General features: G+C 35.7%; 1 protein-coding gene and 1 long non-coding RNA gene across 2 annotated transcripts; one reads left to right on the top strand and one right to left on the bottom strand.

Annotated features, from left to right (window-relative positions):
- Positions 1-22,614: 22,614 nt before the first annotated feature.
- On the bottom strand, positions 22,615-32,023 carry LOC106667706. The gene is made up of 3 exons (XR_001340634.2): positions 31,292-32,023; positions 22,884-23,374; positions 22,615-22,810 (listed from the first exon to the last, which is right to left on the bottom strand). It is a non-coding gene; the product is annotated as an uncharacterized LOC106667706 (long non-coding RNA).
- Positions 27,076-61,819, top strand: LOC106667705 (RNA-binding protein MEX3B). Its single transcript, XM_014395822.2, has 3 exons — positions 27,076-27,158; positions 29,803-30,562; positions 57,005-61,819. Exons 2-3 carry the CDS (start codon positions 30,274-30,276, stop codon positions 58,024-58,026), a joined length of 1,311 nt encoding a protein of 436 aa, XP_014251308.1. The 5' UTR covers positions 27,076-27,158; positions 29,803-30,273; the 3' UTR covers positions 58,027-61,819.
- Positions 61,820-72,089: the final 10,270 nt, after the last annotated feature.

Raw genomic sequence — 72,089 nt, 5'->3', positions numbered from 1 at the left:
CTATCGGTAGTGCTCTTGATACGCGAGAGCTTCTCTGCCGATCCGGCCCACCGACGCTGCCACTTTCTTTTTATCATGTTTTTAGCACTTTTAGCATCAGGTGGCTTACGTTGTTTCCCACTGGGGTCGCAATGTCATTTAACATTGAGGTTCTTTAGCGTGAGCACCTCTCACATAAGCCTTATCACACGTTTAGATTCTCAAGTTAGGAGCGACGCACCTCCGCGCACGGAAAATCTGCTTCTTCCGTGAGGTTCGGTGTAGAAGCCCACATCATCCAGCAGTAAACTTCTCCCGCTTGCCCCTTCCGAGGGTGGGTTAACATCGTGCACTTAACCGTGTGCCGCGCGTAAAGGGATACCCAAATGCATCGACCAAATCTCCCACGCACTTCCTGGATAGAGAAGACAACTTTATCTCCCTGGGTGTAGGGGCTCGGCCAGGGTCGAAACCTCCGGATCCGCTTCGGGTTATACCCGCTTTACCCAGAAACCAACCGTCACTATCGGTTATTCCGAGTTTCAGGCTCACAGTGGTTTCGATTTTAATGGAATCTCTAACCACCCCCTAGAGAAGACCATGGCAGCCCAAACGGCCACCACCGAAAAACATCCATCCCCGTCCACTATTTCTCACGCATTGACTCCGTCAGCGTAGTCTTAGCTCGTCGATGGCTGTACGCTTCGGCAGTCCGATTTCTCCGATTCCCGCGATCGGGAGGTAATTCGGAGGTCATGCGCAAGTATTCTGGTCCACGGCCACGAATGAAACACAACCTCTTCTCTACATACCCGCTAGGGGTCTCACCACTAGGCTAGTCCTTACCCGTGCAGCTGGGCTTCAACTTGGAACGAAAATACGCAGCCCGGCCCGGTTGTTCCCAGGGCTTCGCAAGATCACCTTTTCAAGTTTTCCCTTCAATGGTCATAGGCTGCCTGTTCCTATGTCCGTTTCCGACTTACACAGGAAAGGTCGTTTCGGGTTATACCCGCTTTACCCAAGAAACCAACCGTCACTATCGGTTATTCCGAGTTTCAGGCTCACAATGGTTAAGTCCAAAGGTTGGGAAGGTCCCCGCCTGAAATGACCGACGAAGCTTAATTATGTTATCACTTTCGTTCTCTTCATCTCGCCGGCGTCAATGTGTGGCTGCCATCTTAACTTTTGATCAAAAGTGAGTCCGAGGAACCTCGCCGACTGTTGGCCTTCCTCAGGCTACAAAAGTGGACGCACACAGTTTTTAATGCAGAGAAGGCGAATCCGCTTTCCTACACAACGTTTATTGCTAACTGCATCACCACTTCGATCTTTGCAAGGTTAATTATATGTAGTAGACATTTTACTGTTTTAATTAATTGACGTTCACCTGAAGTAAGGGTCAGCGGGTGAAAAAAGATATCAGACATTTTCATGCAATCATGTAAGTAAGATGGTTTGGTTTCAATTGGCTAATTAACCTCTTCACGATCATTAGCCACCACAACCAAAACCAGAAAAAATTGATAATTATATTAATTAGCTCAATTAGCTCGAGAACGTCGTAAAATATTAAGCTATGGATAGATAGTTTTTATGTTACTATATGGTAAAATTTTAATGCAGAATGGTGAAAAATCCCTGTAAGTTTGATTTTTGAAAGTGGTGGTTTCTGATTTTAGGGAAGATTTACGTAGTTGAACTGATTGACACATATCGTTTCGGCTTGCACAGACGAACGAAACGTAAGAAAAAAGCGCGACTAGACGGACCACTTAGGCAATCAGAGTCTATTAGTTCAAAATGAGTTCATCCACTCGTAGACCAACCAACATCACCAAGTTTGAAATGTTCTTAGCTTTTATATTTTGAACTTAGATATCGATGTCCACTAGCGTCGCACAGATATACTGCGACATATAGCTCTTGCAAAACCCAGCTTTAAGAGGAATTTTCTTCTTTCCTGTTCCAAAGGAAAGAAAAACATTTTTCCCTGATATTACTAAAGGCGTAAGAAGGGTGTTACTGTGTAAAAGGCTCCAGGCTATCTGGGTGAAAACGTCACACCTCAATTTTCCAAGAGGAAAAGGCCTGGGAAGGACGTCGGGAAATTGCAAACGAGATCTGCGAGATCCTTTTAGCAACTTTACCCTTAAACGGTGCAGCAGTGAGAACGTGCTGAATGGATAATTGGCCGATGGCGAAGTGCTATTAATCAAGCGGGATTAGCCACTTTTCTTAAATTACCAATGAGCGTAACGCCGCCTCCTTTGACAAATCGCAACCCTATCCCGTTTTACTTGTCGGATTAGGCGAAGAACTGCCTTTTCTCACCAGGTGCTTTTCATGTTTTATCCTCGAGTTTCCAATTAAAACAGAAACGTTTAACCCAAGTGAAATAGGCCAGTCGGGCAATAAGTGTGATTTAGTAATGGGGTGGAATAGAAATGTACTCTGGAGAAAATAATCACCCCAAGGGGAAACTAGTAAAAGGTACAGTTGTTACAAAAGAATTTCTTGTTTTTCAATTGATTTTTATCTGAACCTAGTTAAATTTTTTCACAGTAACTAACTTTTTAAAAATTAGGTTCAAAAATAACTTATCTTTTTACCAACTGTCCTAGTTTTTTCACTCAAAATGGAACATCAAGAGTTAATTAGTTTATTATACTCACAAAGACAACAAATGTTTTGGTGTTTATATATAACGTGAAAAGTTTACTGGCTGAAAAACAGCTGAGGTCATTGCCGGCCCTCTATGTGTTTTCCTTCTTGTTGCACACTAGGTCGATATCCCAAAATGCCAGCCTATCGTTTGTACCTCAGGTTGTCTATATATATATTTATTAGCCGAGCCACATGATCACATGATGTCTGGTCAATGTGTACTCGATATTCCTTGGGGCGAGGTTGAACCCACTCCTTTCTCGCTAATACTTACTTTTACTCTCCAGACTCCACGCACTCAGTTATTTTAATGAAACCAAATTAAACGAGATCAGAAATTTTTGAATTTTAATTTAATAAATATTTAATATGACTGTTTGAAAGAAAATGCACCAAAACACCGGAAAATCATTTAGTGATAGATTCAAATTTAACCCACAATTCATTTACTTAGTTGTGCTCTTAACAATGCTTATTACCTCCTCTGGCTTCGCCGAGATCCTTAAGTCACCTAGGCATCCAGGAAATAAACGATCGGATTTCTCCTTGTGAAAAAGAATTCCATTCTTCAAAAGGAGCGATTTGAAGCAGTTCAACACATGGGTGGACACCTATGGACATCATAAGGAGGACGCCCCTTTCTGTGCCAGTGTGGACAGCTAGTTACGGTGACGCATAATTCTGACAGCCTCTAAAGCATATGAAGACGACAAAAAGACAAATTCCCAAGCTTCATTGTTAGAGTAATACATAGCTATCTACAAAAAAGGACATTCAGGGTAACCTCCAATGAAATTGTCTCGCCACCATGTAAAATTCCCCCGGGGTCCCACAAGGTTCGGTTCTGGGCCAACCTTGTTCAATATATATATGAATGCACTTCCTAGGCTAGACTGTGAAATAGCTATGTATGATGACATAGTAATATACTGTTCATCGTGGAGGGTAAGTGCTATTACTAACAAATTGAACCGAAACCTCCATAGGATCGTTAGGTTTTGCCACAGATGGAAACTCAGGTTAAACACAACAAAAACTGAGGCAATTCTTTTCACAAAACGACATCCTATACATAGGGAATTTATAAGAATCTGTGACTCAAATGTTCCTTGGCGCAATAGTGTCCAATACCTTCGTTTACACCTCGATAGCAAGCTTAACTTTCGTACCAGCACTTGTAAAAAGGTTGATAAAGGGAAGTGTGCTATCAAGACTCTGTTCCCTTTAATGTGTAGAGAATCTGGGATGAGCCCCCAAAATATACTCATTACATATAAAACCATAGTCAGATCAATGCTCTTATACGCCTGTCAGGTATGGAGCTACGCAAGTAACACCAATATAAAGTGCCTACAAACAATTCAAAATAAATTTTTAAGGTTAATTACATCCTCTAAAAGAAGTGTTCGTGTAAATTATATGCACGAAATTTTAAACATCCCATACATTAAGGATGATATCAAAAGGATAAATAGCTCGTTTTATGTACGTAGCGCTGAGAGTACAAATATGACAGTAAAGAATGTAGGAAACTATAACCTCAACAAAAATTGGAAACACAGGAGGATCAAACATATTTTAGTATGTCTGCTTTATATATTTATTTACTGTCCTATTATTTATTAAATTGTTAATTTTACTGTTTATATATGTATTTATTTATTTACCAAATTAGTAAATGTCAGACTATGTATTGTACAAGTCTATTCAATGATTTTAACTAATAATAATTAGTAATTATTTATTAACTTGTTTATTTATTAACTTATTTATGAAATTAACTAATATTAAAGAAATGTGTTGTTTATCAAACTTATCTATTGTACATATGTAGTCAATGACTTATGATTTATAATTTATAATATATGTAATTATTTGTAACTTCCCTATTTATTAATGTATTCTTTCTGCAAGTGGTTTTTAGTATAATTTTCACCACTGTTCTTATTTCTCTAGGCCAAATCAACAAATATTGTAAATATACTTAAGCCCTCTGCCACAAGGATGTATAATGTCTTAGACATTTCCTCTTGTAGTCACTTTGTACAAAATGTATGTAAAAGTAAAAGTATCTAATAAATAAAAGCTTTAAGATACCACGACGTCTTCCAGAAATTCTGGGTGATTTCTCCATTACGATTGATATCTCAATGAAATTTTTGAAGAAAACCAATCTATTTCGTAAAATATAAAACGGTTAACAAACAAATTAACATAAGTGTAATGATGATGCTAATACAATGAAAAAATGGCTGACTTGAGGGTGGCATGTATGTAGGTAGGGGGATCTTGGGCTTGACGGGGCGCGCTTCACCGGGATCCTTGGGTCATAATAAGTCCCCGGATTGGGGAAGCGTGGGTGTGGATATTGACAGTGCATGCACACCCTTCTGAATAATCTGAATAGATAAGGACACAAAAATTGAAAATAAAAGGTGACCCGGGGTGTCCGCTACCAGATCGAGCCCTGTTTTCGTCCGGCCATTTAGCCTCCACGGAAAATAACACTGATGTTGGCGACGAATGATGTGTAACCCATCTCTATATCAAATCCCGTAAGTGTTCTTCTAAAGGATTCATGTCAGGAGAACGTGCTGGACAATTCATTGTGGTAATCCCACGCGTGGCATATGTCTTCTGATACCGCCATCTTGGCTACTGCAGAGAGTGTTGAAGAAGGAACGGCCATGCAAACAGCTCTCACAGAGGTCTCTAAGTGGACAGCAATGTGGCGCATTCAATTAAACGAGACAAAATCTGTGCATGTTAACTTCACCGATAAAAACTGAATGGAAGTAGAGTACCACAAGCAAATACAGCGAAGTACTTGGGTATGACCTTAGATGCCAAACTCAAGTGGAAAGAGCATGTTATAAAAAAACGTCAAGAACTCAAAATCAAATTTCGGGAAATGTACTGGGTCCTTAGTCGATATTCAGAATTGGATACTCACAGTAAGGTGCTCCTTTACCAGCAAGTTCTAAAACCTGTATGGACTTACGATATCTAGCTTTGGGGCTGTACTAAGAAAACTGATGTGAAGATGATACAGACGTTTCAAAACAGAGTGTTATGAAGCATTGTGAATGCACCTTGGTACATTCGCAACAACGATCTACAACGAGACCTCCGGGTGAAACTGTTGGTGCTGCAATTCAACGCTTTGCTGCGAATCATGAGCAAAGGCTTCACCGGCATTAAAATGAGCAAGCTCTCTAGTTGTTGGATAACACCGAAGAAGTAAGAAGACGAAGCCCTTAGACTTGGTGCTCCGCTACTTTTTTTTTTTTTTAAATCACTTGTGTTCATTATGGCAAAAGTGCTGTGAGATTTGTTTCTCTTGGACTGTGGAGTTTAGTTAGTGAACTAATTACTCCTTAATGTGCGTTATGTATTAAAGTAAAGTAACTAGATGGATATGTACTCATTTGTTATAGTCCAATAATAAAAATAAAAAAAATAAAAAATTATTCCCGATAAAATATGAACGTTTAAAAAGGGCAAACCTGCGAGCAAATCGCAGTCAACCGCTGAGTCAACCGCTGAAGATGGCTAAGAACAGAAACAAGCGAGACTGGACGAACCAGGGTGATCAAACAGCATGTAAATAACATTATTCTTTCATTCGTACATATGCTTACTGTTTGGTTACGGTCCCGGGTTCGCAACATACTTATAAATGGGATTTTTTCAAAAACACCGGCTTAAAAAAGTGCGTTCAAAAATGGAATACATGTTTGCCTCAAATCTAGAAGAACGTAGCGTGCAGCTGTATACATTGTGAGCTACCGGTACGATCGAAACTAGACGGGCCAGGATAATTAAACTGTACGAAAACATTATCATTCTTTAAAAAAAAGAAAAACTATGGCTCAGTCTAATAATTATGAGAAGGATGTACCGTGCAATAGTGTCCTGCCGAAACAACCCGATCAAAGAGTAAAGGGGGGGGGGGTAAACGGCTCTACACAGACTCAACACTGAAGCATGTTATGAACCGAAACACGCGAGACTAGACGGACCAGGTCAACAGTTTTTTTACCAGATATTTAGATCATTTGGATTATCTTCGACATACAGATTGTTAAGGCGCTTGTGAAAGCAGTGGTAATGCCCTAAAACAAATCAATTTTGTATTCGTTCGGTCTTAATGCTATTATGTATAATACAAATTATTGTCATAAATACTCAAAGTTATGATTGTTCGGCTGGGTTTAGCGGAAATTTGAATATATAAATCATTCATAACAATTGGCATAACGCAAACCTGAAATTATGTACAGCTTGTAAAAACCATCGTGGGTCATATTACCGTTGACGCCCTTGTACTGTGAGATGTTTGTAATATACATTTCATAAGAAGAATATAGGCTTGTATGCTTTTGGTTGGATGTGAAAAAAAAGGAAATGGGCGTTTTTGTAGCAGAGAAACCAGTCCGGCTTTTATGCTTGGTGTATTATAGCGATTTGCAAACGCCTTTGAAGGGGGCCGGTGCCAGACTGCGAAAGGCCGCCGACGAACAACCCTCTCGCAGCTATTCACAGCGTGATAAAGAAGGAGGGAAAAGGAAAAAACAAAAACCCAACATAAATGGGCTCATTCAAGGACTCGGAGGTGCCGAAAGAAGAGCCGTCCTTCTCTATTGTACACTTTGGTCGATATATGTACATATTATTTCCTGCTGGGACACAATGAAGGCTCGTTGTTTTGTCACGGCTGCGCTCAGGCCAGCACGTCATCCTCTGAGCCTAACAAGTTAATGTCTTAAGGTCAGGAAAACGAGGATGGAATGAGGTTAACAGGGTATTCTGTTGACCTTGGCTGACTAAAAGCTCCAGTTTAACTTATAAAAAAAAAAAAATTGTTCTCTTGTGTAGCAAACTGGATACACAAAATACATGATTAATCAAAACGTCTTCGTCGCTAATTTGTAACTGAGGAAAAATAATTATTTATAAAAAAAAGAGAAATAATAAATTATGCTTACACTAAGATGGTATAGCTTGAGTAATTAAGTTAACTTAAGCCTTTAAAAAAACTATTTACAAAGGGGGAAATGCTTGAGACGAAAAAAAATCCATAGTTGAGAGCTATAAAAGTTAAAAAATGTCGACAATTCTAAATTCTTGTACAAACAATTAAAATTTTAAGGGCTTAAGTATTCTTATAGAAGTTTGCTCTTGGCTTAACATACATTAAAAGTGAGCAAACATTGACTCCTAAGATTATTAAAGGCAATTTGTTGAATTGTTGTTACACTAGGTTAAAATAGGAAGTTTTAGCTTTGTTAGCATGGTTGAGCTAACAGCTTGGTTTTGGAGAATTTACTGCGAATACTGGAGACGAAGGATCCGGGCTGCGGAATGGATCAAAAAGTAGTTTTGAAACCTAAAAACAATTTCAACCCTTTTGAAAAAAATGATTTATTATATTTTCCTCAAAAGTTCGAACACCCCTGAACACACACATTCTCACGAGGAAAAACAAACACATATGGCCTGTAGTAATCGGCGTTTATGTGTAAGAGAGCTTTTCTCCACCAAAGCTGAGTATTGCTGGGTTCAGTCTAGTCTGTAGTTTGATACGTTCATCCTGATCCAAGGTCCTTCATGGTAGGTATATGGCGCCAAATCGCATACGTCAGACTAAACCTGTCATCAATCTATTAGATATATAGGAATGTTTTGTTTGTATTGGTGATGTTAGGGACCTGTAGTTGTTTACGATCATCCTGGTTTGCCTACCCAAGCTGATTTTCACTTCATGATAGACCATGGCGCAAAATCGCGTACGACGGACTAAACCTGTCGTCAATCTATTAGATATATAGGAATGTTTTGTTTTTATTGGTGTTGTTAGGCGCCTGAAGTCGTTTACGATCATCCTGGTCTGCCTACCCAAGCTGATTTTGACTTTAAGACAGACCATGGCGCCAAATTAACCTTAATTGGATCGTTTCTGATCATCCTGATCCGCCTAACTTCTTAGGGGTTTGGTCTGACAGACTAATGTATAGACAATCCGCGTTGATCAGAGACGATCAAGCTATTTATTGTAAAATTTGTTATTGTTGATATTTGCGGGGTGATAAACGTGTTATCGGTCGTTCCCGGTCATCCTGGTCCGTCCATCCTCTCAGCTTGTCAGGTCACCTTGTGTTTGATCTTATCTGGTTCCCCTAAACTTGATGGGGTTTTATTTGATCTAAACCATCGAACCAACAAAGTCGGGGCTTCAGCGACCTCGACCTGGGAGGTAGTCCTTATCCCAAAAGAGTTGCCAGATCTAGTTGGCTGAATCTGTCAATCACCTGGTTGGATCTAGAGCGTATGTATATTAAAATAATCTTAAAATAGCGTCAATTGTGGCAATAACTTACAATTTTAACTTAATCCAGGCCATAGAAGGCCTGGCCATTTTTCTGATCGAACTTTTGGGATTTAATTTCTACTCGTATTAGCCCCTCCACAGGTGGCGAAAATGCTAACTAATGCGTACCCACGTATTCAAAGTTAGCGTAACTTTTGTTTGGCGGGTTTCAGGGTACTCGAGACTTCTATTTTTCTGAAAATATCAGGTTTCAACTAGAAACTAATTAGTGATATCATTTCTATATGATGGAAATAATAGAAATATATTTGTCAGATTTCTTTTTGTGGGGTGATAAAGCTGCAGCGACTAGCGAACGATTTCCAACTATTCTGGTATGCGTACCATTGCTTTTTTCGGTTATTCTCAATAATGGAAATGAATGAATACATCCGACAAACTTGTTAGACGCGCCTGACTGCAAGATTAGAGAGACCAAAATAATCAGAAAGGACCAAGATAAATGAAATAGCCCAAGCTATGGTATCACTGTCGCTTTTTTTGCGTTATAGTTGAAAAATTTCAATAAGAAAGCGAAATTCGGGATTTTGAGCTTTGTTCTCGATTAAGCGATTTGTACAAGAGTTCCCGTGGCCTTTTCACCGACGTACAAAGAATATTTCCGCTCTGGTTTGCATACTCCGTCTGAAAACGCGGTTCGCACCCAACGTTGAGTTTGCAGCAAATCATTTTTATGAATGTATAAAAATAATAAAAGCTGAGGGATGAGCAGACCGAGTTGGCCGTTTACCTGAAGACGCATATTCTTGCAGGTTGTTTAGAGTAACAGGTAAAAAACCAGCCTTTGTCGGACACGGAGCGTTTTATTAACTCTCTGGTCCAAAAAGGCCAAGGCCCTTTGGCAGATTTGTACAAAAATTTTCCCCAATTGGAACGAAAAGAGGGCTGTGCTTTGTGGTCGGTGAAAAGTCCGTTCGGTGAGACTGGATTAAATGAATCGGCCGAGTCTCACCAATAAATCGTCTGAGGCACCATTCACCTCACCGACAGGAATCTCAGGTTCAATGTTTCGTCAAGGCTAACAACGTTTTCGAGCACGCGTTTTTATAACAAAATCAGACTTTTGCAATAGTCACCGCCCCCTTTTCCCACCGGCACTAATGACACTGAACATCCGACATAATCCTTGTGTCGGGTGAGGAAAAATGTCGTTCATTGCTTTAAACAGCAAAGCGAGCACGGTTGGACCAAAGACGGTCGGTATTGAGCCAATGTCAACAGTTCATTGACTCTCAGACCACCCAACTATACTTATTTTTAGAGTTATATGTATTGACTTTTATTACTTAAAGAGCAATTAACCTCGGACAATTTTAGCATGCCAATTAAATGTTCTAGTTTTTAATGCTATTTTATTTTTATTGATTATTTGAAGATCGTGAGATGCGGTCTGGTGTGACGTAGGTTTTAGAAAAACATTTTTTTTATCGTGCTACGTTTCGATCTTTACTGAGATCATCTTCAGGGCTCAAGTATTTGTTTTCTGTGTAGATGTGTCATTCTTGTAGGTCGTGTTGAGGGTGCTGACTAAACACCACATATTTTTTTTATTGTTATTTGGTTGCTTTATGGTGAATATGTAACAAAATTGTATACACCCCTCTTTATTTTTTTCCTAATATTATAATAATTTTTAATGATGGAAAAGTTAGTTCTTTTTTCTTTCAATTAAGAAAAGTAATTAATAGTTATCTAAAACAAAATTGAAATATCAGAAGAGAGAGAAAGATATGAGAAAGAGGCAGAGAGAGAGAGAGAGAGAGAGAGAGAGAGAGAGAGAGAGAGAGAGAGAGAGAATCAGAGGGAAAGAGCGATAGAGGAAGAGATTAAAAGATTAAGAGATAGACAGACAGACAGACAGATAGATAGATAGAAAGATAGATAGAGAGAGAGAGAGAAAGATAGGGAACAAAAGAAAGAAGAATAGAGCGTGAAATATATTGAGAGAGAGAGAGAGTGAGGAAGAAAGAGTGTGCTATCGAGAGAGAGAAAGAAAGAGAGAGAGAGATAGATAGATAGATAGATAGATAGATAGATAGATAGATAGATAGATAGATAGAGAGAGAGAGAGAGAGAGAGAGAGAGAGAGAGAGAGAGTGTGGGAGAGTAAGAAACCATTGAGAGTGAACAAAAAGAAACAGGCAGACGACTTTTAAATTTTAAAAATTCAACCATTTGGCAACTTTTCTTGTGGGTATTTTTTGATGTCGATTATTTTCAAAACCGATAGAAGTCGTCGAGAGGCCGCCCGATCCAATCTGAACATTACGTCATGTCCAGTTCGGGCGGAAATGTCTCGCCGATTCGGCCCGCAAGACTACATTCTTTGCCTTCTTGGCGTTCAAATTTGCTCATTTCATATGGCAAACAAACGAGGCGACATTGGGAGGCGGAATTAGCAAAAAAATACAGAATTGCGACTTGTGTTGGATCCGTGTGGTCCGCCTCGCCCCGACAAGTTTGACGACGTTGTTAAACTACCCTTGGTGTCTGTTTTACCCGACGGGAAACTTCGATCATACATCATACTTAATACTAAAGAGAACCGATTATATATTTTTGAAACGAGTACATAAATTTTAATTAATATTCCTTAAATTTTAAACCAATCAATATTACCTGTTTGTGGGTTTATTTTAGCATTATAATATACAAAATAATAACAAATGGAATAAATAATCAAATTTATTAATTAAAAATCAGTGCTAATAGTATTTTAATAAGTATTTTTACCCAGGACTAAGTAAGTTGGAGATTAAGCAAAACATGCCTAATATTTACTCAAAAGACATCGCTTTCAACACTCTTTAGGACGATGTTTGCTCATATATTAGTAATTGTTTCTTTTTGAGAGTAAACAATTTCTTTTCGATTTTAGTGTTACTTTAGAAGTTTAGTCTGTAACCAAGATTCCTGGGAAGTGTGGATGTCGGGCCAAGCGAACTTTGGGCTCTTGGCCTGTGGAAAGGGAAATTTCAGTAATTTTTTGTTTGTTTGGTGTTTTCCTTTCAATTTTACAACCGCCCATGTATTGAAAAGGTCAGTGATAGAAAATAAAAATTCGAATCTATATAAACTGCTTCACGAGAATAACGTTAAATCTTTCGCAAATTTCGTTCCCAACTCGGCGAAAAATACCATAAATAAAAGCCGCCTTCTTCAGTGAATAGAAATTGGGCCGTTTTCCTCCCACAAAGCCCCACAAGGCCTCATATTTTGTCGGTGACGTGGCAAAAATCATCGCTGAAACCTGGTACATCATCTGTCTAGATAGAAAAAAATTCATTATTAAGATTGTCTTAATTCGAAATCCTGAGACAATCACAACATTCTGGATAACGTCTTGAACTGTTATTCTTAAAATTTTATTTGCACACCATCCTAAAACGAGAAATTTTACCTTGCAAACATATGTAAAGTCATTGAACAAAGAAACCTTCGGATCAACGGATTAGCGCCCTTGTAAAAATCGTTCCAACCTTTTACATTATCCATCCACCTGTTCTTGCTTTGTTTTTACATACCATAAACGATTCTAATCATTTTATTTAATGTTTTGAAAATACTTAAAAGAAGAAAGATGAAAGACACAATGGAGCATGCGGCTAACAGAAAATTGAGAGATGTGTGTGTGTGTGTGTGTGTGTGTGCGTGTGCGTGTGTGTGCGGATGTGTGATGGTGAGAGAGAGAAAAAAAAGAGAGAAAATATTTAAAATGCTGATAATTTTAAATTGTAGGACTATGCGGACCAAAATTTATGGACGATTAAACTGATCTTGTGAAGGCTTTTACAGGATATACTTATTTGTCGTTTTATAACATTAGGCATGTAGCAGAAAATAAGTTCACATTCTATCGGTTATCCTACAATTAAAAGTTTTGTAAAAATTTTTTGTTCTAAGTTTAAAAACTTATTATATAAACTGTTCAAAAACGATCTTAATCTGTGGATACTACTATTTGCTCTAATGGTCAGCTTGTTTTCGCTGTTAGTGTTTTGGGTTTATGCCAATTTGTAAAAATTTGCGTTATGTTTGACTATTGCCTCTAAAATTTTCTAAGTTCCCAGTTTCGCCGTATTATTTCAAAACGGATTGGTGTATTTTAAAACTCATTTGTACAATCAACGCGATACGGAGGAGGACGGATCTAATCATCGTCGACAAAACTTAGAAGGCATAGAGAGCTAAAACGTGTTCGACTCAAGGCTGACGGTAATCGGCGAGACTAGGCGGACCAGAATGATCAGGGACAATCCGGAAGATTATCGAAAACAGTGGGTTTAGCGTTTCTCTTTTAAAATATATACAGAGTTGTACTGAGTAAAGAAACTTCACCTATGAAGGGAACCTGACTGAAATTTGACAGAAACAACTTTTGTATTATCGGTCCGCCTTTCCTTGCTGAGTGTTTCGATTCTACGTTAAATTTTTCACGTTCCTTGAGATTCATTTAAATATTTTTATTACTTTCCCTCCTTCAAACATCAATTGTATTAAAATAAAATATTTATGGTTCAATAAGAGAAACGTATTCTCGTGTACCAAACAGAAAAATGAAGATGGCTGAAATGAATTATCTGAGACGTGTGAAAATGTTTCGCTAAAATTCTTGAAAATCTGAGCTTATCTGATTGGGGTATTTAGCATTTAGAGTAAAGTTTTGACACTTTAAACTTATGATCTACGTTATAGTTGAATGATGCTTATGTGAAATGAGTGGGTATTTAAAAACAATTTGTTTTTAAAACATTCCGTCAAGGAGAAATTCTTTTGAAGTACTGTCAATCCAAATTTCGCACTTTCTGGCAAATGTTTGCTTGCCAAATTAGCAAAGTGGTTAGCGATATGCCCATGGACGATCAATTTTAAATATCATCAATATATGGGAGCCTTGGACAAGCGTGATCGCAAAAGGGAAAAAGGAAGGAAAGCCATTGATTTTTTAAAAATACAATTAATTGATCTGTTTGCGAAATGGCTCGTTAATAAATCAATTTATTATTTACTTGCTTTTGTGATAATCACTTTTTCCTCTAATACTGTATTTTGCATAATCTTTATTTATCTAGGATGGATTGTCAATTTGTTTATTTAATACGATTTGTTTTTTCAAAAAGAAAATTTTCTTTACTGGAAAACTTATTTTTGGATTTTGTAACTTGTTATATATCCGATATATTCAATTCTGCTTATTTATTCTTATCGTACGAAAAAAATATGTATATTAACCTTAAAATACATATACAGCAAAGGAAAAGAAAAAAAAATAAACAACATAGTTGTCCTCAGAAAGATTCGCACATGAATTCAATGTAAACGTGTTTTTCAATTAATTAAGGTTTATAGTTGAGATAAAAAAGTCAGTGTCACGAGCGGGATTCGAACCCACGACCTTCGGCTAAATACGCCGCTACTCTACCACTTGAGCTATCGATCCAACTTCCCATCTCAACCCCACCTTTTTGAATTTTCCCTCCTTTTTGCCATTTTTCAAATGTCGTGTAATCTATTTGATTCTCGGCGACAAATGCAATGGCCACGGAGAGCTTTTAGTGAAGTATACATCATTTGAACTTATTAAATTCACTAGTTTTCGGGGTCCGCTTAACCAATTAATATCATTCAATTAATTAAGGTTTTTAGTTGAGATAAAAAGAAAAAGATTTTCGTAGATATTCAACATTTTATGTTTTTTATGTTTTAAGATAGTTGAACTACGGTTTTCATCATAAATATACATAAATATATATCGTAGTTCGTGAACTATTCATTTTTGGATTAAAAAAAAAGAAAAAAAAGAGTTTTACGCTTTGAAGAAGACACCTTTCTAGAACTTTCAATTTAATTTTTGGTAAAAAACACACTAAATCTTTCCGAAACTGCTAAATTTAAAATTTGTAAACACTAAATTTGCAACCTCGTTGAAAAAAATCACGGTAGCTCTTGGTTATGCATTCATTTCTTTCTTGCATAAATTAAAAAGAAGAATATTTTGAATTCCCACCAAAAAAAATTGTTGAAATATTTTTATCAGGAAAAAACAACACATTTAAAAAAAAAAAAAAAAAAAAAAAAAAAAAAAACACACACACAAAATAACTCATAAATACAAATGTTTGAGAAAAATAATGAACTATCTTCTTGCTATAGATAGATATTGGTTTTTCTCTTTTTTAATGCACTGTAATATCGAATTTCAATGGTCTTAAAATTAAAACTTAATATGTCAATATGAAGACATATTTAAGATAGTTTTGCTTTGATGATGCTCTTAAATAGGTCGAAAGCTTGACAGTAACAACTGAATTTGCTTTTTTCTTCAAGACCATACCTCGATGCAGAGTGTTCGTGAGTGGAAAAGTGGTCGATTGTTCTAATACTTAATACAAACACGCACATCATCTTCATAACCTAGGTAAAAACAGAAATCACAAAGGAAGAAAATCAAGTTTTGAACGAACGGCATTTTTGCCGGCTGCTATAGCACATTGGCTAGAACTCTCGAACGCGTGTCTTAATATTTCGATTTATTGTTAGTATCACCAAAAAAAAGTGTCATTAAAATCGGTGAACCCACGTTCGTAAGATTATGACGATGTGTGCAATTGGAAACATCTTTGGTCCGCATATTCTCGTTACGTTTCCAATTTTCGTCCCCATTGAATAAAATTTCACATTTCAACGCCTTCTGAAGTCTGTGCATTATTTAGTCCTATGTATTAGTTTTGTAAAATAAAATAAACACTGAGGATGGCGAGATGCCTAAACGTCGGCTACGAACAAATTAAATTTGCTTTGGACAGAAAATTCAGTTTTTAACTGTATAATACATTGCTTTGTGATTGAAACATTGAAAAACCTTAACTTTAAAAACTTTGAATCATTTCCATTATGCCAAAAGACGGAATGTTCCACATATTCTTCCTAGGTTTTTCAACTTTAATCCTCTCCATAAAATTGATAACAATTATCAGTGGCGTTGGTTATTTAACGGCAAATTCAATTTTGTATTGTAACGAAACCGAAGGTCGTGGGTTCGAATCCCGCTCGTGGTATTAACTTTTTTCTTTTCAACTAATACTTACATAGAAAGAATAATTAATGGAAAGAAGTAATTTGGCCATCGACCTAAATGTAATGGATTTAATAAGTAAAACGAAATATAACTTCACTAACAGCTCTCCGTGGCCATTTCGTTTGTCGCCGAGAATCGAATCCTGATTACACGACATTTGAAAAATGGGCAAAAAGAGGGAAAATTCAAAAGGTGGGGTTGAGATGGGAAGTTAGTGTCCGAGTGGATCGAGTATCAAGTATATCTTCATTAAAGCTCTCCGTGGCCATCTCATTTGTCGCCGAGAACGAGAAAAACGAGGGAAAATTCGAAAGGTGGGTTAGGATGGGAAGTTAGTGTTCGAGTGGATCGAAGTCACGATAGCTCAAGTGGTGTAGCAGCGGCGTATTTAGCCGAAGGTCGTGGGTTCGAATCCCGCTCGTGCCATTGACTTTTTTATCTCAACTAAAAACCTTAATTAATTCTAAGTAATAATAATGAATTATTTCAATTTTAATAATAACACAATTTATTCTTTTCAGGGCCATTAAAAACTATTCCCAGATTATTGTTCCGTTTTATCAGGGGACTGAAGAAAATTGGTTAGCATATTCTCCCCGTCTTCAACCAGGCCAGGCATTCACTCCAAGATAAATCCGTTTCCGGATCAACTCCTCTTAATTTCCTTTCTCCAGGAAACTAAGTAAAGGGGACTGCGTTCGACTGAAGGCTAGGAGCGATAATAAGCGGAATGATCAGTTCCGACCAAACTGTTTATTAAACACCCCCGGACAAACTGGCCAAATTACAAGACATTTTGTGAAGCCTTGTACGCGAATTGTCGGACTGTCTGATCTTCCATGGCCAATTATGTCTGATCATTTCCTTACTCTTTTCGCACGTCTGGCCGCAAGGCGCAGCGAGAATGGGCGGACCAGGATGATCAAGGACGACAAACATGCGGTCAGCTGACGATCGTTTGGGGACACTGGTCTGTGGTTGACAAACGAATTAGATGATATATAAAAGTTTTTTATTTTAGTGACAGATTTAATACTAAATAAAAAAAAAACTTTGAAAGAAAATGTATGTCTTGATTTGAAGGCTTCAAGTGTGCAGTCAGGACACAAGTCAACGTGCATATGAGATCTGAAGTGAGAGATTTACCACTTGCATAATCCTCCTTTTAAAAGTTAATCCATAAGGGAACGTAATCGATTTAACGCCGGTCTAGCACATGTGGAAAAGGGAGCTGTTCGCAGTGATCTAAAAAGGATCTTAAGCCTGTTTCAAGAACATCTTTTGTCACAAGGGTTAGGTCATGGGGGCCCTCAGTGACAATGAGACGGCGTTGCGCAAGTTTGCGACCGGTTTAACTGTTGAAACATCTAACTGAATCCAAGACAAAAATGCAAATATGGATAAGTCGACTTTTTTTACAACCAGGCCATTTGCCTGCAAGGGAACGCCCAGAGGACATCTAGGATTGCAAATGGGAAATTTATTGGACAAGGGTCTGTCAAAAATGTACTTCATCAAATGTTTTTAATAAATTCTATTTAAAATAATACAATACAATATTTGGAAAACAACATACAGAAATTTTAAGAATTAGTAAAAGAAATATGAATAAAAGTTTAGATTTCAAATATTCTGGCCATCATTGATTAAATATGACAGTAATAACGATACCGTTATAGTACACTGAGCCCCTTTTTTTGCCTCTCAGCATAGATTTTCACACATTATTATAAACATTTATATAAACATTTTGAAACATTTATTATAAATTAATTAATATTATTATATATAATTATTTATTTTTTCGAGCCGGATTCGAACCCACGATCTTCAGCTTGATACGCCGCTGCTCCACCACTTGAGCTATCGTGACCAACTTCCCATCTCACCTCTCGAATTTTCCCTCCTTTTTGCCATTTGCCTAGGGCTCGAATCCCGCTCGTGACACTGACTTTTTTTTATCTTAAACAATACCTTTCATAAATATTTATTAATTGAAAAAAATTAAAGTTAATCGAACCACGAACTGTAATGGATTTATTATAAACATTTACTACTTGATTGGTAGGCTCAGAAAATTGGAAAAGGTATTTAGTAGCTTAGGTAGCTTAAGTAGAGAGCAAAAGAATGTTTGAAGAATAGAGAAAGAAATATTTTGAGAAGGTTAGGAAGAGAGAGAGAGAAGAGAGCGAGAGAGAGAGAGAGAGAGAGAGAGAGAGAGAGAGAGAGTGAGAGAGAGAGAAAGACAGACAGACAGACAGACAGACAAAGAGAAATTACATATATGCGCTTCTAGATAATCATATGTATATAATAATAAAAAAAATATAAAAATGTGAGCTAAATGTGGAACAGTAATAATAACTGAATAAAAATTTAAATTCATTTGACTGTAATAAATCTATAAAGAAATAAATTATATAATTACAACATTTACTAACAAATTTACTAATTTGTTGAGAGAATGAGAGAGATGGAGAGAGAGAGAGAGGGAGAAAGAAAGAGAGGAGAGAGAGGGAAGGTGGGGAAGAGAGAGATGCAGGGAGAGAGGGAGGGTGGGGAAGAGAGAGAGGGGAGAGAGTGAGAGTGAGAGAGAGAGGAGAGAGAGGAGAGATAGAGAGCGAGAGAGAGAGGAGATTTTAAGAAGTTTTTTAGAGCGATTGGTTACAGATGAATACATCGGTTCGTCTGTTTTTGTTTTTCCCACTTCAATGAATGCCTATTTTTTTTTAACTGGACGAAGTTTTAATGAATTATATTATAATTGAGTTGCTTAAAAACTCATTAGTACATTCAACCCGAAATAGAGGACAAATCTAATCATATCTCGCAAGTCATATGGCATAGGGGTAAAATCGACTCAAGGCTGATGACAACGGGGAGGCAAGGCGGACCAGAATGACCTTTGACGATCTAACAAAAATAGGTGTACTGGTGTACAGAAATGGATATAATAATAAGACTACAAAGTTTTCTTTTATCAATTCCAAGTTATCCAGTGTAAGCTACTATGCTGAAACAACCCTCACCAAAATTGGCAAAAACACTGCTGCAATTGGAGAGGGCAAAACTCAGAGGAGTGGTGGGACTACTAACCGGTCACTGGTATCTGAGAAAACATCTACACAATATGGGTATATACAGCGATGACCCCATTTGCAGATTATGTAATGAGGAGGAGGAAACAGCCACTCATATCATCTTCGAATGCGAAGGAACAGCTCAATGGAGGTTTAACCTAACGTACGAAAAAGACTCAGGGAACCAAGTTGCAGCAATAACAGTCAATGACCTGATACTTCTGAGAAGAAGGATTGAGTCTATTGACTAAACTAGGGAACTGGGAAGGTACAATAAGCCAGAAGGCTGCAGTGCCTGGGGAACACAAGCCCCGCTTCCCGGCATCCCTTCCACCATACCATACCATACCATAGATCGTCAAAGGTTGTTTTATTTGTCAAACTAAATTGTTTTATTTGAAGTATAATGACTGAGAACCTGACGGACCAGAATGATCAAACCATTAAAAATATTTTTTGGAAACATTCATTCTTTTATTTTTCTTAAGTTTACGATTTAAAAATAAATTCTTATTCTGTCAGTTTGTATAAAAATATTCAAATAGAAGTATTATTTATATGTTATCCAAATGAATCCAAAAGTTATGTAAGTCTTAGTTTTTTATAAATAGCATTTTTTTAACTGGTTCTTAGTTTCTTCTGTTATTATTGAACAGAATTATTGATAATAAACTACATTATTACGAAAAATGCTGTTTATATCAGAAAATCCTAAGTTAGAAAGAGAAAGCAGTTTTATATATTATAAAAAATGGTTCATCAATCACTGTAATGATGAACATCTATTTATCTATTTTTTGTTCGTTTTTTATATTCCCCTAATAGCTACTGATTTTTTTTCTCGAGGCGCATTAAAAAAGATCGTCGGTTCTATTTCCCACATTTGCCTCAGATTGGAAATTTTCTTTCATAAAAATCTAAAGTTTGTTAACTGTATAATCGTGAGTACAAAAGAAGAACAGAAGTATTTAGGACGTGGAAATATCAAGTGCTGACTAAGCTGATTTGTCCTGAAATCAATTAATCTTCCTCTCAATATCCCTTTTTAAAGTACAAAAAAAAGGCAGGCGTATTACATTGTTAAGAAGGGATAACAGGTTCCAATACTTTCATTTATTGGCATTAAACGGGAGAGATGATGTCTTCCATTAATAATAGGATACAGTACTGAGGCTGAGAAAAATATCAGGCAACAGTGCACTTAAATTACTCGAGCGACAAGTAAACAAAATGTGTTGAATGCCCATATCACTTTGATGGAGTTGGATTGTACTTAGCTTGCAAGTTGGATAACCAATAAGCCGAAGCCTTGAGGTTGGGCCCGTTCAGGCCTTCTTAATTAGACAGTTTGAAGTATTTCTGGCCTATATTGTGAAATTAAGGAACTTCGAAAAATTGTCTGAACATTTCTCAATGATTCTTGTGAGAAATGCAAGAGTTGTCAGAGATAAAACCCGTGGTGACTGAGCTAGTCCGACTCGAATTTGCCACGCTTGGGTACTGGGTTCGAATCCCAAAGTCCGTGAAATTTTAATTGAAAATTTCTTGCTTCTCTTTTTGTTGAATGGTTCTCCTCTTGATTACAGAAACTTTGTAAACTTTTCCAACGTTTTATTTTTTAGTTAGATGCAGTTCAAGTCTATTTCTCCATTAGTCTCTAATTTATTTAGAAATCGTGAGATGCGGTCTGGTATGATGTTTCAGAAAAACATTTTCTTTATCGTGCCAACGTTTCTATCTTTATTGAAATCATCTTCAGGGCCTGGGATTTACAAACATTGTTTACATATTACAATTACATTTTGGATGTGGAAAAGTGAATTTATATTTCATATATGATTTATATTTTTCCACATCCAAAATGTAATTGTAATACGTAAACAATTAATTGACTACTTTCGTGGTCCGCTTGACCAATTAATACATGACAATTAATTAAGGTTTTTAGTTGAGATGAAAAAAAGCGCTAATGGCACGAGAGGGATTCGAACCCACGACCTTCGGCTAGATACGCCACTGCTCTACCACCTGAGCTATTATCCCTCGATCCACTCGGGCATCAACTCCCCATCTCAACCCCACCTTATGAGTTTTCCCTCCTTTTGCCATTTTTCAAATGTCGTGTAAAAATGAAGTACACTTCACTAAAGCTCTCCGTCGCCATTTCAATTGTCGTCGAGAATCCAAACCGATTACACAACATTTGAAAAATGGCAAAAGGAGGGAAAACTCATAAGGNTGTCCCATTCTTACGTGTCGTGTCGACAGTGCCCTCTCTCACTCTCAAAGATAAAGAAAATGTTTTTCTGAAACCTACATCACACCAGACCGCATCTCACGATTTCTAAATAAATATCGATTAACGGTCACCAATCACCACACATTAGTCTCTAAGGGAATTTCATTTCATCACGAGTATTCGTCTTACTTGTGGATGCGTTCAGACTTTGATAATGAGACAGTTGAAGTATTATTGCCGATATTGTGAAATTAAAGAACTTCGAAAAAGTTCTGAATTTTCTTCTTGCATTCATAAAGCTCCGTTTTTCAATCTGCTCGAGTCAGCGGGTAGGTTTTTCCCCATGGGGATAATCTCGTCTCGTCTCACATCTTTTATAAACTTCAATTCTAATATATTGAAGGGAAAAAACCGCTTTCCTGCTAAATATATCTTTTTGCGAGCCCGGTGTCCGTGAGCGGGTGAAGGGAGGATTGATGGATCGATTTAAACTTACTGCCACCATCTATACAGACTTACGGATCAAACTGACAGGTTTTAAACATTGGAAATACATCCATATTTGCTTATTGGTCATAGTTGACGATATTAATTAATGACCTTTTATCTAAGGTTTTTAGTTGAGATGAAAAATTAGTGTCCCGCTCGATACACTAATTTTTCATCCCAACTAAAATCCTTAGATAAAAAGAATAATTAATTGTAATTTGAAATACATATTAATAAGCGTCATTAAAAAATCATCCCTTTATTGGTTAATACCGAATAATTTTCGAGATTAATTAATAATAATAAAAGGAGTGCCGTTGGCCGTAACGGTTTAGGCGTTGACACGGCGCTCATCACTGTAAGGTAAAGGTCCCGGGTTCGAATCCAGCGGCCCTGCCTTCGAACCCGACTACTTACAATTTTTTTTGTTTCAAAAACTCCGACACCCTGCGGGATTTATGACCTCTGCTGTTGCGAACCCTCTTAAAAAATAAAATAAAAAATAGCAGACTAAGGACTCTGTAGTCTATAAGCTATTGGATATGTTCCTTCGACCATCGACCAGTGGACTTTCAGTTAAATTTGCGATGAGAATTACGTATAATCAAACTTGCACATGGTACAGGTTTGTGTGGTGTTAAAAAAAAATAATAAAACTACAGGTTCATTAACCCATTAAGAGAAATCTCACAAAATCATTTTTATTGGTGTGGTTGGCTCAGATGTGCATTTAAGCTGTCGTTGTTTTCTGTATATTTTAATGTCAATTTTATTTTATGTGCTCTTTAACGACGTTCAATAATTTGTTGAAATAGTGAGGAGTGGTCAGGAATGAAGTATTTTGGAAAAACACCTTTTTTTCATTTTCATCTTCAGTGAATTACAAAAACCTATGTTGATTGAAAAAAATAATTATAAATTACAGATGTAAATAATATAAATTTTGAACCAAGTATTTCGTACTCATGTGAAGTGTCGTGCTATACTTGTGGTGTCATGTTTGTATCGTGTCAATTTTATTGTAGTCGTGTTTAATTGTAGTCATTTTGAGGTCACAGGCTGTCTCTGTGAGTTTCGATATCACTGAATTTCGGTTTAGCCCCATCTTCAATGAGGAACGAGCTCACTGACCTAATAATGACCCAGTGCCAGTTCTTAGACCTCACAATGATGCATTTACCATTTCTGCTGTTGAAGTCGTCGAGGACGTGAAAAAACAGGAATCTCATCGAATAAAATTATTGTCGTTTTAACGACACCATCTTCGATTTTAACCGGCTTGTAGCTATCAGTCGAATCTATCGACGAATGACTTCCATTTGGATATACCAACGTCTAATTCTGGAATTTGCATGTTAATTGAAATTACTTAGGGAATTGTTTCTTCTGTAAACGAGATTAAGGCTTTGGATTTTGCAGATGATGTAGTTACATTGGCATCTCGCCCACAAGTTCTGCAAAAAAATGATGTTCTTGTTAGAAAAATATGTAAGTCTTTCGATCCTTCGGCTGGGCCTACAGAAATGTAAGATAATAATCGTCAACAAAGGGGAAAATGTAAAAAAAATAAATAAAAATAAATAAATAAAAAGTCGTAGCTATAGCCGTAGAGCTCAAGTGGTAGAGCAGCGGCGTATTTACCGAAGGTTGTGGGTTCGAATCCCGCTCGTGACAATAACTTTTTCACTTCAACAAATACCTTACATAAAGATTAATTAATTGAAAGAAGTTATTTGATCAACCGGACCACGAAATATAATGGAGTTAATTATAATATAATAATAAAAAATAAATACATAAATAAAAAAGTTGACCTCCTGACAGTCATGGCCATGGAAACAAATAATTACTCTTGAGTAATATATCAAAAAATTATTCATTATACATTTTTATATTGCAAAGAAAACATTTTTGAATTGAAAAATAAATAAAAGAAATAATTTATGTTAAAATAATTTTAAAAAAATCTTACTCTATCTCATATATTCATAAGATCAAAAGGGGAGAAAATCGAAAAGTAAAACACCCACCGAAGGGCCCATTTTATGAAGAAATCCCCGCTTTTATCTTCGACCTATTTTTCCCTTTTCTCACACGAAAAGTTCAGAGCTTTCTCAAAGAATTTTGAAAAACTCTTTGTGAGGTGTTCACCAATGTAATACAGGTAAGGGTGGCGTTCACACCTGCTTACGTTTGGCTTTATGTCTAGTATGGCACCTGCTGGTTTTCCACAGAGAACACAGTTTAGGTTAAACCAGAAGAAGAAAAAAAAGGACCAATGAATAAACACATAAATATTATTTAATTTGAATCATATTTGATTTTGGATACAAGATCAATTTATGAAAATCTCCATGCCAAGAAAGGATTTTATTGATTTACCCAATAGCCTATAAAAACCAAAAGGTTCACATTGCATAAGTTTAAATAAAGTATTACGAAAGAAGTTATACTTCGTATTAAAATCTATTTTAAAATGACTCTTATTTGAAAACTGGTTGAAAAGGGTACTGCAAAAATAATTCTTATATTTAAAACCTAGACAACGAAAAAAATAATAACCTAGGTTTTGATTTAAACGACTACTCTTGTTATATGAGAAAATACTAACAAATATGCACTTACAGGGGAATTTTGAACCATTAAAAAACATTATCAGGAAATGGTTTTCGATTGAGTTAAAAAAGTCAATGGCACGAGCGGGATTCGAACCCACGATCTTCGGCTTGATACGCCGCTGCTCTACCACTTGAGCTATCGTGACCTCGATCCACTCGGACACCAACCTCCCATCTCAACCACACCTTTTGAATTTTCCCTCCTTTTTGTCATTTTTCAAATGTCGCGTAATCAATTTGATTCTCGTCGACAAATGAAATGGCCACGGAGAGCTTTAGTGAAGTATACTTAATTTTAAACTTATTAAATTCACTAGTTTCCTGGTCCGCTTGACCAATTAATATCTTACAATTAATTAAGGTTTTCGGTTGAGATAAAAGTGTTTGTGTGTTGGTCAAGCAGACCAGGAAACTAGTGAATTTAATAAGTTTAAAATGAAGTATACTTCACTAAAGCTCTCCGTGGCCATTTCATTTGTCGCCGAGAATCAAATAGATTACACGACAGTTGAAAAATGACAAAAATGAGGGAAAATTCAAAAGGTGTGGCTGAGATGGGAGGTTGGTGTCCGAGTGGATCGAGGTCACGACAGCTCAAATTGTAGAGCAGCGGGGTATCAAGCCGAAGATCGAGGGTTCGAATCCCGCTCGTGCCATTGACTGTTTTATCTCAACCGAAAACCTTAATTAATTGTAAGATATTAATTGGTCAAGCGGACCACGAAACTAGTGAATTATCAGGAAATTTTTTTATACAAATCTTTTTCTTTGGTTAATTCCGATTGTCCTGGTATGTCTGACCTCACTGCCAAAACAGCGAGGAATAACGGGCCAGATCACTGGAAACGACCACATTACAGGACCCCAAATATTATTTATTTGTTGAATCATAATTCTATCGAGCTAGGGACGTCAAAAGTCAACTTGTTCGTAAACGTCGTTTTGAAACGTCGAAGCATTTCATATCCTAGAAAGAAAAGAAGTTTTTATAAGATCATACCAAAAATTCATGATCACATTTTATCCCAATCCAAAATAAACTAAACATTTAAATTATTATCACTCCTTAAAAATCTACATAGGGGCGTCGGTGGCCGCCGTTTAGGGGTTGACCCGGCGCTCATTACTGTAAGGTAAAGGTCCCGGGTTCGAATCCAGCGGCCTTGCATTCGAATCCGACCTACTTACAAATAGGCTTTTTTTCAATAACACCGGCACCTCGAGGGTTCATATAACCTCATAGTTGAAATATCCTCGTAAAAAAAAGAAAAAAATCTACATAACATATGCTATGCACAGTAATGGTTAAAGTTATGTTAAAATTATCCTTAATCAAAGAAAAGTGGTAGTACCAAGGTATTGAAAGAAAATAACAATTTAATATTTATTTCTGAATAAACATCGAAGAAGATACTGATTAGCTTAACTTAACTTAAGGTAATTATAAACAAACAAACCAATAAAATCGAAAAACAAACTGAAATAATTAAGAGTTTAAACTAGATAAGAATAAGACAGAAAATAAATGAAAATGCTAGTTATGATAAGCAAAGTTACAACAAAGCTAAGGCCGTTTGCCATTGAATGGATGACATTGTTAATTTAAATTTAATTCAGTTAATTAATCTTTTTAAGTAAGGTATTGGTTGAAGTGAAAAAGTTAGTGCCACGAGCGGGATTCGAACACACGACCTTCGGCTCAATACGCCGCTGCTCTAACAACTTGAAGGTTACGATAGCTAAGTGGTTAGGGCAGCGGCGTATTGAGCCGAAGGTCGTGGGTTCGAATCCCGCTCGTGACACTAACTTTTTCATTTCAACCAAAAACTTACATACAAAGATTAATTAATTGAAAGAGGTAATTTGGTCAATCAGATCACTAAATCTAATGGATTTAAATTTAATGGTACTTTATGGAAATTTAGAGAGTTGAGAGCACTAATATAAATAAAATGAGAGTAAAAATTGTGCAAACAAGTTACAGAAAAAACTCACATTTTTCTGCTAATGTTTGAAAATCTCAACGAACAAAAGAAATAATGTGTGGTGATTAGTGACCGTTAATCGATTTCTAAAAGAAATAATTAAATATTTAATAGCTTATGATTCACGTATTAGTTGAGTCCCGTACATTTGTAGTAATATCACATATTTTTGGTGGAAGGGGTGAGCTTGAAAGAAAATTCCAGGGGTAACGGAGTGATTCGAACATACACGACCGGGCCTACCACTCGGCTCCGCGGTCCCCTGACTTTTTAATACAATATAAAGATAAACTATCAATTTCAACTGGATGAACAAAAACCTAATAACCTATTAACATCAAGGGTCTTGTCAATAAATTCCCGCTAGATTGACAGGAATTTTGGGGATAGGTGAATGATATTTACATTGTTCCGCTTTAATCCGCTTAAGGTTTAAGATTACAATGTCCTTTTCAATCAAGTGGAAAGTAAGTTAATCCCAGTTTGCTCTTTGTGTCGACCATTTCTACATTGTTTAAAATTTACTACCTGATTTTACAATATCCTTTTTCTTCCGATTGAGGGAGTCAGTGATTTTCTTCGGGAGAAAGGGAGAACAAGTATTTTATTGGTCTAAATCTACATTGGCCGTTTGTGTAGGTTTATGAGTTTTATGAGTTTTTCGTTTTTATTTTTTTTTTTTTTTTCATTGGGTTAGTAATAAACGACATATTCCCGTGAAATAAATATCCAATGCTGTGATATTTAATGAGAAACCCTCTGGAGAGCTGTGTGAAAATTTGATAAATTTCAATATTAACGAATTGTTTATGCTTCGGTCTAGTTTGAGGGGTTAATGTTGAATTTTATATTTTAATTGCCCACGATAAAGGGCGAGGTCGGTGTAACAGTCCTTCTTGGCCATTCGAGAGATAAACAACAGTTTAACGTAAACTTAAAAAAAAAATATATATAAAAAATAAATAAATAATACAAATCCCATTTATGTACCTGCGAAACCAAACATTTATTACAAACATAAAAATAAATTATCATGACACAAAATCTTAATAAAATAAAGTGTTTTGCAGAAAGATGGATAATTGTAAATTTCGAAATTTTGCCAACACGTAATAAACATTTGAAATTTGGACAGTAAGTCTTTTTATTTACAGATAAAACGAAACAAATAATTGAACTAATTGTCAATGTGTATTTATAATAAGTTAGAAAAATTTATTTTTATCAGAGTGTGTGTGTGTGAGTGAGTGAGTGAGTGAGTTAGTGAGTGAGTGAGTGAGTGAGTGAGTGAGTGAGTGAGTGAGTGTGAGTGAGTGAGTGAGTGAGTGTGTGTGTGTGTGTGTGTNGAGAGAGAGAGAGAGAGAGAGAGAGAGAGAGAGAGAATTTTTCCTTTATTTTTTTAGTTTGCTTTTATATTGTTATATTTTATATAATATATTGAAGACATTTTTTATTACATTGTGGCCTTTTATTGGAGTGTTAAAATATAGAAAATATATTTTTTTGTGAGGGAAATTTTTTCAATTTGTTTATCTAAGTAGAAGTTGGCGGGCAAGGCCGATGCAGAGGATTTATATAATATTTTAAAATATGTTATATTACTTTACAATGACAATTTAAAAATTTAAAAAGAATAACAAGGATAAATGTGGTCTTGTTTTGAAGCATATTCTTTTATAGATTTATAGTTTTAGGTAGTTTTTTAAAGATGTTTTTGTACTTTACATATGGATTAAGTTAATTTTCCTTTGTTTTCTTAGTTTCATTTTTTTTATCGTTATATTTTACATATTGTATATTTAGAAATGTTGGTAAATTAGATTAATTCAGTAAAACATATTGTTTTTATGTTTTCATTTCAAAGGATGTGGTTTAAATTATATATGTAATATGAAGTAATTTTTTAAAATTATATTTTGGCGTTTTATGGAGGGGTAAAATATGAAGGGGTGGTGTGATTGTGTAAAAATTTTTCAATTTGTTTATTAAATTTGCAGTTGGCGGGCAAGCGAATCCGGAGGATTTATTTATTTTAAATATGTCATACTAATTTACAATGACAATTTTAAAATTTAGAATAAGAATGAAAAATGTAATCTTTTTTAGGTATTTTTGTATGGAATATTCTTTTAAGATGTTTTCTTACTTTACATATTGATTAAGTTATTTTTCCTTCGTTTTCTTAGTTTTATATTTATATTGTTATATTACTATGTTTAAACATTTTTGTGAATTGGATTAATTCCGTAAAATATATTATTTTCATTCTTTCATTTCAAAGGTTGTAGTTTTATTATACATATAAGATGAAGCAATTTTTAATGTTGGCGTTTTATTGCGGTGGAAAAAATAGAGGTGATATGATTGAGGGAAATTTTTTTTTCAATTTGTTTATCTAATTTGCAGTAGGCGGGCAAGGTGAATCCGGAAGAGTTATATATTATTTTAAATATGTTATATTAATTTACAATGTCGATTTAAAAATTTATAATAACAACGATAAATGTGATCTTTTTTTTAGGTATATTTATATAGAACATTCTTTTAAGTTGTTTTCTTACCTTAAATATTGAATAACACTTAGGTAATTTTTCCTTTGTTTTCTTAGTTTTGCTTTTATATTGTTATATTTTATGTTTCTATATTTAAACATTTTTATAAAATGGATTAATTCTGTAAAATATATGATTTTTATTTCATTTCGAAGTATGTAGTTTAAATTATACGTGTAAGATGAAGTAACATTTTATTACATTTTGGCGTTTTATTGGAGTGGTAAATATAGAAAGATGATGTGAATGATGGAATTTTTTAAAAAATTTGTTTATCGAATTTGCAGTTGGCGGGCAAGGCGGATCCAGAGGATTTATATGATATTTTAAAATATGTTATATTAATTTACAATGACAATTTAAAAATTTAAAAAGAATAACATACGAATAAATAACGATAAATTGATTCATTTTTTTAGGTATATTTATATGGAACTAAGTTGTTGTCTGGCTTTACATATTGATTACACTTAATTAAGTTTTCCTTTATTTTCTTAGTTTTGCTTTTATATAGTTTTATTTTATGTATTGTACATTTCTATATTTAAAAATTTTTGTAAAATATATTATTTTTATGTTTTCATTTCAAAGGTTGTAGTTTAAATTATACATGTAAGATGAAGTAAATTTTTATTACATTTTGGCGTTTTATTGGAGTGTTAAAATAAGGTGTTATGATTGAGGGAATTTTTTTTTTTTTTTTTTAATTTGTTTATCTAATTTGCAGTTGGCGGGCAAGGCGAATCCGTAGGCTGCTGGTGCAAAGCAGTCCGAAAGCACGTGCTTGTGAGGCGTAAAAAGCGGGCGCGGGGCGTGGGTTGATTGGCGGAGCGGCGGCGCCGGGGACCAATGAGAGCGGTGTGTTCGAATTTTGGCGGGCGGCGGGTGGCGTTTCCCCCACTCGGTCCGCTTCTCCCCGCTCCGACCCAGAGCTACCTCGTGCCTCGTGTTAGCCAGTCGCACACGCCGGCTTAGACAGTCAACACTTTAGAGTCCACGCTTAGCAAACACAACTCACACCAAAACTCCGACTATATTTTTGTACAGTGTCGATTGACGTTTTATACAAACTCTTGTGATCGTGTTTTTAATGTTTATACCCGGAGGCGGACTGTAGGAGAATCTTCTAGTTTTTATAAGTAGACTTGTATCGGCTTCTCGTGTTTCACCGGCCCTCGATCGACTTCCCCGATAAGTGATGCCTGCGAGTATGTTTTGCGACCTGGAGCAGAACGGTTTCGAGGACCAGAGGGCCCTGCAGCTGGCCTTCGAACTCTCGATGCTGGGCCTGAGCGACAACTCGCTCACGACTGCGGCGGCCGCAGGCCCGGGCACCGCGGCCCCGGAGCCCGAGACACCCGCCATCGGCAGCCTCCCTTCAGCCTTCATCGTCCCGGACGAGGCCAGGGGGAAAAAGAGCCAGAACATGACCGAGTGCGTCCCAGTGCCCAGCTCCGAGCACGTCGCAGAGATCGTCGGAAGACAAGGTTAGTAATCACATACCTATTTTGCACCCTATCCTATGCGAACCTAATCTATCCCACGGCTAAAGGTCCATTTCGTCGTCGAATTAACTTTTTTAACAAGACTCATAAGAAAACGTTTGCCCCTTTGTCGAACGGGTTATTATTAGATCGGTCACGGGCGTATCAACCCTAACAGAAAACTAATCGAATTCCGTAAAATTTCACTTAGAAAATCGCATCATTGCTATCTTCCCATTGGGCTTTCCTTCCACGAAATCTTTACATTAGGAAATTGCGTAAGGCAGCAGACCGGGATCAAAACAAACAGTCAAAATCTTTTCTAGATTGCCACCTAAGGCGTCCTTTGAGTCTAATATTTACAATGAAAAATAAATTCAAGTTAAACGTGAGATTCTCAAAGATTGTTATAATTTTGACTTCGTGCTCGGCCTGCTGTCGCTTCTGCAAACTTCATCCTTTCACGCCCGCCCGTTTTATTGACCGGGTTATTAGCCGGTTCGGTCATGGGCGTATTAGCCCCGTTTACTGTCGATTTTTTTTTCTCGCGAAAAACCACACGGTCACGTCTTCGAAGGTAGAAAAAATAAATAAATACTGGAGTTGGACGGTATAAGGGATTCCATGAACACATGACAGACGGACCGGAGAAAAGGTCTTCCGCGTACTAGTGTTTATTGACCGGTTTATTAATAGCTGGCGGTCTGATAAAACGTCCCACAGTTCACTTACCTCGGGATTTCTTCGCCGTCCTTGAACCTCGCGTGATAGTCCGCCGTTTTCTTCCTTTTTTCCACCTTCTAAGGTTTCTGGAGAGACAAAAGCGGCTGTCGACGGCAGCTGGCCGGAAGGGGGCTCGGTGGAAAAAACGCCCGGCCCGACGTCATGTGCTTCCAACATATGGCCTCCAGCCACCGGGTCCCATTTCACCCTCCGTTCCTCATCGACGCCTCGAAAACCGACGTCGTCGCCGTGCGCGAACGCTTTCCGACTCCCTGGGACGACGATAATCAGGAAAAATCATATTTCCAGGGTTAACGTTGTCCAAAGCATAATTTTTATGGACGATTGTGCAATAACGGACAGGCCTAAAGCTGAAAACAGCGTTTGATCGATATTTTTTTACAGAGGCCTGTGATGCCCTCGTGATGTACAGAATAAAAACAAGTCTGAACGACTTGATTGAAGGTCAACAGCCAAAATATATCCACAAATTTCGCTTCTTCTTTTTCATTCACGAAGGGCCACACAAAAAAATCCCACTGTTAAAATATCTTTGAAAAAATTCTTATTAGAGTGTGTAGTATTGTGCACGAAATATTGTTTTGTTTTTTTAATTACTAGATTTATTCTTGTAATACGTAGTGCTGATAATATCAAATTCTTAAAATATAGGACATTTTTTATATGCTTCACTATAAAAAGCATAATCGTGTTAAATGTGTCCGCATACACAAAAAGAAAACGGAGTTTTGTCAAATTTTAAGTTACACAAAACTTGAGTCGCCTTAACTTTATACAAAATTTATCTTCATTTTTTTCATAAAAGATAACAGAAAAATCATACTGTGAAAAATCTCAGAAAAAAATTCTTATTAGGCATTGTAGAACTGTGCACGACAATTTTTTTCTTAATTAATAGAGTTTTCTTGTAATACGTAGTGTTGATAATACAAGTTCTTAGAAATACAAGACATTTTTTATGTGTTTCTAGATAAAAAGCATAATCGTGTTAAATATGTTCGCATAAATAAAAAGAAAACGGAGTTTTGTCAAATTTAAGATGCACAACACTTGAGAATGCCTTAGACAAAACTTTTAGCCAAAATTTAGCTTCATTTTCTTTCAAGAAAGTCCACAGAGAAATCCTGCTGTGAAAATATATCTCATAAAAAAACTAAAGAGTTCTTATTTGGGATTGTAGTACTGTACTAGATATATTGTTTTCCCCTCTTAATTACTAAATTTATTCCCATACATAAAAAAACACAGTTTTCTCAAATTTAAGATCGATCAATAATCCTGAGAATGCGTTTGATACATTTTTATCCAAAATGACCGCTGGTTGTACAAAATGTGGGTTCCTTTTTGGTCAAGTAAGGACGTAAACCCTGCAGTGACAATATCTCACCCAAAATATCAAAAATGTCTTATTAGAGATTGTAGTATTGAGCACGAAATATTGTTTTTTTCTCTCTCTTTCTCATTTAAATACTCTTAAATAACAGGGCACGTTTTGTTTGCTGTAAAATGGTAAACAAACCATATAAATGCTCCCTCATAAAATAATAGAACGAGTTTTGGTAAATTTTCGATCTACCAATCGTGAGAATGTTTTTGGCACAAATTTTATCCAAAATTCAGCTTCCTTCCTTTAACAGAACGCCTTCAACCACCCTACATTGACAGTATCTCCCAGTAAAATCTAAATCTAATATTTTCTTTACTTACAAATTTAAATTGCAGTATTGTGCACGAAATATTGTTTAAACAAATCATCTTACAAATACAAGTACGTAGGTCGATCATTTCAAATGTGCTTAAAATACCAAATTTATTTGTTTGTGTGGGTTCTTTATTATGACATGCATAAATTTATAAATGTTCTTATTTTAATTAAAAAATTAAGAAGTGCCAAAAACTAAATTTTCCTTTTAGTTATTAGATATTTTAGTATTGTGCACGATTTTTTTTCTCTTGAATACTAAATTTATTCTTGCGGTACTTAGAGTAATGATCCTAGTAGTTTTTAAATAGATTTTTTTGTGTTGTTTATGTTGATAAGCATAACAGTTTCAATATTCGTACGTAAAATAAATGTTTTGTCGAATTTTCGATCGACCAATCTTGAGAATGCTTTGGATACAAATTTCATTCAAAATATCTTCCGGTCGTACAAACCGTAGCTTCCATTACAGTCACGTAAGCCCACAGAAAAAGCCTGCAGTGAAAACATCTCCATGGAAACTTTTAAATATTTTTCATTTTTAGAGATTTTGATTGTAGTTTTTGTGCTGCAGTGACAATATCACTTGACAAATCTAAAAAACAAGTATTTAGAGATTTTGATTGTAGTATTGTGCATGAAATATTGTTTTTTCTCCTTAAATACTAGATTTATTCTTGCAAAATCTATAGTTGTGATAGTAGTATTTAATATAAAACATTCTTTGTGTGCTTTAGGATGATAAACATTACGGAATTTTCTCAAATTTTACGTTCGACCAATCATGAAATTCCATCCAAAATTTAACTTCTTTTTATCCAAGTAAGGCGAATGCAGTGACAATATCCTCTTGAAAAATCTAAATATATTTCTTGATTTGGATTTACTCGTGTAATAGTTATAAAATTTAGGTTGATCATTTAACTAATACTTAGAATATCTGAATTATAAAATTTAGGTTGATCATTTAACTAATACTTAGAATATCTGAGTTTTTATCTGTGATGAATTATAAGAGAAAAAAATAAGTCTGTCAAATTTTTGATTGAGTTTTTCCCCTGGCTTGAAAGGGCGTCATGAGTGCATGCCTGTTTTATTCCTAGCTATATTCAATATATCTACTATTTTTTATTCGTTTTCTAGCCTAGAGTATAAACTGTTTAAAAGAAAAAAAATATTTTTGAAATAATAGATTCCGTTTGAAAAAAGAAAAAAGCATATCTCTCGGGAAATATTCACCAATTATTTTATGCACAATTATTTCAATTTTCTGTGTTAAAAAAATATCGTATACAATTGAAAACATCCTTGTTCATGTCGGTGTGTTAATTGAAGAGAGTAGAAACACGGTAATTTGTTAAAAGGGAAATTGTTTAGTGAAACATTTCCTTTGTAAAATCGGGTCTTAATCTTAGGTTTATATTAAGCAGTTTAGAATATTGGGTCTTCTGGCTATTTTATAGCGGAATCATTGAAAAGACAGGATCAGTTCTGATTCATCTTGGTGCCATACATATTTGGTGTTCTGCTATCGATATTATAGCTGGACGCCAGGACTTTTTTATTAGTCAATCTTATCGAAGACCCTACTTGGCACGAATGCCGTCCCACCCGGTGTCCTCTCAGGGCGTCATTGTTAAAAATACGCGAGTGAACAAGTTTTATTAAGCGGGATCATCCTGAGAGATGCCATGACGAGTCCCATTAGTGTAGCCCTGGGGGGATACAGGCCATGCCAGTGAAAGTATTGCGCAATCCAGTCCTCGACAATCGTCTCACGCCGGGGCTCAAGGCCTAAGACCCGTCAAGTTCATGCCAGAGCGTTCCCCTTTTTGTTTTTCTGGAATGGTCTTTTTTTTCCACTCCGGATCACCATTGTTTTCGTGCCTTTTTTCCCGAGACGCATCGTAAAACGAATGGTACATCGCTGCCATCGAGACGTTTGATCACGTTATTTGATTTTAATTCCATGGATATTGATTTGACAAAAAACCTGTAATCTCGTTGCATAAGGACCAACAGGGCCAATATTATTGATTTCATTCTAATCCACGCTTTATATCATCAATTATTATTTTACATAACACCCAAACTGTAAAATTTGTAAGGTTTCATTCAAGTTTTCACTCAGTCCTCTGGCCCAATTAAGATAAGTAAATTTTTTTGATAAAACAGTAAGAACGTGCAATCCTTTCAGACTGTGTCACATGTTTCAACTCGATAAGAACCGTTTCCGTCGTAGTAGTCAATTTTAGATCGACCTCCACAAATTTTCCAACGTTCTGACACCAGAGACGTTATTAAAAACGATGATAATAAAAAAAAAATCAAATATAAACAGATTGTAGGTTATTTTTTGAAAGTAGTGCGACTTTGCATGTAGTTTTTCGTATTGACTCTGATCTCAAGAATTAAAAAAAAGAAAAAAAATGTTGGGTAGGTCTACAGTATGTAGTATTATTTAAGTTCTTTATAGCATTTAACTTATCCCTCGTTTAGGTTTTTTAAAAAAGAAAAATTTTGAATTATGTGATTTGCTACTAGTACGACAAGGTTCGTCTGGTGCATCTAAAAAACAATAATATATGAACCACTGTCCGATTATCAAACCTTTTTTTCTCCACTTTTTATCTACGGCTTTAGTCATACATCTTGTCGTAGGTCTTGAGCAATTCATTTTGGGGGAAATCTGATAACTGCATTGGAAAAAATGTTAAATTTCCTTTAAGAAAGCACACTTCCAGAAATATCGATTTAATTTTTGGTAAAAAGACGAAATCTAAATCTTTCAAAAAATCTGCTAAATTTAAGATCTGTATAAGCCAAATTTTGCAAAATTCAAGGTAGAACTTCGCAAATGTCAAACTTTTTCGTCTAATAACATTTTTAGCGGTAGACGATGTTTTTTTCAATCAATATCGGACCATAATGCAGAAATTTTACCCTAAAGGGTAAGGGAAAAGTGGTGTCGGTGATAAGAAAGAAGGGTTAATCTAATAATAGTGATTCAACTTTTTGTCCCGGGCAAAATTTATTTCCCAACCTAAATTTAATAAAAAAGCACAGAAAGAAAGAAAAATGAAACAAAACCCATAAAAAGAGACAATAAACATAACGAACAACTAAAGCAGAAATATTGTGTAAAATATCTACTCTACACAGCCAAAAGAAAAACACAACCATATAGAAGTTGTAAAACGCAACATTATCCTAATACAAAAAGCAAGAAAATTTCAATCAAAATCAAACTAAATACATTAAAAAGTAGACAGTAAACATATTTAACTATTAAATTAAGTTGTATTTTTCTTTGTTTCGTATCATGGTTCATACGAGCTTTTGTTTCATTTGAAGTGTAGAAGCATCTGACGAACTTTTTCTTATAGCGAATCGCCACGTTTAGAAAGTCCAAACTTAGAATTTAGAGAAGTAGAATTGGAGTAGTTCTTCTTTGTTTGCCTCTTAATCTGCATGTCTGACCGATTATCTTCTAGGTGGAATTCGATTCGACCATTTGCGATGACGACGGCTTCAAAATGTGGTAATTTGTCTGGTGAATTTTAATCCGCAATGTGTTTTGTATGCAGAAGAGGTTTAATATTCTTTCATTAAAAAAGGTCTGATCGTTCTCGACTATCGTGATCTGCCGATTAGTAGATTCGTCGCATAGCGAGAGTAGGCGGACCGGGATGGCCTAAGACGATCTCACTGAAGATAAAACGTTCAACACAAACCTTTACAGGGTTTTACAAGGAAAAATTGCGTATTTTTGTTCTTTGTTGCGTTCATGGTATGTGTCCTTTTTCGTTGGTGTGAATTGTTTTATCATTTGTATTTTAGATTTTTTTTTAATATGTTATTCAATGTGATTTTTGGTTTAGACAGTGTCAAAGCTCAACTGAAATAGTTTACCTGTTCAAAATTGAATTCTATTTCTATTCGTTTTCCTTTTGAAATTCAATTTGATTGACAGCGCTCGTCGTGAACACTTGCCAAGCCATAATCGGAAGGAGGCTTTTTTCCCCGGTGCTATCGAACCGTGCGATCGTAAATATAAATGAAACGAGGAATGCCTGTGAAATAAGTCCCAGCTCGTTCGAAAATTATCCTACGCGTCACTTGCACTCGCCTACCTGAATATTGTGAATTCAAAGAGAAAAAAACCTATTTCAGTATATTATGTAGAAACAATTTAGCAAAATTCGACGTCGCCGACGTGCAAAAAAAAATCAGTCTGAATCCTTCGGATCGAATTAAACATTTTCAACCATCTCATCGAGAAGTCCTTGATCTTATGAATACTCTGTTATTTCCATGAGGCCTAATATTTCCTTGAGAGTATCCATGCCATAATTGCAGGATTAAATTTTAAACTCAAGACACTCCTAATCTAGAGAAAATAAACCTAATTAACCTAACAAAATTACAGTCTTAAAGTGGATAAATTAATTATTCGTTTCACTCAACGCTTAAGTTTTAACTTCATTTTTGTAAAAGATTTTATTTATTTTTCTTAAAGATTCCAGTTTTCTCTGCATTGTTTCTCCACAATAATAAAACGGCTGTATTGGCTTTAGATAACGCAGGTTTGAACACCCATCGTGACCTTTGATGAGGTTTTTGTTTTCGAGATTTTCTATATTCCTGTAAAATCAAGACAGGTTTAAATCGACATCATTGATGTGATTAATTCAATCTCACGACCTCTTTTTATCGCCAGAACATAAGGATTTTGAAATTTGGTTTTTCACCCGGATTCCAAAAAACTTATTGTAGCCGTACGAATTTGTGCAGAAGTGGCTTCTTTACATTTTGATATACTTTTGAGAGGTACTCAAAGACGGAAAGCTATTGAAAAATTAAAATCAGGCATGTTATTTTAAGCCGTTTTGTCATGGCGAAGAAAAGCAAAATATCGATATGACGTCAACTTTGCTGAGATTGTTGCTCTCAGGTGTATTTGATGTTCACATAACATTGAATTTCTTTTGAAATTGGTTCGCAAAACTGTTTATTATATCCTCCATTGGTTCGATATTTTTTTCAGGTAAATCCTACGTGTTTGGTTATGAATGGAGGACGATAAGGGTGGCCGATAACACATCACCTGGGCAAGACGTGCCCTGTTTCCAGATAAAACCTTGTATTTGTTCAGGGCATATTCCGTATATTCCACTCACCTAGACGGATCGGTGGTCTTTTTCGGTAGGATCTGATTGAGAGAAAATAAAGGCCCTGGCTGGATGTTGTTAACACGGTGGTTATGAGAAATGTGCAGATTTTCAGTAATTCTTTGTATAGACGTCGAAGTATTTGTGCCTGTGTGATTGATTCAAAGAATTCAGTAGTTAAAAAAAATTTTTTTTTACTTTAACTGAGTGTGCAAAGAACGACCTACATCTTCTATGATTTTATGCAAGTACTGTAAATATAAATATGTCGAGAGAGAGGGAGATAGAAATAGAAACTGGCAAACATAAAACAAACAAACAGACACAGAGAAGAGAATAAATGTGTGTGCGCGCGCGCGCGCGCGTGTGTGTGTGTGTGTGTGAGAGAGAGAGAGAGAGAGAGAGAGAGAGAGAGAGAGAGAGAGAGGGAGGGAGAGAGAGATAAAGTTAGTGAGCATGAGTGAGAGAGAAAAGCTGACAGCAAAATCACGAAAACAAATTAACAAAAAACAGGCAGACATGTCCAGAACGAAAAATGAATGAATGAAGGATGTCTGGGAGTGGGAATGGTAGGTAAATATTCTTAACCTCCTGAAGTTGAGGACCATTGGGTTCCACCGAATTCTGCATTTTTTCTTCTCATCCCTTCTAATCTTAAACGGTCGTGACTAGGAAAAATGCTACAGGCATGAAAATGTCCATGGGCGAATAAAATTGTGCCAGGTCTTCTAATTTTATATGCTGGAAAGGAAAGTTGATTTTTCCCGAATCGAAAAAAAAAAAAAGAAGAAATAGTTTACTGGTTAGACAAAGTCGTACAGACGCGCGATTTCAAAGGATTTTTCAATGTTTATATCCTTGTTCTTAGTTGTTTGTGTTATTTTCACCGCGTCTGCCCGATCAGCTTGTCCGATTTATTTTTCAAAATTGATTTCTAGGGATTGATGATTCGACTCGTGAGTTTCGGTTACGCAATTGTCCCTGGCTCAAGTCTGGGGCCCTAATCGATAAAAGTTGCTCCTTCAGCAAACTAGCTAACCTAATTAGCTTACCTCTAATTAAGTATAAATTAAACAAAGTAAATAAAAGTGTCACTTTTATGTAGACTTTTGATTTAAAAAATTCCTGGCGTTTTTAGACAAAAAACAAACCAACCCTCAAATTGCCTCCTGTCTGGTTTTTTGACGCCAACAAAAAAGTCGAATCCTAGAATACGAGTTCTTCCGGAGTTATGACCGTTTCAAAAGTCACGTACATCCGGGCGGCTTTAAGTGCCCGTAGGAGCGCGGCTTGAGGCAACACCAGTCACAAATGAACGTCGTAGATTCGACTAAAATAGTAAATACTGTTGTCGATCACGTATGATTTAACAGTCGTGTCAAAATTTCAAAAATCGTCCGGAGCTATTGATCATTTCCCATGGAAGATTCTGCTGCCAAAGAAATCTGTCTATTAGTACGAGATCAATGACAACTTGATTGATTTAATAATTGTTTATGTGAATGCTCATGAAAATCATGATTGTCTGATGTACTGTTTTGTAATTTTTATTATTGAATATTGATAGTAAAGTCTATGTATTTTTCATCCTCCATAATAAAATTTCTTACGTATGCTAGTAAAATGCCAAAAAGTTCATTTTTTCGACTCGCTTTTATAATAAGTTTTAATAAGATATATTGATCATATTTGAAATTTTGACTATCATGCAATGACAAAATCGATAGGCTACATGTTGAGGTGTGCGGAATGATGAACGATCATCTTGGTCCGCCTAGTCTCGTTTGTTTTATCTGCTATGCGAAACCTTAAAAAAAATAGCAATACATAATATTTTTGTAAAAAACAAAAAAATAATAGCAATACATAATATTTTTGTAAAGAAACATATAAAACTAAAACTGTCCGTTTTTTTAAATATCTGTTGATTGATTCGCCAATTATTGAGATTTATGATTAATAAAAATTATATTAATTTTTTAAAACCTACTGTCTTCTTGTTTTGCTTCCGATCGAACGATACATCCAAAATATCATTGATGATCATATAGTAAATATAGATAATTTCGAAACCGTAAAAAAATATTACAATATATATTTTTAAAAACAAAAAATAAATAAAATGTTCTTGTCCTGCCCGGAGTAAAATTGTTCTATTTCTTTTTCATATCTGTTGAGTGATAAGCATAATTGATATGCTAGTATTGATTGAAATTTATTAGTAGTAAAAATAATATAATTCAGTTTTCTTTTTGGGGGGAGGGTTGCTTTGTTTCTTTTCCTTGTTTTGCTTTCAGTAGATCGATTAATTTAAACTATGATTATTGTCATGTAATAACTATCGATAGTAATAGTTTGGTCGTTTTCCATTGCCTGGTTTGTTTATTCTCGATGTATTTGTTGCATTTCTTCGTCTTTTACAAACTTACAAAAAGGACATGATTAAAACTGATTAACACTCGGTAAAATGCTGAAGTGCGACAATACTGATAAACACCTTGCTGACCTCATCATAAATGATGTCGAGTCTGACAGACGGAACCAGAGAGGATAGGCGTGAAACTAGTGTGTCCGGGTAGGTCATTTTTTGGCTTGTAAATTTATTAGTTAAACACATCTAATCGCCATTTCGTTTTGTTATATCTTTTTAGGTCGGCCATGTACAATATCAGAAGAATAAAATTGTTGCGTTAACATGAACAACGTTGCGATTGTACAAAGTTAAAATGAAGTGGTTATACGAGTGGAAACGGATTTTCGAGTCCACTCTGTGTGAAAGTAAATTTTGTGGATTAATTGATTGTGATTGAGGTTGTTTGTTTGTTCAGAGAATCAACTCGAAATTTTCACCCACTTAACGCGTTATTTTTAATTTAAATTCACGCTGTATTTTTAATTTTTAATCTCGTGCAACAAGATAAGATAAAATTGTTCACCAAGATTTGGTGGTAGACGATAAGGAAGTGCGTACGTTAATTTACAGCAGGTTGAAATGTGGGAGGGGAGAGAATCTGAGGAAAGTCCTTTTTCGTGGGGTTTAGACGGTCGAATACCGCGAAGGTCGACGTGTGTTTTGGCGCCAAAATATGTGGGTCCGCGTGGTGGGGTCGTCGTTCTCAGTGGGCCACGCGAGACGGGACGGCCTCAAATCGTTGTGACATTCATACGGGCCGGGCCCCGAACGCGCTAAACAGCCGCATCCGGGATCGGCGTACCTCTTCCCTTCGGTGATAGTCATTCCGCCGGCCTGCCCTCCGGACGGACAAGGTTATTGTTCGACCTGAAGGCTAGATCGGCTTCCTCTCCGAACACCATCGCAGGCGATAACGGGCTGTAATCACGACGGCATTTCCGTCTCGCCCTCGCTCCCTCCTCAACAAATATATCTACACTCCACTGGCCTAGGTTCGTCGCTGGCAAAGAACTATTGTTAGACGCCAGTCTCTTCGAGTAAATATAGCATACTGCGTGTGCGTCTCCCCCAGGACCGGCCCGAGGCCTCTTTTTATCCATCTCAATAGTTTTCAAACTATTAAAAACGGATCACCCTTTCCACCCCTATTCCGTACTGACCATTGATATTTTTTATTCTAAAGGCAAAAACAAGTGCAGATGTATACTGAGGGATTTAACATTAAGAACTACTAAATCCACTAGATTTCGTGGTCCGCATGACCAATTAATTTATTTCAATTAATTAAGGTTTTTAGTTAAGATAAAAAACTCAGTGTCACGAGCGGGATTCGAACCCACGATCTTCGGCAAGATACTCCGCTGCTCTACCACTTGATCCACTCGGACACTAACTCCCATCTCAACCCCACCTTTTGAAAAATGGCAAAATGCAGGGAAAATTAAAAAGTTGAGATCGTGGGTTCGAATCCCGCTCATGACACTGACTGTTTTATCTCAACTAAAAACCTTAATTAATTGAATTACGAACTACGTAGTGTGGAACCTGTACTTAGGCAGTTTCCGATCATTTTGCTCTCCCAGACTAAGTTTCATATTCTCGCCATCATCAAAGGTGGATTGCTATCTCCTACTGGTAAGGATATAAGAAACGGATTTTACCATCTTCCATGCCTTATAGTGCCTTATATAGTCAGTCCTTTTTGTTAAGTTTGTAAAACAAAACAGAACAATCGCTGGCGCCGAAACGCGCGCCCATCAGACCAAAACAGCAAAATCAGGCAGTCGGAAATGATCGGAAACGACCAATCTACAGGTTCATCACCCCAAAGACCTCAAGTGGAAATAACAAAATTAAAGTAAACTTTGTTCTGCATTTTATGACGTTTTTCCCGTTTTATTTGAAATTTACAACTGTAGATTTAACTACAACTAGCAAATACGAAGTAGTGTTGGTAAAGTATAAACTTGTATTGTCCCGAGCGGAGAAGTCACTCAGTAGTGACACTCCGATATAGGTAAATCTAAGGTAGACACTTGTCACTCGCTAACTCGAGTTATCATCATGAGGCATACAAAGTCGGCGCTGTGGAGTTTCGAGAAGTGTGGTAGAGGTAGTTGGGTTACTAAGGGATTGAGATTACCATTGAAGGAGTGGAGTTTGTTGTATCTTTTAAGATGTTTAATGGCAATAAAATCAAGTTTTGAAGTTTTATTAAATAAAGTCAGTTTTTCTTGTTATGTGCTTACCTCAAATCAACTGTCAGCTCGTCCAGGTTCAGTCCCGCCCAGTTAACTGGAAAATTGTCGTGTACCATGAAATGAAGTTTTGAAGTTCAAATCAAGTTCTTGAAATTTGAACTGTGACTGACTGCTCATAATGATACTCTAAAGGTGACCCTACATGGTATATGTCAGTTATCCTTGTTACTTGGTTGTCTCAGGACAACTGACAGTTCGTCAAGGTTCCCTTCTGTTAAATGGATCATTTCGCGATTGCCAAGCCCAATAAAAACAAATGTTGAAGTATTTAAAAAATTAAATTTTTTACATTCGAACTGGGAATGACTGCTCGTAATGACACTGGCTCTAACGGACACCATACATTACATCATTTTTCTTTGTTACTTGTTTCCGAGGTTGTACAAACTCAAGTATTGAAGTATTTTAAATAAACGAATTGTTGAAATTCTAATTGCGAATGGCTGCTAATAATAATGCTGCATCTGAAGGCCTACATACATGCCATGTGTCATTTCCTTGTTATTTCGTTCCGTCAGGTGAACTGACAGTCCGTCCAGGTTGAGAACCGTCAGTTAATTGGGAATTTTCTCGATTGCCGAACCTTTTTTCTTTTATTGAAACGTACAACCTATTTATGTGCTGGACATTTTTTCAAGGTTTTGACTCACCAGATTTACTTCTTTCCAACCATTTTTGCCCTGTATTTTATTTTTCTCCTCCAGGTTTAAAACAGCTACCTATGGGAAAGTTTTTCTTTTATCTACACGGTTTCGCGGTACCAAAACACCACCAACTGAAGAGAATTGACACTGAAGAAAAATGCATTACGAAAAACTGAAGTCATTATGCACAGTTTAATTAATCGTTCAGTTTATTCTTCAGTCTCAATCAGTTATTTCAGGTTTCAATATTTTATGATGTTTTTTTCCATCCTATGATATAAAAATAATAATGAGGTGATATTAAATATCATTATTATTTTTACTGAAAACTCCATAAAATAGTGAAACCTTAGATAATTGAATTTTCAACTAAACATCAACATTAATCTGTGTTTGGGCAAACTGACAGATTAACTGACCCGTAAAACTTACATTAGGCGTATTGAAGCCAACTAAAAAAATTACCTAGTTTTTGTTTCCTTTTTTTAAATAATTTAAAACAGAATGTAAATAGCGATTTTGATCTGCCTAACAAAGGCCTAACAATTCAAAAAGCAATAAATAAATTACTCTATTCCTCTAATATTTAACTTTTTATCTAATCTGTATACAAGGTACGTCAGTATCGAATAATCTGCAAATCTATTCTTTTTATCCCTCTGGATAGATATGAAGCCTATCGAGGAAATCAAGCCCAGTAAGAAAAAAAAACCAGTGGGTGTTACTTTTATACGAATTCTTCATCCTTTTTCCAGTTTTGTTAGATAAGCACTATTTTCTTTCAAGGTAGGGGAAAAACCCACGAGTTCTCATTTTTCCCCCTTCGTAGAACAAAATCTAGGGAGACTGAAAATTTAGTGGTTTCCGCTTTTTTTATTCGATATTATTTAAATTGCCCTGTGCTTTACCATCGCTGATATTATTTTTTTTCTTGTTTGAATCAAATTTAAAAAAAAAATCGTCAAAATTGATATCACAAATGTTTCCTTTCATTTATTCCCTATAAAACTGCCAATCTATCAAACCCGTCAGATCAGCCTTAGTTTTCTGTAATTGCTCGAAAAAGTGATTTTTGTCATGGAAAAATACCCTTTGATTGTCGTTGTTAATAACTTTATTGAACGTGTTTGGGATCGATTGTCTTGGGGTCGACCTGAGCTTTTTTACACGTCCGAGTAGTTAAGGGGAGTATTCAAAACGTCTTGTCAACCCTAAGTGCTGTTTTATTTTTCATTTCTGATTTCCGGCCTGTTGAATGATACGACTATAAACGAAAACCAACTTTAATACAAATTTAATAGTTAATTACCTATGTAAAAGTTGGCAGTAATAAAAAATTATATTATTCTACGTTGTTTGTTACCGCTATAAATTAAACACGCACTTATTAAAATTAACTGGGATAAATTCTTTCTGACCGTTTATTTAATGAAAAAAAGCTTGCAAGGTTGGGTGGTCTTAAGTTGATCAGCCGCTATCAGTTTGATCATCTGGATCCGCCAATTCTCGATATTTGTCCTTCGTGTCGGTCGTCTCTGACAGTTAATAATTTTTATTTTGTTAATGGGGTGGCTAAGCTTGATTGATCCTAAGAAAAAAAAATTTCACTGCTTGAAATATTTGTTTAAAATTGCCAAGAAATGAGCCTAGAGTGAATTTGCCCTATTTATATTCTCGGTGTTATTCTATACGGATTTTAATCATTTGCCGTGATAAAACCTGATGTACATGTTCTTCCATTTTATTAGAAAGACCTCTCCGGAAGTTTGGGGCAACACGTGCTTCACGTTTTTGTTTATGACGGGGCGATAACGTTATCCTGAATCACCACTCGGCCCACCGCACCCACTTGGGATTTTTTAAATTTGTTTTGTTCTCTCTTGCAACCCTGTAAACTGGAATCTTAAAGGTAAATCCGATTTATCGAAATCGGGTCGTTTCTATTTTCAGACTCGAGAAAACAAAACAGTCAATGCTCGTTCTAATCCGTACGTGGAAGGATAAATAATCCTGAGATGTGTATGTTTGTTTTGAACGATTATCAATCTTCTACAATGTCGAATTAAATTGTTGCACTTACCCTTTCCAAATAGAGTTTTTACATTTAAACATATTTATTTCAAAGCTTCCGAGATAATAAGACAATGATTCATAGTACAGAAATCATATGATTTATTTAAAAAATGAAAGATTGTAAATTCAGGAATCAGCGTTGTACCAAGTCCAACCTGTTCAGAAGTACCACAATAAATAGTTGTTCCTGGTATTATCTAAGTTTAATTTACCGTCATCCATTAGCTTCTTTATGTTTTGGAAGATTTTCCCTTTCACCCTTCTAATAATTTTTTTTTGTAAAGTTACGTTCTAGTTTTAATAAGATTCTGTTGCCTCTGGAAGTCGGTTGATTACACCTTTGAACTTTGGTCCGGATGTTCTCGCTGTTTTGCGTCACTCTGGGGAGCGATTAGCTGAGAACGTCTGGTCGTTGCACTCGTCCATTAATCATATTACTTGAAAAAAAACAAAAAACGTACCTGGTGGTCGGCTTTATACTATTTTATTATATTTTTTTATGTGTTAAAGTGAGTTTTGATGTTAGATTTTATACTTATCAAATTTAATAAAAGAAATTTCAGGGGAATTTATTTTCAAGCTTTGGCAGATTTTTTCCTTCCTTTGTCTAAGTTTTCTTTTCCTCCTCGTACTACTTCTTTTCCATTATCCTCAAAATTTCTTTCGTTTTGTTTCGAGTTTTCTTCTCATTCTAGTTTTAGTATTAATCTACTTTTTTTTTCGAATTTTTGGTTGTTCTCATCGGAGTTTTCTTCGTGGATTTTATCCGAGTTTTCAGCCCATTCTTCTTCTAGCTTTCTTCTACTTATTCTCCGACTTTTCCTGTCCGTTACCGAGTTTTTATCTCGTTCTTCTAGTTATTTCCCGATTTTTCCTATCCCTTTCCGATTTTTCATGTGGTTCTTTTCTTAGTTTTCATCTCATTATTCTCAGGGTTTACTTGTTTTTATCCGACTTTTCAGCTCGCTCTTTGATATTATTCTCATTCTTCTTCTAAATTTCGTCCTGTAATTCTTTGAGTTTCTTTTTGTCCGAGTTTTTTTTCCTGTCTTTCGGGGTTTCCAGTCTTTTACATATTTTGTTCTGAGCTTTTTTCGTAATTCTTCGAGTGCCCTTATTCTTTTCCCTTATAGGGGGGAAAAAACTATAAAAACGCCCCGATTGTTGTTGAATAAAAGCACTTGAAAAGCGGGCGGCCAACGCAGTGACCTACTTCACGAAGGTAAAATCCCCGGCAGGGATGCATTTGTTTGACAACTACCTGCCTGTACGAAACCGTTCGGCATTCCGAGTCTTTTCCGACCAGGAAGAAAACCCAAGGAAAACTAAAACTCACAGGGAATTTTATTTGTGATATATGGGGGCCGGACGAAGTCCTCGCGTGCCGGCGGATGACGGAGCTGAGTCAGAAACCCAATTTGAACTCCATCCAATATGTTACAACGGGCGGGCCGAAATCCGGAAAACCCATCCGACGTTATTTAACATGAGGCACGCCTTCGATGAAACGTCAGGCCGCTTGGATTATTTTGAAAAGATATGCAATTTGTATGGTGTTTTCACGATGGGCTTTCCTTTCTTTTGGCTGATTTTCTCTGGACAATTTTTCACTTTTTAAGAAAAATCGCATGTGCCCACTCTCCAATGGAAAGAAAAAAATTTGCCCGAGGGCCGACAATGGACTTCGGGTGGGTTATTTGATTAAAATGAGTATGGGAATGCCGGTACAATGGCTTCTCAATAAAAGGATTTCTAGGTTGCCAGGGCAAGGAGGCCTACAATGACATGAAAGTTTAATTTTTTTAAATTTATTCATTTTTTTATTAAAAGGTTATCGACAACAGACTTGATTAAAAATTAGTACGCCGAGAAGAAAATTCTGTCTGAAGAGGTCTTACGTAAACCGCACACAAATAGGCTTCGAAATAATCAAAACAAAACGTTCTGTTGCACTGAGGCGACGAAATTCTTTAAAGTTTTATAAAGAAACGCGTTAAAAATTTACTTTGAAAAGACAAACTCCATTTCTATTTGGAAATTGTTCATTCGTAGTTTTTTAACTTAGGATTATGTTTTATTTTTCATAAGGTAACGTATCATAATTGATACGCTTGGGTGGTTTTTAAACTTGTGTTTGTATTTACATAATTTTCCCCGGCCGGTGGAGAGACTCGGCTTTTTGACTTAGGTCAGCTTTTTAACTGCTTATGCCTCGCAAGTCGGCCATTTCAACTGTAACGATGGCTCAGGCCCTCTCGTCCCTTCCAGCACGGGTTCAAATTCGGCTTGTAGAAAAATTTAAATAAAATGTTTCAAGGATCTAATAACGTTTAATTGGTTAACGCTTGACCAGCAGTCCGAACCGCCTGTTTAACGATTTAGTCAGAACGTCCGCTTCTGTATTACATCCGTCTTCACAGGGTTATACCAATTATAATGATAGACGAGCCTAATTTTATTTAAAGGTGCGAGTTGTTAAGATCGTGAATGATTCTGAATCAAATCGGCACTATAACTTGTTAAGTTTTAAGTACTAAGTACAACTGTACTACATGAGATCGTATCATATTGTCATGTGAAATGCCCGAAAAACAAGGGAGGAGTAAAGCAGCTATGCATAATTTCTAGGGCCAACTGAAAAATGCAACTTCATTGCTGAAAAACTGTAAACCATGTAACTGGATTTAATGGCATTAGAGATGTTTTTATTCACCTAGAAGGCTACAGCTATCACAATATTATATTTCACATCCACGTGCGTGCAAAGGTTTCCAATGATGGCCTGCGAAGGGAAATTAACACCTTAATTTCATACCATCATTTTGAAATGTTTCATTCTTACATACTCGGCTATCGTCGTCATACAAAAACAAAGAAGGGGCTAAGGCAGTTTCTATGGGCCTAGTGAAAATATACAAAACCTCGATGGCCTCCGCTGTTTAAATGTCAACTTCATTACTTTATGTAAAGTTTTATGTAACCCATGTAACTCGATTTAATGGCATTAGAAATGTTTTTATTCACCTAGAAAATACAGCTGTCACTATGTCGTATTTCACATCCTCGTGTGTGCGACGGTTTCCATTGTTGGCCTGCAAAACTCAGATAAGGCAAAATAAATATCTGTGACCAAATTTGAAGCCATAATCTTGAATTGCTCTCAGCTACCAAAGTCGTATCGTTATATAAAATGACGGATAAACAACGTTTAAAGTGACTTCCGTTTAAGCAGGCCAGCCAGTATCACGTTTTAAGCCACGTTCGATGCGAATTTTCAATGTTTGGATGCTATAGATATATATATGCATATATAATTATAATTTTCTAGGGTCGCTGATGAAACACAACCCCCAGGCCCACTGCTCCTAATCTATCATGCTTCGACGTCCTGCTTCATATATAAACAGTTTATTTGCCCATGTATATCTCGACTGGTTAGAGATCTGATTGAAGATATTTAAAAACAGATTTCTATGGCGTTAGAGAGAGTGGTTTCTATATTTCTAAATTGCGTTTTATGTTCTTAAGTCAATTCACCTTGAAAGTAAGCTAGTTCTCAGACAGTATCATTTTTCACGTCCTTGTCATTCATACAGCGGTTTATACGTTGATATAATTTTGAAAATGTATTTATTTTCCTTAAACTGTGACCAAATCGCATATTTAAATGTTAATATAAAGAGCGACGGTGGGCGCAACGGTTTAGGCGTTGACACGGCACTCGTCACTATAAGGTCCCGAGTTCGAACCAGCGGCCCTGCATCCTGAACCTGACATACTTACAGTGTTTTTTTCCCCCAAAAATACCCGAGGGCCCATCTAACCTTGTAGTAGAAATACCTCAGTCAAAAAAAATCTGTTGGTGGGTTTTTGGATTTTTCATCATTGGCGTCTTGAAGTGACATTACTACAAAAGTTGGATTTATTACCTCTTTTATTATGGTAACAAGAGGGTGTGGAAGGAAGTTGAAGCACATTACATTTCATGAATCGTTGCCACGTGGTTTTTTATCTGATCGCGGCGTGCTTTTGAAATAGAATAATTTTTACTCTTCAATCTTATTTCATTTAAACTAGAAACAGTTCTGTATCATTTTTTGCGCACCTGAGTAGTTTCTTGTCATGCTCTTGTTCTTGTAATTGATATTTGTTCCGTGTGAGGCGCGATTCGCAAATTTCCGCCAGAGGCTGTTATAAGATGAAAGTAATCTGTCGTATTATTCGAAGGCGGTGAAAGTTTAGCCAAGTATGACAAGGGGAATTGAATCTGGGAATCTAAATTTGTCTTTGGGCCCGTACCTGCTACGTAATTGCACATAAAGGTTGTGAGCGAGGGGCGGAGGGAGCAGGAAAGAGGGATGATATCGAGCGGTCTGGCGGGTCTCCGCCCCTGATGAATCAATACCACTCTAGGGCGGCGGCTTCGCTCTCGTCTCGTTCTTCATTTCTGCAAATACTGCGTTTCGAAATTTCCGACTGTTTACCACGTCCTTCGGACCCGATGTGGATGGATTTTCGACCGTGTATTCGCGGGCGAATCGCTGAAATCCGAGCACCAAGTCAGGAAAGATGAGCTTTAACATTTCACCGGCATTTTTACGCTAAAATGCGCACCTGGTTAATTTTTGATGGGTTTTTCTTTTTTTTATTCTCTTCGAGAGGGCGACGGGGATATATAACGTATCCCGGCTCTGCAAAGTTAGATCAATAATGCACCCATCCTCCCCCGCAATGCACCATACCGCCCCTCCACACATAGCCAAATTTATCAGGCATTATTCACCCTTGGCATTCACTCGTTAATGTTCTCTGCATATTCTTAGATCAATTATTAATAACAAATACAAAATTCAGGGTACTCACAGCGTTAGAAAGTTATCAAAAACCGTCATTGTACTCCACTCGTCAGTTTGATTAATTTGTACGTGTAAAATATCTTTTAAACATCCTTACATCCGTAGGACAGTTTTAATATGTTTGGCCTGCGGTGTCATCGAGAGGAGGCAACTAGGTTAACAGCTCACATCCGAATACAGCTCGATTATGGCTCGTAACAATGATCCAAACAAAACGAATAGTTTTTATTGTTGTTTAAATATCTTATTTTTCCTGTTGGTGTATGTCAGATTGTTTTAAACATTGTACAGAATTGCATTTTATCGATAAACTCATGAAACACTGCGCCATGGTTGAAAGAATATCTAGTACATATTTAATATGTTTTAATTTCTGTTGACTTATCTGGTCTTTTATGACATTAAATATGTGAAATCTTCTATTGTATCCGTCTGTTATCACTGTTTCCGAGGTTTTTGCCTTTGGTGTCTGCGCGTTTTCTCTTGGGCTCGTCTTTCAAGGTTCTATCGACAAGTGAATATAAAAAAAAATCCCGATTGACTTTATTTATTAGTCATGGCCGACAGTATATACATATATACATCGACAAAGAATCCATTAGATTTTTCTGATCCGATTAACCAGATCATTCAATTAATTAATCTTTATGTAAATTATTGGTTGAGATAAAAAAGTCAGCGTCACGAGCGGGATTCGAACCCACGACCTTCGACTAGATACGGCGCTGCTCTACCACTTGAGCTATCGTGACCTCGATCCACTCGGACACTAACTTCCCATCTTCACCTCACCTTTTGAATTTTCCCTCCTTTTTGCCATTTTTAATATTGCAAAGAACGCGATAATAATTTCCCTTTAATGCAGTACTTTATATTCCAGCTCTTTCGGCCAGAACACGAAATCCGGAAATCACACTGATTATGCAGATTATTTTTCACCTGCCGGATTTGCGAGAACGGAACAAAGGCATATTGGGCAGGAAAAACTTTTATTTTATTTTTTTCTATCGAACGAGTTATTATTTGAGATATGGAGCATAAGGTAAATTACAAGCAAACCGATAAAAAGGGTGATGGTACATAAATCCCTCCTTGCGTACAATTTTTCTTTTTTTTTCTTTATATATACATCTAGTCTTTCTGCTTCTCCTTCGACTTAAACGACTGAATGGGGATCGAATGAAAAATTATGTCTATAAATAACCGGTCTAGCCTCATAGACCATAGTCGTCTTTCTGTCCGTTCCTGGAATGGGAGAAATGGCGAGCGCTTGCTTACCTGAAGCTCCCTTATCTCATGAAATCGCATCAATAAAAATACATAAATCTGGTTAATAAAATTCGCGTCTACCATTTAATGACGGTTTTTAAATCTGAAATCGAAAAAAAAAAAAAAAAAACAGGAAATATTCAAGGCGATTCTCTTGTCATATTCGTAATATTACAACGGTCAAAATAAACATGAGTTTTTCCTAGGATATGCTGAATTATCTCATGAGACTAATCGACGTTTTCCTCCCTAGGCGATAGGTTTTCATTGTTAACAGATGCTTTATCAGAATTAATCAACTTCTGATCCGACTATTTTCGTTTAGACTGTAATCGGGTGCCTTTCGTATTAACATGTTCAGTGGAGCAGAAGTTATGTTGAGATATAAATAATGAAAGCTTTTGGTTTAAAATTAAACTATTTAAAATTGTTCCAATATGCAAAAATATATAAAATACACTACTATTAATTTTACACCTAGGATTTTTTTGTGTGATGTAGGTCTTTAGTCAGAAGGGTTGAAATTAGTCTGAACTCAAGTGTACAAGCGAGAATAGGCGGACCGGAGACCAATTCCTACGCAATCGCTCTATAATTGATTTATTGCGTAATTTATTGGCTTTATCGGAAAAACGTTTTTTTTTCTTCTTTTTCCCTCTCTCTAAGGGTTGTAATGTTTCGAAGAGTTATACAAATTTATGAAAAATGGCCGTGGATGTTGACAATCTGACGACTTTGTTGTGCGACCCTTCACAATACAGTTACAGTTATCTCGTTTAATATCAGTTCAAGGAAGGAAACGCGTAGAAATTATCGCATCAGCGTAAATTTTAGAATGGTTAACGGAGTAGGTTTTACCAGCTTGAATTGGCCACGTAAAATAGACTGATTCTCGCCAGGATTTTCTACTGCGCTTTATTGGTATTTAATGAATTTTGAAGATTTTTTGCCTCTGTTCGATTCACATTTTCGAATAATTTGTCATAAACTGTGCATGCCTTCTTGCATCGACAATTCGCATGGCCAAGATGGAAGAAGGCTGAATGTGTTTTATCATAAAAGAGACTACAAATTTCTTTAGGTTTAGTTAACTCAACTTGTACTTTTGAACATAATTTTGAAGATATGTCTGAAGTTTAACATTACTCACCGTTCCGTAAAGAATTAGACTTAGAATGGCTCAAGGTTTAGTTAAAATAGTTGATTTATAGATCTGATAGGTCGAAAGGATCATATTGATAATTAGATTGTGAAGATTTGCGGTACTCTGGCTTTCAAACAGTTTCAAAGTCAAAGTTCAACATACAATTTATCTAATCTGCTTTTAAGGTTTATTAACATTACTTTTGTTGTTTTTACTGAAAAGGTTGACAGCCTGTATCGCTTCAATTGAAGTTAACCTCGACCTCCGTGTTTTCCTTTCTATAACCTCACACTCGTTGACATCTCTTCTTTTGTAATTACCAGTTGATGATTTTGTGAAGTTCAGTGAGGGGTTTGGGTATGGTTAGGGCTGAGGAATCCCAAGGCGGCGCACTTCGTCCCACGTGATTTGCCCGAAACACCTGCTGGGTCAGCCGGGTCACTCGGTGGGCCCTTGGATTGTACAAAACACTCCAGAGCACAAAAAAAGGGCATTCTTTAGGGCAATCTTGATTTTTTCCCACGTGATTTTACTCTGTCCGTAGTTTAAACGGGTATTTCCGTTTTAGTCTCGATCCATTGAAAATTTTCCCCTAAAATTTAATATTTTAGAGAAAACACATATCCCGAGAAATATTCCTAAAAGATATTTCCAGTATATTTAAACAGTGACCCTCCAGGATATTTTAAGTTCCCCCTTCTCTCATCTTCTTTCTCACTGAACCAATAGCTGAAACCTGACATCTATATGTAAAAGGTACAGGATTTAAAACGAACCTAAGAAATTGAGCTTGACAACAATATTTGCATTATAAAACACAAATTTGAATATCTTGACGATATGTAAATTATCTTTATCAAAGCGATATCCGTATTACGCACCCTCTTAAGTCAAGTAATGAACTAGGTGGAGCGTTTCAAGTTGTCCAGGGCCATTTTCCTTTATCTTCCTCATTTCCGCCTACTTCTATTTCCCAGGTCGTTCCAGGGTTTGGGAAAGTGTCAGGTCGGACGTAAATAAACCGTGATTTGCCGAACGGAGTCGCCAGTGTGAAGTGCTTTGTAGAACAACCGTGTACCAACTGTGTCGGCGACCCCTGCCAAGTTTTATCTGGCATTTCGCACATCCCGGCCCAACAAACACCTTTGTGCCGGCCGGTTTAAGAATGAAAAATCCCTGGTGTCTACTGTCCAAAACGGCTCGTTTTGAATGGGAAACAGGGCCAAATGTTAGATGTGGACAATTACGTTTTAAGCTCGGGTTGAAATGTACCTCTGCATTGTGAGCGTACAGAACAACATTAAAAACATTAAACACATCTAAACAATAACATCAATTCATCAGAGTGTAAAAAAACTCGAACTGATTTTAACTTTAACATTTCCGGTCCGCCTGTCCTCGCCGCGCCATTGTCAATCTTACACGTCTTTAGGCCCAACGCCAACTTCAATGAATATTTTTAGTGACACTCATAACTAGTAAAAACGTTTTTCCATTTGATAATTCCTTCTTTACAAAATTTATTCATCGATGATTTTCAAAGATGATTGTGGATGATTTTACAGGGAAATTTACAATTTTTCGTTTTTTTATTGTGTTTTTCTCTCGATTTGAACAGAAAGTTTCAGTAAGTGAATTTTCAATCATGTTCCTGTTTTGTTATCAAAACATTGACACCCTCATAAAAGAATTAAAATTTGAGCGCAAGTTCTGAAGAATAGGGAGTACGAGGAAAAATGTTATTTCATGTTCGAAGTTTAAACAAAAATAAAATTGTCTTATTATTTGAAAGGATGCTAGTTGGGATGGAAATAATTTTAAAATTCTACCTGAAGGAAGAACTAGTCCATCCTTATAGTGTCAAAGCGACACAGTTTCTTATCTTTATTTGATTTGAAAGAATGTGCCCTTTCATAAGAAACAGTTGACATCGTCCGTGCGACAAAGGACTTGTTTCATTTTTCCTCGGTAATTCCTTTGGATGGATTTTAAATCTAGAAAGTTGGTTATTTTTTAACGAATTTGAGTTCCATTTACCGAAGTAGTGCTGAAGAGGGACCAGGGATTTGGCCCGAAATGCATCAGCAATTTAAGAAACATATGGCATAAAAATAAATGGTGTTTTTAGTTGAAAGAACCAACTTTATAGAATTAAAATATTTGTACCAGCAAATTAAGTAAAAATAAAAAAAAAAATTTCGGAAGGATTTGTTCCATTTCAACCGTCATTGATATTTTCTTTGAAACGGTCATAAATTGATTAAAATCGAAATTGTTTGGAGTAAAGGTTGATATAAGTTGTGCAATGCTTTTGTTTATACATTATTTATTCAGGTATGGTCGGAGCACAAAGTACGTAGGGAGGTTCTCGATTTACATCGAACTAGGGGAATGCAAAGAGTTGGGGAAAAAAGTAGAATCTATCCTCTTTTATAAACAAAGGAGAGCGAGTCCGCATGGGGACACTCGTGTCCTTCGGGACTTACCTTGGCTTAGAGGCTATCAACCTCAGGGTACAAAAATAGGTACCGACTCAGAATTTTATCTACGAAAGAGGTACTGAACCACGGACGAGGAAACCAGACGTATCCAAATGTCCAATATACGCGAAACTGGTTTCGATAATGTTTTTGGTGACGGCCTCTCTCTCTCCGCCGACCTACCTTACACACGTGGTCATCCACTCTCCCATATGATCAACTCCGGTAAGGTAAGATCTAAGGTACCCGTGACGAATTGCCCAGTCTAGTCCGAAGGTTTCCCCGGCTGGGCCTTGAACCCGTCCTGACTCAATGCCACTCCCCACCCTGACGGAGCGCTGCTCGCTCGCCCGGGTTCGCTTTTGTTTATAGCTCTTCCCCCGAGGAGTACGGGACGGTAACGCCACGGCTTCCAAAGGGGGAACTGAAAAGGGCGAAATCGAACCAGGCCCATGGCTGGTGAACAGGTAGGGGCGTCCTTTTTTATGCCTCTTAGGCCGAAAACGGGCCCCGGACAAAGCGAGCCGCCCGCTGTCCTACATACTTATGCTGCCTTTATTTAACCAACCAGTTTCCGATTCATGGAAGGGCGAACTGTCTATTCAAAGGGCAGGTTGAACCCTTAAAGACAAAGTTACGAACTTTTTGTACTCGTTAGTTCCGCTCTGAAAACGTTACTTACGTATAATACGATAACATAAATCTTGAACCTATTCGTGCTTTTACGCTCACAAAATGTTGAAATTAAAATTTACATTTTAAATTTTTCGTTAAATGTAGACGGTTATGAGAGTAGAAAGGTTGATGGAAAATATCTTCCGGGTGTTATCAAATACCAAAAGTTGGTTTAAATGTCTCTGCCTTTAATAGGCCAACCACAAAATATCTGAAAAAGCCTTTTATCTATATAGTCATATACATTTATCCATTGATGTAGAATGTATCATTGTTCATAATCTATTGAATGGAAAGTTCTTTGTCTAGTCTAAGGTTGAAAAGAACTTTCTGATAGCTAATATTTTGAACGAAAGTAATGTATTTCACAGAAGATCTCATTTGTTTTATACGTTAGATTGGAGTGCATCTTTTGATGGGAATTTTCCCATCCCGGCTCAGTTTAGTTGAGATGTCGTTGTTTCTACTTCCGCCACGGCACGTTGCCCTGCGAATGACGACTGTCCCGTTTAATTCAATTTTAATATGGCGCGTTCAGATGTGTGAACGCTCGTCGACGGGGGAGTAAGAGGTCATTCGACCGAGTGGTCCGAGAGTTATTCCTGGGCATCACTGCACTTGCCCCCCACGCTCATTCAAGGACATTCACTTGCCTGTGCCCCTCCATTTCACTTTTTTCTACATTCCCGCCGTTTTCTTCTGTCCGATTTCGCCGTGAGGTTGGATGTTGGAAGGGCGGGAATCAGTCAAAAATGTGATAAAGTATGACCGTTATCACAAATCCTATGGTGAGACGACACTAGTTCATGCTGCTTACCGTGGCAGAATGTTGCAATATATCTCCCATATGAACTCAGGATTCAAGACCATTGAAGGCTCTTTATTGCCCACGTGTAAAATTTGTGTTTGAAAGCCTTTAAACATTACTAGATGGTAGTTCAAGAATTGTCGTCTAGTCACATTTGACCATTGTTAAAATTCTTTTATACTGATAAGTTATTTGTTTGTTTCAGGTTGTAAAATCAAGTCTCTGAGAGCCAAAACAAACACCTACATCAAGACTCCCGTCCGCGGCGAGGAGCCTGTCTTCGTAGTAACTGGGCGCAAGGAGGATGTTGCGAAGGCGAAGAAGGAGATCCTGTCTGCGGCGGATCATTTCTCGCAGATCCGCGCCTCGAGGAAGAACAACCTCGGTGGCTGCGGGGGTCTGTCTCCTCCTGGGCCGCCTACCAACGTTCCCGGTAACGTCACCATCCAAGTAAGGGTGCCCTACCGTGTAGTAGGTCTCGTCGTCGGCCCGAAAGGCGCCACGATCAAAAGAATACAGCACCAGACGCACACTTACATCGTGACTCCTTCCCGTGACAAAGAGCCTGTGTTCGACGTGACAGGCTTGCCGGAACACGTGGAAGCCGCGAGGAGAGACATCGAAGCGCACATCGCTCTCAGGACCGGAACGGGAAACATCAACGGGATTATCGGCAATGGGTCGAACAGCATAATTATGGAAGAGGGGCAAGAGTTGTTGACTTCCCTTTGTAAGACTGGCTTAGGGTCGCTCTTCAGCGGCAACACGTGGAACGACTCGCTCCCTTCACAGACCGAGAACAGAATAGATTTCCCTTCTGCGTTTTCGGCCGGCAGCTCGGGATGTAGCTCGGCCTCTTCCAGCTCGTCCAACTCGGGCGGTACGAATCTCGGCGATCTCGGCTCCATCTGGAGCATGTCTTTGGACCGGGACGAGGGCATCGGAGAGTCACCTTCCTTCGAGTCGGCGACGGCGTCTTCTAGCATCTGGTCCTTCCCGACTGTGACGAGACCTTCTCCTCCCAATTCCGCATCGCCCGCGGAGTCTCTGAGCGGCGGGAAGAGGGAGTGCTTCGTCTGCTCCGAGAGAGAGGTCACCGCCGCCCTGGTGCCGTGCGGACACAATCTCTTCTGCATGGAATGCAGTGAACGACTATGCGAAGCCACCAACCCCACCTGCCCGGTCTGTAAAATACAGGTATGCCAAGCCATACGCATCCGATCATAAGCCTAATAAACAAAATGATGCCTTTCTTTCATCTACTTTCGCCCTTGCACTCTCCCTCTTCAGATAACCTCATCTCTTACCTCATAAAATAACCACAAATTTTTATATAGTTTTGGAATAGCTGTGAATAAATAATCAGCCAAAGAAAGAAAGGTCCCTATACCGTGGCCAGTTCACCATTAAGCGGAATTATGTATACAACGAAAGTAAATTATTGTATATTTTTATGTTATATATTTTATGTTGTTTTTAGTTGTTTATAATATTGAGAGATAATTTCCTATTTTTGTACTTGTTTGGTGATCTCTGAATCATTAAGATAAGCATAGATTCCTATGTCAAGACACTGTGTTAGGTCACAGGACTTATATACGGGCAGTCACCCACCTAGTTCCAAACCTTTGACACTATGTACTAAATCATTTTGATATTTTTAATTGTATTAGAAGTGATTCGAAATCTCAGTTCAAGTATTTTTAATTTTTATTTTTTTAACTTTTTTTCATTTTGATTTCGGTGTTTTCATTATTTCGGTGTGATTGTAAATGAATGAAAGCACTCTAATGTGTTGACTAGAGACTTTACTGTTCTTTATGATGTACTACTTATAATTCTGAGGGTAGGGGAAGACTTTTTGCGAATACGAGGGCGAATATGCGAGTCAATCCGGTGCAGAAATACAATCTGATGGTGCATCAGTGTGTTTTATACATACATGTATACACATACACATGCGCGTAATAAAAATGCTCCAATAATAATTATTTAAAAAAAAAAGTAATAATAAGAACCATTCCTTGTTGACTACTAGACTGCGGTATAGTATAGAAAGAATAAGTAAACATATCCCAATATGAATTGTTACAAACTGTTGATTGTTTCTGTTTTCTAATATTCTTTTCATTGTGATATAGCCATAAGTTATTGATAAATGAAAGTAGAAGCCTTTATATCTTATAATAGTAGGAATAGTAATTCTTTTGAGTTTGCCAAATTTGGCAGTAAACAAAAAAAAAAGCTGTAGCATTGACTTGTGTATACGCATTTTAGATTTGAGTGTCGTGGCTTCGATTAGAATTTAGTACCTGTATATTTATGTTAAACTGTAGTTTATTAAAAAAGAACAAAAAATTAAAAAAAAAATTATACGATGCTCAATGGGTGCCCAGAGACGAGCAGTTCAACCCCTCGCGTTCGCATAAAGCCCTCGGGAGACTATCCTCATTAAATTTAATTATATAAAAAAATATAAATCAGATAAATATTTTTTTCAGTATTTGTTTACTTTTATATAAAGAATTAATAATTATTGATAATATTATAAATGTTCTAATATATCTTTGTGTTTCTACTATTTTAGTGTTGTGTATTTGTATAAAAGTACTAAACCTGCCATGCCTATGGGCTAAGAAGTTACGTTAGTTAATTTTTTTGTTTTTAAGTGAAAGAATATTGAAAATTCATAAATTTATATTTTTTGTTGTCTCCTAATTTAAGTAGCGTTAAATTAGTTCACTTTTAAAAGCAGTGATTTCTTTTTATTGTTTTTTTTTTATTTACCTTTTTGAGTCTTTGTGAAAGTTTTCTTACATTTATTTTTATATCATATATCACTTAGTTGACATACCCAGTTTGAAGAATGTTCAGAGGAGGGGTAATTTATTTATTTAAAATAGATAAATATGTTTCGTATATATAAATATATATTAGAAAAATGATTATATACCTCTTGACGGGGGCCTCTCGAGTTCTCTGAGCTTACTTCACACATGGTTATATAGTTTTAGTTAAACTGTTGATATTTGGATTTTGTTTGATTGTCCTATATTATTCTAGTATTTTATAGTTGCCACAATATAATATAATTCTGTATATATCTATATATATAAATATTTATCTGGTGGAAAATGAGCATTTTACCCACCATTGCACAATGTAAACAAAGGTATTAGTAATAATAATATATAAAAAGGTATAGCTTTTTTTCTATTTTATTACATCTCTATTGTGTGTATATGTATATATATGCGTATGTAAGATGTACATTAACATATATATACATAATAAAATAAAATATTACTATAAAGGATTTATAACGTAGCTATATTGAAAGAGAATATTTAGACATGAGAGTTATTTTTTACGTTAGTATGCTCAAATGATTGATGGAAGTGGCACAGCTACCAAAGTGTTTCCAAGTTTTATCAGTGAATTGTCTTCCCATGAAGAGAATCATCTTAGCAAATTTATTGATATTTAAGTTTGCATAGCTTTTAACTTTACCTTCTGGGTATCAAAAAAAAAAAAGAAAAAAAAAGTAATATATTTATATGAAAAAATATTTGATATTTTTCCTTCTGATGGTTTGCACATTACTCGTGACGTAATAAATAAAGCAATCTATCTTCAGTAATTATATTAATGTCTTATATATGTTGTACCTTTGATATTTATCACGTTCTGAAACGTGGATAGATGGTTTATTATGTGTTATGCAATAAAAAGAAAAGAAAAAAAGATCTGAATGTCCCGTTCTAAGAGATTATATACATGCCAAGTATATTCAATTGGTTTTTATGTGATTAATTGTCGAATTTTTTATATTTTGTTGTACTCAGAATATATCTGTTAGTTTAATTGTTGGCGTGTTATTATTCTTCAATAAATGTGAAATTACAAAAAAATTAAAAATTACTTAAAAAACTATTATATATCTGACATTTCCATTTCTTATATCAGAAATATATATATAATTAATATATCCGTAACAGATACTGCCGAAACGGAAGGAACCTCGGTGGAGCTGTATTAGCTAGCTTTCGACTGATAGTTTAATAATAATGTGTCAACATTTTTTAGGATTGTTAAATTTAATCTTATATAAAAAAATATATATTATACATATGTGTAAGAAGAATAGGTTCAGGCCTAATTATATAATACATATATAAAAGTAAATTAAGAATGTTAAAAGGTAGAGAAAAAAAATGCATGTATCTTTTACTACCTTGACTCTTTTATTGAACAAGGTTTAAAAAAAAACATATATATATATTAAAAAAAATACAAAAAAAATCAGTTTACAATACTTTTTATTAGAGTTTCTAATAGAGATTTAAGATGTTTTTTAGTGGCGGGGAGGTATTGTTGCACAAAAATCACCTTGTGGAAACACAAGAGCCTAAAGCAATAAGTAGTTAAACCAACAATGCCCTCCTACCCGTTTTGTATCATTGCAAATGCTCACCCGTATTAATCAGGCAAAAGAGAAAATAAATCCAATAAATTATAAAACAGTTTTTGTTAAAAAAACAAACATTACTCATTTTAAACAGTGTGCTTGTTTTTACTGCGTGTACGTACGTACGTGTGTGTGCATCCTACTGCATGTCAACATTGCGAGCGATATTACTACGACATGGCTGTTCTTTCTTAATAATTATCATATTTTTTAATGTAATGGAGAAAAACAAGTAATAATTCGACAATCAGTTGTATCGTTATCGTAAAATTTCGGCTATAGAGCGGGAGAAAAATAATTGTCTTGAGATTACCAAGTGAATTATGCAATACCCTTGCCTTCATATTTTCTTTTTCGAGTTTTATTTTAGATCGAATAGTTTATGTATTAGGGGTGGTTCACAATCAAAAACTTTCTTTGTATCAGGGCGGTTTTTTATGCCCCCCAGAGTGATGATCATAGGTGTAGTGTTTAAGTTCATATATTAGAATATTAGAGACCACTTCAATCTAGTTCTGATATTAATACAATCCCCCTCCGTGTTAATCTATTAAATAAATAATTGAAGGATTGGTAGAGTGTGTGAAAATATATATATAAAAAAAATAGCTGAAATGCTACTTAATGTTTAATACTCTTTTATCTTTTATATCCCATTTCTAGGTTTAATTGTTACGACAAAAGACATTATTTATATCAATTTATTGTATTGTGTTAGCTCAAAATTTCTCCTTAATACTTATTAATTTAAAAATTAATAAAAAAAAGATTATCTACAAATAAAAGACATGACAAAAAAAAGCATAAATTTAGAAGCTTCTTATACTGTTTATGACATTGTTATATATCAAACGAGATATAATTAAAAAAACAAAACCAAGATTGGACGTTGTAAAAAAATAATCAAATTAAGGATAGTGAACTGAACAGAGTTAAAGAAAATATATATATATATTATCAGACATATTAAATATAAAAAAAAACAAATAATATAAAAAATTAGCAAATGTAGATTCTGAAGTGATGGGGTTCTCTACTGACAATGAGCCATATTTTGTATTAATTTATTATCGCTTAAAAGTATATTTTGTTATAAGGAGAAAAAACTGTTTTATACGTAATATTGAAATCCAAGACTAAAATTATTTGTATGGCTAGATAATACAACATATGTTCCTTTGGATACCGCATTGGAAACTATCATTGCCTATTATATTCCATTTTAAAAATAATAGACTGCTATCATTATTATAGTCTTGGTTGCCATATAAAAGTATATATTTGTACTAATTATAGAGCCTTCCAAACAAAATTGAAGTAAAAATAAAAAGTAAAAATTATCCTATTTATGGCTTTCAAAATGTATTTCTACCACAGGTTTTGGCGCGTTAAGCTAGTTGTATTTAAAAAAAAGAGAAGTCAGTAGTGATTTGAACCGTTGACTTGGTGAACCGTTGAAATAAATTTGTCTTTTTTTCCAAATTAAACCCTGGACAGTGCCAAAAAGCTTCTAAAGGATGCCGGAATACCCCCCAAAAAAATCACTAAAATTGCTCAAACCATACAATAAACCCCCGCGCTCTGGCCTTCCGTCTCAGCGCCGTGGGAGATCTAAATTTTTTATTTTATTTAAATGTTAAAATGGTGCATATTTATCTATTTAATCTAATCTATATATAAATATTTATCTCGTAGACGGTTTATTTACAAAATTTTTTACAATTCGCTTCTCTCTTAGCGTAGTGTTCAAGGCACGTTGGTCAAATTTTCAATTATGCTACTTATTACATAGGTCAGTTCCTTAGTATTTTGAACTATTTTTCTTCCCTTTGAAGACATTAATCTCTGATGTAATAGGATGTCGAGTGTTTCTACAATTTTCTACCTGGAGAAGTATATGCCAATTAGAGGATGATTAAGTGTTAACCCGGTTTTGAATAAAGTTTTATGAGTATTAAGAAAATGATTTTTATATGTCGCAACGGGTAGTCTGAAGAGCCTTAATTGTTTATATAAAACGAATTTTTCTGTTTTCTTTTTCTTTTTAATTTTTAAACGGTAAATGTAATACGTGGGACATGAAAATGAGCTTGATTAAATTTATTTTGTTCGTCTTAAGTTGTACAATTTAATAATATAGTATTATAGTAAAATATTCTAGTCTTTTTAAGATTTTCTAGTGAATGAAAAGGTCCCGCTCGATTTCGGCTCTGCGGATTACCGGTTTAATCTAAATAAAAATTATCGTTAAATAAAAACAATCAAACACCAATAAAATTAGTTGTACGGGCCTGTCTAAGATACAAAACAACTTCGCCTAAGTATGCGTCGCAGCGGCAATTTGCTGCGCGCAAAACTTCGAGACATAATAGATTTAAAAACAAAAAAATAAATAAGATTAAAAAAAAGATAGGATATTCAAATTGCCAATGAACATAATCAAAGTGATGTAAAAGGACTTAAAAGTGTTACTCTCCCACTAGCTTCCCATTGTGTTCTGCATAAACTACTAGTAAATACATATATATTGTATATATATATATATATTTATATTTATATATACGTATATATGATTGATTAAAGTATGAAATAAATATATATTAAGATAACCATGTGTATGTACATTTTGCAATATTCACCAATAGCTATTTTAGAATAAAGGGTATTTTATACGTAACATATTGTATTTTGGTACTATATTAAACAATGTGGATTATTTATTTTACAAATATTATAAAATATAAAAAAACAGTATTTTATCCAATTAAAGTTAAAATGTTTGATATTCTAATCAAAGGAGATATAATTTTAATTTTATACAACACTGACCCTCACTGATTGTCATTCACTTAATGTTAACCAGTATTGGAGTTTATATTTAAAAAGAAAAATAAATAAAAAAAATATATATGTATATGAAGGGACAAAAAAAAATGAAGTCTTTTTATATGATAATGATTTGTACTTATAAATATAGATTATAACTATGTTTTATTACTATATAAATGTTTTGTTTGTAATATCTCGCAGATTATATATTATATATATATTAATATATGTTTTTTCACTACAATATGTCGAATAAATATAATAATGGTTTTTATCTAGAAAATGTCAAACGCCTTTTATTTTTTCTCTCCACATAACCCTCAACCCATTAATATATGAAAAGCTAAAAAAGGTATATATGTATTGTTTCTGTCTTAACAGAAATGTATGAAAATTGAGGTAGAAAATCGGCCTTCTTAATAACAATTGATCTGAAATTATTTAATAAAGTTTAAATGATACAAAAAATTATCAGAACGGCATAGAGAATCATTGTCTTAGCATCAAACACATAAAATAATCATTGAAAAATGTGTAATTGTTAATAAATAATAAATTAATAATTTCCCCTCTATGTAATTTAAGAAGATAATGTAGACATCAATGGAATAACGTCCGTAGATAATATCAAACATATAATAAACAGGCCCTAGCACAATCCGCGGTATATGCGATACAATCTTCCGGTTGTAACACTTTTTGTCCTGTCTAAATATAATAATATTATAAATCCATAATTGGCCACGGAGAGCTTTAATGAAGATATACTACATTTTACTTATTAAATCCATTATATTTCGTGGTCCGATTGACCAAATGGTTTCTTTCAATTAATTAATCTGTATGTAAGTTATTGGTTGAAATGGAAAAGTTAGTGCCACGAGCGGAATTCGAACCCACGACCTTCGGCTAAATACAACGCTTCTCTACCACTTGAGATATCGTGACTTCGATCCATTATTTATAAACTTGTTTAACTGCATATGGCGGTTGAACAAGTATACTTTATGTATAAGCGGAAAATAAAAATATGAGTGATCATTCTCAACGAGCTTAAAGTGGACGATCGAAATGTAAAAGGTAAAAAAAAAATATACTAGATTCGATATGTAAATGGCATTTCGACACAGTACAATTTGGACAAATTTCCAGTCACTTGTCAAAACCAAATAATTTGGGATCATTTCAACTTCGATTCGGAAAGGTAAGTATTCAAGCTTAATAAAAATAGTCTTAAGTTAGTTTTATTGATAAGTATGACAGGAAAGCGATGAATTGTCAGCAGTTTGATAGAAATCTATTATCTGGTCCGCTTATTCTCGCTTTTTCAGCCAGACAAGATAAAGTTAATAAATAACATTATCAAATTTTAGCCTTAAAGTATTATAATTCTATATTAAAAAAACAACATAAAATTTGTTTCATTTCGTTCATATTTAACATTGTAAATGTTTAATAATAGTTCTTTCAATTAATTATTTTTTTATAAGGTCTTGGTTGAGATGAAAAAGTCAGTGACACGAGGATTCGAACCCATGATCTTCGAAATTCGAAATATTGCAAAAAAATTTCAAAAATTAATCTTTTTATGTAAGGTTTTGGTTGAAATGAAAACGTTAATGTCACGAGTGGGATTCGAACCCAAGACCTTCGGCTAAATTCGCCGCTGCTCTACACTTGAGCTATCGTGACTTCGATCCTCAGGAACACCAACTCTCCATCTCAACCTACAACCGTTCGAATTTTCCCTCTTTTGGGCATGTTCAAATGTCGGGTAATCTGGGTTCGATTCTCAGCGACTTACGAAGTCGAATCCCGCTCGTGACCCTGACTTTTTATCTCAATCAAATCCTTACATAAAAAGAATAATTAATTGAAAGAAGTAGCTTGGTCAATTGACCACTAAAACATTAATGGTTTAATAATAGTTTAAGCCATGATAAAAGGGGATATAATAAATATTATCGTTTTATCTCAAATTGGCCTCTTTATATAAAATTTAATAAGAATCATTTTAAACAATGTGGCCACTTTTACAAATAAAGTATACTATTAATAACCAGTGGTGAAGTTTGTCCCTCCCGGGTCCGACTGGTCTCGCTAATTGCCTGCATGACGAGTTGTACAATTCATAATTTCCAGTTGATAACTCAATTATGTCAATAAGAGGAAATGTCAGTTTGATAATAGATCGAAATCGAAACTGTCAGGTCCGCATAGTTTAGCTTTTACCAGACTACGCTCGCTTCTATTACAGGTTTTTCATACGACTTATCAAGCGTAAAGCTAATAAAATATATAATTTATTTGAAGCTTGCACTTATCAAAATACAAATAAATATGTACATCTGGTTTTTTGTACGATACTGATGCTGTATGAGAGACCAGCACCCAAAATGAGGGTTGAGATCTCGAATCGCTTCTGGGAATGGAGAAGGAATGATTTTATTAAAAACAATTTAGAAGATTATGTGAATCGAGGATGTGTATTAAATGTTTTAAAAGGAGTCTTTCGAGTAGAAAGTACAGATTTGATTTGGCTTTGATTTTGAAAGTTTGAATTTGATTCAGGTGCATGCATCGACTATTGAAGGAGATTCTGGAGATCTCGTGGTTCCGCTAATTGAAATAATGCTCCACAATTCATCCCACTATGCAGTATTCTTCTGTCAGAGATTTATGTTTAAAGCAGTGTTAGAATGCTTTCGGCAAACTGGCATCCAATGCAGCTTAGTTACCTTCCCAGTTATTTCTATATAAGCCTTCGATATTCTTGCACTGACTGACTAATCTTATTTTTTATTCATATTTTTAATGGTAAACCAAACGTCACAGTGTCACTACTTTAGTCGCTGTCAGTCTTTACTATATACAATTGCTTTCGTTCATAGTGCCTAAAGTTTCAGTCAGTCAGTCATACAAAAATTATATATAAAATCGTACACACATTCCTAGATATCTAAAAATTATCAACCGATTATACAACGGGAGAAGAAATCAGGAGGAAATAATTTCCAATGACATGACAAACAGATGGCCCCAAAATAAATGAAGGAAACGGATCGAAAATTTTCCGTGCCCCAAAATATGAGCATTCAAACTTATTACGGAATACAACTTCGGTTTTACAAACTGTAATACATGGTATGGTATGGTATGGTGGAAAGGATGCTAGGAAGCGGGGTTTGTATTCCCCAGGCACTGCAGCCTTCTGGTTTATTGTACCTTCCTAGTTCCTTAGTTCAGTCAATAGACTCAATCCTTATTCTTAGAAGTATCAGGTCATTGACTGTTGGTGCTGCAATTTGATTCCCTAAGTCTTTTCCGTACGTTAGGTTAAACCTCCATTGAGCTGTTGCTTCGCATTCGAAGATGATATGAGTGGCTGTTTCCTCCTCCTCATTACATAATCTGCAAATGAGGTCATCGCTGTATCCCATGTTGTGTAGGTGTTTTCTCAGATACCAGTGACCGGTTAGTAGTCCTACCACTCCTCTGGTGCCCCTCTCCACTTGCAGCAGTGTTTTTGCCAGTCTCGGTGTGGGTTGTTTCATCATACGTTTACTATGTCTAGCACCGCTAGAGTTTATCCATTTTTCCTTTTATTTTGCTGCGATGGAGAATTCTATATTTGTTTTTGTTATCCCAAGGATAGGTTCGGGGCCTATGTATGGTCTTGCAGATCCTCCTCTGGCCAGTCGGTCTGCTTTCTCGTTACCCAAAATTCCCCTGTTCCCTGGCACCTAAGATATCATCACGTTGTTGTGTTTCCCCAGGTTCTGGAGATATTTTATGCATTCACTGACTAGTTTTGATGTGATTCTTTTACATGCTAATGCTTTAATAGCTGCTTGGCTGTTTGATCTTATGAGGATTTTTTTTGTCAGTGCAACCTCTTTTAAGATTTTCCAGGTCACAAGCATTGATGGCATGTATTTCCGCTTGAAAGACCGAAGTGTACTTCCCTAATGAGTTTGATTGCCCATGTTTTGGGCTTGTACAGAAAACGCCTGATCCGGTTCCTTCGTTTATTTTGGAGCCATCTGTGTACCATATCACTGTATCTGATGCTCTCTTGTGTTCTTCCTCTCCTTTATTTATAGTCCGTTGAGACTTTATAGGAAGTTGTGAAGATTGTTTCCGGGATCATGTCAACAATCCCCATTTCTAATAATGGGTGTCTGATTTTTTTGATTATGGTTGTATGCCCGAATTGTTTATATTGTCCAATTTAATTGTTTCTGGAGCCTAAATGGGCTTTTCCTAGCCTCTCCTTGTATAAATATTTCCAGTGGAGGTAGGTTTAGCAAAGTTTCTAATGCGTTTGTAGGGGTTGTTCTCATCGCCCCTGTAATACATGCTTACACAGCATATAAATTCTTCCGAAATTCGTGACGCAGGAATATTGGCTGCTGTGCACAAATAGAATTTTCATACTGTGAGGCAATCCTACACGCTCTCTTTATAGTGCCAAGGCACTCTTCAATTAAGTAGGCATCGAGCAACCTTTCCCTAGATGCGAGACACATACGTTGGCTTTGGCCCAAATGCAAATTCCCGAGGGTTAGCCTCACATGGCCTATTCTTAATGCGGTGAGGATGATCTCTAGGATGCCCCTTCAAATGCTACCAAACATCTGCCGATCCTGCAAGATCTATGCTGCCCTAACCTTTTAATCATATTAAAGGAACAATGCTGTAGATCTATAGGAGGGTATGTAGCTGAGAAGTTTGTGAGCGAGGGTTGGCAGACCAAGGTGATCGAAAACGACCAAATTTCAGGAACAATATTAACCCGATCTTCCTTAAACAAATATACAAAGGAAAATAATGAAGATAGTGAAGCGATAAATTGGCAGACAGAAGAAAAAACCTGCTAACAAAAAAATAACCGGCATTCACGTACGTTATTGTTTTATCACAACAAACCTATAAAAATTAATATATAAAAATTTCAGGTAGATGTACCAAAACCTATAAAAACGATGGTAAGATAATAAACTGGCGAGTGGTTAATAAATTAAATAAATCACTTTCACTTCGTTTATCTTTTACTCATATTTTAATGCCCTTGTTTTCAAATCACCGGATGTCTGCAGTACATAAAAATTAATCCACATTTCAAGGATAACCCGGTTTCGTATAACATGTGACGTTATTGAATTTGTAATATTATATATTGTTTAGTTTTTAATAATAAATGTAGACTTCCAATCTTCGTAGAGGTCCATTAGACAGGTGAAAAAAAGAAAAGTAAATGCTGGGTTCACCGAGTTTTCGGCTCCTGATAGTGCCATCATCAGGGCCTATTTTATTACAAATTCAAATAAATACACAGTAACATTAATTTTATTACATTAATTGTTAATTGTCGATCAACGAACATCACATTTTAATAACATATTTATGAATTATACGAAGTGATTTATTTAACAAAGCATTTCCCGTAATGCGAAGGTAGAAGGCAAAAGATTCATTATGTAATGAAAAACAACAAAAATCAAACTTACCCACGCACAAAAAACACCCGCGTAACAGGATTAAATAGTTTTATGCCAGGGAAAAACAGTTCACTTGCGAAACATTGCGACCCGATGCATGGAACTCCTCCAAGAAGGTTAAATTCGCCCCTTCACCTTCGGGTTCGCCTCAATTCGATCGGGGAGGAACGGAACGAACAGGGCCCCAAAATAAAAAAAGGCTTAAAGAAATTGTTAAAAGTCTATAATGCTTCACTATTAATAGCGTTCCTGGGTCAGTCACTCGCGAGACGGAAATAACAATAGTTGCAGCCGACGTCGTCAACAGCCGGACAGCGGCGAAAATGTTGTGCCAATGCTTTAAAAAACCGTTCCGTTAGCGAAACGGTTTTTTGACAATTTTGTACATTTTGTGTTTATTTGTTTAAATTTTTGCTTTACCTTTGGCATCCAGCATTTGTGCAAGTAGGTGAAATAATAAAAACTACTTAACTTGTAAATTATGCTATCACCTATAAACTAAATAAATATCAAATAAATAATAAAAATCATATAAACAGACTAACTAACAACTATTTAACAAGTAAAAAACCAATAAGTTTGTCATTGACCTCCGAAGAGGCCGAGGGGCGAATCACCACCGCCGCGTTGTTTTTATGGTTTTTAACTACCATGGAAGGGTAGTTTGACTCGGGTCTAACCCCCCTCCTCAAAAACTTAATATCCTGTCAAAAATTCTGAATATTACGAATAAAAATAACTTCTGACAGGTATAATTATTTTTTATTTACCTCTTGGCTTGCTCTATTCAGTCGTTAATCTGAAAATAAATTGGCTAAACGTGTTCTGGCAACACAGCTTGTTAAAAGATTTTGTGTCATTGGAACTGAGATACTATTGTCATTGGTGATTATATTAATGTTACAGATTGGCGTAGGCAAAAATAATTTGACATTCCTTAAAATACGCATTTTTAAGGCTAATTTATTTATTTACAAATACAGGCTTATATCCTAATTTTTTAACAACACAACCTCAAATTTTAACAGATTATTATATTTTTAAAAAAATTGTTGAGTATACATATTTGTACATATTACAAATGAGATCACAGTGGCACAAGTATGACATTACTGGCGTTTTTTTGTGTTAATTTTTTTTTTAAATTTATTTATTTCTGCATGTACCACGTACAAATATTACATGCACTTAACAAAAATTTACATTACATTAGATCATACAATTAATCTTAATTGTTAAACAATTTAAAAAATGTGTGGTGAGTAGTGACCGTTAGTCGATAATTATTCAGAAATCGTGAGATCCGGTCAGGTGTCAAGTAGGTTTCAGAAAAACATTTTCTTTATCGTGCCAACGTTTCGATCTTTATTGAGATCATCTTCAGGGTCTGGGATTTACAAACGTTGTTTAAATTTAACAAATACACGTAGGATGTGGAAAAAAGTGAATTTATACAATGCAAAAAATATTTTTTTAAATATTCAATCGCAGAAAACAAACACTTTGAGTGAGTAGAAATACTTTTTTGCATTGTATAAATTCACTTTTTTTCGACATCCTACATGTATTTGTTAAATTTAAACAACGTTTGTAAAATCCAGGCCCTGAAGATGATCTCAATAAAGATCGAAACGTTGGCACGATAAAGAAAACATTTTTCTGAAACCTACATCACACCCGACCGCATCTCACGATTTCTGAATAATTAATGGAAAAGTGCGGTGATTAGTGACCCTTAATCGATAATTATTCAGAAATCGTGAGATGCGGTCTGGTGTGATGTAGGTTTCAGAAAAACATTTTCTTTGCAAGAATGGCACAATTACACAGACGATAAACACTTTGAGCCCTGAAGATGATCTCAATAAAGATCGAAAAGTTGGCACGACAAAGAAAATGTTTTTCTGAAACCTACATTACACCAGAACGCATCTCACGATTTCTGAATAATTAATGGAAATATTTAATTTTTACACATATTTAAAAAAAAATAATTCGATTGTTCCACCTATAAAAGATAACATACACAACCATTAAAAGCTAAGTAGTGTATAATGTTTTGTATTCATGTCAAAAAGTATATTGAAAAACTGAACAATTACACCAACACAAAAGAAATATTGTAAATAAAGAAGATTATACAGGTTTGTCAAAACGTATTAATGAGACTGACCACAGAGTGGATTTTGAAAAAGTAAAAAAATAGAAAAAGAAAGTATATATGCATTTATATATTTAAAATGTATTGTAAACATAAATGATTAAAAATTAACATAATGTTGTTGACTTGTAGACGACCTATAACGTCATATAAAAGACCATTTGAAATATCATGGTCTATTGTGTCAATTGCCACCCTCAGTGTTTCATTTTCACTGGGTATTTAAGTTAGTTTTATTAATTATTAATATGTTGTTTTTAATTTTGTTAAGTCATAACAGCTGAAGAGGAGCAAGCAGCACCCCGAAATTATCTTTTTTTTAAACAAAAAC

This window comes from Cimex lectularius, unplaced genomic scaffold, assembly GCF_000648675.2.
Source record: "Cimex lectularius strain Harlan isolate CLEC.00 unplaced genomic scaffold, Clec_2.1 scaffold101, whole genome shotgun sequence".
NCBI lineage: Eukaryota > Metazoa > Arthropoda > Insecta > Hemiptera > Cimicidae > Cimex > Cimex lectularius.
This window is presented reverse-complemented; position numbering and strand designations above follow the sequence as displayed.

Excerpts from the sequence above, each read along its gene's own strand:
- LOC106667705 (XM_014395822.2), top strand. The coding sequence starts at position 30,274 with ATGCCTGCGAGTATGTTTTGCGACCTGGAGCAGAACGGTTTCGAGGAC. Across the intron at positions 30,563-57,004 it reads AGAGATCGTCGGAAGACAAG|GTTGTAAAATCAAGTCTCTG; the intron begins GTTAGTAATCAC and ends TGTTTGTTTCAG.